Here is a 72,089-nt window from a genome sequence, read left to right on the forward strand (position 1 = left end):
AGCTCAAGAGCATTAGCATGTGACCTATGATACAGGCTCTGCTAAGCTAAATACAATGCTGACTTGGTTCAGTAGTTTACGTATTCACAACTGGAAATTAAAAATCTAGGTTATACTAGGGGATTGCAGGTGTAGCCTGTGGTTTGCAAAGATAAGTGAGATATCATAAACTGAACAAATGTAAATCTTTTGATTTTGCACAGAGTATAGCACAGGTGACAATATTGCTTCTCCAGTTTTAACCGAGCCCTGTTTCCTTTAATTGACTCAGTTACATGATCAATATCACAAACTGCACATGGTATGCAGAAAACGGATTCATTCCCAACAGTAATATTATATAAGATTGGCTGTGGACTTTTAAACAGACAGAATATTTTAAAATGAAAGACAGAAATCCAAAGACAGAAAGATATAAGTAGAAATAATCTAGTCATAAACTTATGAAAATAAACATCCTTCACACATTAAAAAAATAAATTTTAGTATTGATTAATGCAGTGAGAAGTACAATTCCATCCCATTGATACTGTATTGTCACTTCAACCTGAACTTGCAATTTTCACAAGTTTCAGCATTTGTATTTGAAACTGTTACCTGTCATGTTTAATGAAACTGACAACTGTATTTCTTTTAGTACATTAATATAATTAGAGTTTTAAAAACTGGCTTCAGGGTTAAAATAAATCATAAAACTTCATTAATTATCACATGATAAGAAGTCCAGCTTTCTGGCTTTTTTTAGTAAAGTAGTGTAGGTTTGTGCTACTGTTACTTTGTCCCCTTTAATAACTATTGATTAGGATTAAATACTTTACAGCATATCTTTTTCCATTCATGAGTTCTAGGCATCCACCTGCACAAATGAGGATAAATGTATAATCTCATGGTTTTGTGTAGCATATCCTTTATGCATGCACATTGCCAGTGTAGTTAACTATGGGTGTCTAGACAGATACTTACAGAAACTTTACAGGATACGTATGGAAATGTGTTGTGTATTTTCTTCTCTCTGTTTTACCAAATTCCCAAACTGTAAATTTCCCTGCAAACTGTAGAGGAAATTATTGTTGTGGTTTTTGAATTGCTGTATCAATGGGTCAAAAACCTGATTTTTTTTCATAAATATGAGGCCTAAGTCACTCTATTGTTCCCAAGTTCAACCATTTACATCGAGAAAATGACAAGATATCTTCTGCTCTATTTTAAGAAGTTCTCCTGTGTCATGACACCTTGGTACTATTTGTCAGCTCTCATTCAATAAGAAATCTCATACTAGAGTAGAATTTAATATGTGATGAGATGTTAGAAGATTTGAATGCCATAAAAGACAGTTATTTGTAGGTATGAAATGGGGCAAACCTGCATTTTGAGTGTTTCTGGTTACCCTCATGTTTTTTCCAACTACAGTTTTATAACAAGAAAATTGAATTGTTAATAAATTCTCTGATTCTGAAGATTAGCTTCCTTATTTTTCCTATTGTAGCAATTTCTTTTTTAAAAATTCTTAGCATACTTGATCCCATACACTATGGCAGGCAGAAAGAGATACATATTGAATATATGCCCTGAGTGCTCCTTCACATAAACTTCCACGTGAATATTTTGTTTTTATCTTCAAGAAAATAAGACCTTGGTAATATTAGGGCATTTTGAGAGAGCACTTCAATAACCTTTTTCTAAATTTTTTATTATTCTCTTCAGCATTATTCACAAATGGCAGTTTGAAGAAGCAATTTACAATTCTGGTGGGAAATATTTATTGTTTTGGACTGATAGTGTGGGGTGATCATAGGAGGAGCTGCAAGCAACAAACTCATGAGAGAAAATGCCGCTAGTATTTTTGCTACTCACTTGATTTACTCCTTAATTATATTTATGGTGCAAAATAATTAAGAACGTACTTTTTATAATAAAAAACAGGTGTCAAATCTTTTTGAAAATGAGAGTAGAAGTGCTTGAAAGTTTAACTAACCACTGAAGAGGATTGGATCAGGTCAGGATTGATTACCACTGTTACACAATCAAATCTGACTTAAAAAAAAAAAAAAAGTTTTACTGACATAACAAAATTGGGCAAAAAAATTTGGGAAGTGGTCAGAGATCCAGGAACACCAGAGATTTGACAGTAAAAGCACCCATATCACAATTGCTTTAAATTTTCCTTGTCTGCAGTTCATGGTGATCAGGATTTTGTTTTGAATATAATAAATTGTACTAAGTCAAAAATGCAAATAATTTATTGAAAAAATATAAAGATCACTTTGGAAAACTACAGAAAAATATTTCACTTGCCTATGTTGATCACTGCCTATCAAGGTAATTTAGTCTGCTGGCATATATATCATGAAACATTGTCTGAGACAGCAGCTAGTATGTTAGAAGTATAAAACAACTGAGCAATAATAAAAGAAAAAATACCCAGCTCTGACCTCAAAATAACTGATTTTATAAGTTTACAGGAGCCTGTTTATAGATCTTATAAAACAATTGCATTCTGACATTATGACTTATACAGTATTTTCATTAATACTTTAAAATGTTTGAAACAAACCACAGGAAAAGTAAAAGGGAAATAAAGGGATTTTACACTGTAATAGGCTTCTACAGTAAACTAAAATGTAATAACTTCTTTTAAAGGCAAAACACTAAAATTCCAGTGATTTCATGTCCACATACAAACACACATACGTACGTTGTTTCTCTCTCAATGATATGTGGCAGATTTTACACATATTAGTGAACAGTATCATTGTGCCATCATTCACTGGGCAGGACTGCATCTTCTAGATGAGATCCAAAAATACCAGCTGTATGGGAGTCACTTTAAATCTAATTTGTGTTTTCTGATTTTGTTGGTATTTTAGATGAGGTATTAAGATAGTCTTGTGTAAATATTTGTTTCTTGCATGGTAAGTGGTTTAGAATTGCCATTACCTAGCAGAAAATACAACTGAATACTTTTTGGAGTTAATATCTCTGTTGTGATATCAGAATTATAAAGTAACTTTCAGTATTGTTTATTAAAATAATACACCTGAAATTATTCTACAACTAATACTCAGTATGACAGCTATGCAGTCCTTGCAATGATATAGGTAATTTTCTTTTGTGTCTTTCCAGCTATTTCATCAACTCTATTGGATGAGGAAGGAAATTGGGCAAAAGGCAATTGGTCCTCAGATTTTTTTTTCTTCCTGGGGAAAATCCCCATCCTAGCAGCATATTCACAGAATTAGATCAGACCTGGACCTAAGATTTGTAAAACTTTCCTTTTTCTAAGTAAGAAACTGAGGCAGAAGACCATTTTCCTTCATTCCCTGTTTTAGAAAAGTAAAATGGTGTCTTTTTCCATCCTCACTCACATGGGTTGCCAGAATGGCTATCTGTCAATGTAGACGAAAAATAACTTTTTTGATGCAAATGAAGTTTTGTAATTATGTTATTGAGTAATCGTATTTTGCAAATTTCATTCTGCTCAATGTAGAGAATTGCATGTTCCTGGCTGGCAAGGCCCCCCATTATTTTAGGCAAATATACAAATAAAAAAAATAATGATAGTTAAAAATACTAGTGCAACCGACTGAGGTTTATATTTATGCTTGTTTTTCCTATGATCTGCATTTCACATGTACTATCTGAATGAGCACTTGATGCTGAGAGTTTGGTCCAGTCATCTATACAGATACCAAAATGAAAAACCAGGAGCATATATATTCAGGCAATTAAAATAGATATTGATTATGATACAGAGAAAAAACCCTCACAAAATATTTTACTTCAAGAAACCTATAATTCCCAATTGTTGTTGTATAGGCAAATTTTTTTCAGCTGTTAAGACATGGGTGAGAAATAACTGCAAGATAGCACAGCCGTGAGTGAGAAGCATGGGGAAAAAAATTCTGTTTCTATGTATAGCAATGACTTTTTATCAATAATTTGGTATTGCATTCAGTATTATGGACACATAATATGCAAATGCATTTGGCTGTTAATACACATTCACAGCTTACATGTTAGTGATTCCAAAGGAACTGTTACAATATATGCTCTGAATATGTATGAGCAATAATACACAATATGTAAGTATGAGTATTCTATATTATGAAAATATAAAATAGAATGTACAATATTTTTAATATTCATTTGCAGTGCTCTCTCTTGCAACTCAAAAGGAGCATTTGTACTCTGTATTATGGACTCATATTAAAGATGCACAGAATTAACTAAATTTTTATAGATCTCAGGATGTGTTACCATGACCTCACACAGCAATAAAACATATAGTCTTCTGTTTCACTGCATGATTTATTCTATTTATTAAACATATTTGGTTTGGTATTTTCAGATTTAAAATTTTTGGGAACAGATTGATTAGATATTCTTTTCACATGGAAATATTTTTGGTTTTGTAGAATTCTAGATAAGGAATTTTTTAAAACATCATTTGATATTGGCAATTAGTTTGATACTGCTGAGAAAAGGTAATGTAAATTTCATGAATACTCACAATTCTAAGGAATGTGCATGAAATACTAATGCTGAATAATGCCAGATCCAGATACTTGTCAGGGTGCAAAAGCATAAGGAGCCTTGTTAACCTGAAAAGCATCAGAAATATTTAGTTCAAATTTTTTTTGTATGCTATAATGTGGAGACCTTAAAACACAGCATCTAGGATTATTAGGACTAAATGTTGCAGACAAATTCATTAAGTCATTATAAATTCACTAAGTCTCTATACAACTCATATTAAAATATTCTGTGTTAAGCTACCTACACTTTTTAATCAATATCCCCTTAAAATTCGTGCCTGGTTAACTCAAAAGATGCTGATGTCCATCACTTGCCTTTGCTGAGATGTCACTGCAAGTTCCAAATAATCTTCAATGCCTTAAAAATAAGTACAGAGTTTGAAAAATTAATTTTTGCTGAATTTTAAGTTTCTTCTGATGTCTTAAATAAGTTTTTTATTAATGAAGGTGCAATATTAACTGTAAATTAATTAACTGTTGTGATCCAGCACAGCTACACTGAATACTGAACACTTTTTGACTTATTTGTAGGAATGTAATGAATTACTAGTTGACATTTTGTTGTGATGAAACGTCACTGTCCATGCCTCAATATATGGTCTGTTATTTTTCATGAGATCTATTACCTGCTTGAGTGAGCTACTTGCTTGTGCTTGCTAAGGAATAGCTGAAACTACCGTAAGCCAGGCCATGTGATGTGCTTCTCCCTAAGCAGGACAAAGCTTGTTGAGCTGAATTCATTTTCATACAACTCCTTGAACTTCATTAGAGCTACATCAGAAAAAGAATAATCTCAGAGAATATTCTTTGTTTTACTTAATAATGTATCAATTTTAATGAATATTTTACTGCCTGTGTCAGAGAATATTTTGCAGAAAGTATTTCTTATACTACTATATTTCTTATACATAGTCTAAACAGAACAACAAAATGGAGAAAAAACCTTGAGCCAGCAGAAAACATTAAGCCTCATATTCCATTTCTCTCCACTGCAGAGTCCATCCCATGGCAGAAAAACATCAAATCTGGATAAGGATTCTTTATAGTAGAAAACCCTCTTGCTCCAAGGTACATTACTGGAACAAGTTGGTCTTCTAAAAGATAATGCACATCTTTATTTCAGTTCTGGTTACAGAAGGACTTAAATCTACATGTGTCTAGTTCTATTTTAGTCATTCAACTGTTTATTTGTTTCTGTAGTGCTCTTTGGAGGTGGATTTCCTTGGCCTAAAAAAGGTTGGTTGCCCTGTTAGGACCAGCTGGTGTGTAAGGCACCATCAACCCCACAGCACTTTATGCTTTATGAAGTACAAATCCTCATCTACAACACAGCTGCAATCAGCTTTGCCCTGGCACCTGACAATTTACCTGGTTTTTTACAGGATGCTTTGCAGAAGGGTAATACAGAAGCTGGGTCATGAACACCAGGAAACAAAAGTACTCCAAACCAAGCTTAATAGTGATCTTCAAATTCTCTTTTACTGTTCTTTTATGTATATCTTGTGGGTATTTCTGCTTTTAATCTATATTTTAAAATTTATTTTAAAAGAAATTTACAAGCTTCACTTGTAATTATGTTATTTTACTATATAATTTGGTTTTAATTCCAAGTTTTTTATTTAGCCCTTTTAACTTTAACTGTCTTTCCATTTCATCATTGCATTCTATAAAATATTTGGGACAGAGATCCTGCCATGATCCTAATACTAAAAAGACTGGTGAAGTTTAGAATAACACACATACGTTAAAAATTACACATCACAAAGTTGAAAATCATGTTCTCAGGCATAGCAGAACTCACAGGTACTGAGGTACAAGTAATCAATCACAAAAAGATTCAGTAATATTATTGTCCATTATTCAGAACTACTTAAGGGTGTTAAGAGGTAAGTAAAACATCTTTAGGGTTTTTTTGTTCCTCCTGACAGAAGGAAATCAGCATCAGTTAAAGAGTAGCCTTGGGGAAGGAAAGGGTGGTGTTAGGATGTGGGGAAAAATTGAGTACCTAGACTTTCATTGATCCTTAAGTAATAGCTATTGACCACATTTTTTTATTTGAAGAATTATGCACAATTTTCCTACATCATTTCTGAGCTGGGCATCTCTGCTATCCACAACTTCCTTCAACACAAAGTATTGGAAATCCAAAAACCCACAAACACCAAGAGTTTGCCATAGATCAAATTTTTAATAATGCGAGTAAACAACCTCTGAAGTATTAATTTTTGAATGTTGTGGGTTTACTTTATGTAAACAACTTGCATCTTTCTAAAACACTTTCTTTTGTTCAGTGACAAGTCTATTTTGACTGCAGGTCATCTTTTGTATGGTCTGGGTAGGAATCCAGTCTAGGAGATTGTGATAAATAATTTTGTCCTGAAGACATAGGATTATATTCTACATTTTGTGCACTTTTAATATGTGTGTTTTAAAGAATCTTTTTTAATACAGAATCTTACTTTGAGGGTTTTTTCGTGGTGATGGTGGTGTGTGCGGATTTTTAGCTTTTTGTTGTTGTTGTTGTTTTCATTTTTTTTTTTTGTTTCTTTGCTTGTTTGCTTGTTTGGTTTGTTCGTTTTGTTTGTGGATTTTGTTTGTTTGTCTGTTTTTGTTAGTTTGTTTTGGTCAGGGGTTTTTTTTGGGTGTTTTTTTCCTTTCTTGAAATTTTAACTTGCCTACAAAGTGTATTTATTTTCTATTTACAAGGCGCTTGAATTTCTCTTCACATCAATCCCAAGATCTGTCATTATTTGCCTACAAGACCTGAATTTTATGGCTTTAAGCGATGGAAGACTACATTGGAAGATATAGTGCAACAAGCAGTAACTTGGTTGCTACAGTAAGATACAGTATATCTCAACTTTGTAGCCTACTTGAAAGTGTTAGTGTTTGAACTGCCCTCTTCCGGAGAATTGTCAATAATATTTTAGAATTATATGTATTTTACAGGAAAGTCATACCACAATATTTTAGATTTGCTGAGAGTTTGTTAAAAGTATGTTGTACTGTCAGGAAGTGCTTATGCCAATGAGCTTTGCCTATGTGTGGTATCTCATTAACAGGGACCACATCTGGACCCATCTTTTTACAACCACAGCCTTTGGCATGTAATGTGTTGTGTGTCGCACAATATTTCAATGGATATTTCAGTGAATTGTGCTTTTTGTGTATTGCATTCTCTTACCTTTTCTTAATCTGATTTTACTTAGGGCTACCTCCGACTGCATCAGTTGTACTGTCTGCTGAAGATCCTGTAAATTCATTTAGTTGCTTTAAACTCTACAAGTGAACCTTGTCAGGGTGAGCTCATCCCATCATCTTTTTAACGAAGATAAACTGAACGTCATGGGAGTTTGCCATGTGGATTTCATAGATAAGGTTAAAAAAACTCACCAAAATACCAACCCTGGGTGGTATCAGCTCTTCATAGGCATTTATTATCCAATGAAATATTTTGGAAGCAGGGTGTGGTTGGCTAAATTATTGCTCCTCCCACAGCTCTTTGCTGTGTTTCCAGTTTCAGAGGGAAAAACACAAGCTTGTATGTTGAGAGTGAGTCATAACCTTTCTTCTACTACTGACTCACTTGGGAGTTTGAGGTAAGTCATTCTACCTTATGTTTTGATCACTCTGCCCCCAGGACAGCAAGGAGGGGACTGTGGAAAGTTATGCAATGTTTGCACAGATGAAAAGCGTAGATATTGAGACCAATATTATTATTACTCAGTAAAAAAAATAGCTTTATTTGCCCCAAACTGATTTTTTTACACAGCTCTTTTCTTACATAAAGCATCTTCCCCCCTCCCATTTTCCATAAAAATGTTTAAAGAAAGACTATGCTGTACCAAAAAACACCTTAGGTTACCGAAATACTTTAAAATTACAGTATTTTTCAGAGGAAAGCATATGCACCTTTCATCACACTTCTCTTTTGCACCAGCAATGGCAAAAATAAAGCTGTACAATGGTGCAAAATTACTGATGACTTCTGAGATAAGTTAGCTCTAAAGGGTGTGGAGTTCACATAGATTTGCCTCCTAGCCAGGAATTTACACTTTATTCTGGTTGTTTCGCAAGCATGTCAGGGAAAGGCTAAACTTTAAGAAGTTAACTTTTAGTAACTGAGCATATTGCTTAGAATGTATGATATCAAAGTAAGTATCTATCAGGTATAGTCTGTCATGTTAGGATGCTGATAGTCTGTAACTTGTGTATTTTACATTCCTACTTTTGTTTCTCAAAAATATATCTAAATATCTCATTGTAATGAAGCATACCAGTAAAGCTGGCATATTTACTAAGCCATAATAAAAAATCTGCTTGTTTATTTTAGGGAAAATACATTTTATACCTGGACACACTTCAATTGAGAAAAGTGACATACTGAGATCCCATAAGCAAGGCAAAGAATGTATAACATTATGGACGCCAGCACAAGTATGAGCAATAATTGCAGTACCCCATGTTGTGGGCAGGAGCATAAGACTGATGATCACATCAGGCAGTGCCATGGGAAAGAAATGTTATTTCCTATATGGGGAAAGCCCAGACAGCGCTGCTTTGTAGATGGTACAAGAGGAAGTAATTTTCACTTCAGGGTTCTACTTTTGAAAACTGCGTGTTCTTTGAGTAGTTCTGCGTGGCCGCTGTGAAGTCCTTTCAGTGGATGTCTGTGCGTGTTACGCGTGGGGCAGGGGCAGGAAGGTCGGCCGAGGCAGCAGGGCCCGGCGGAGCTGGCACGGTCGGAGGGCAGGGGCCTGGCGCTCCACGTGCGGCTCCGAGGCGCAACTGGTGGCGGGCGCTCCGTACCAGCGCGGCCGGCGCGGGAGCCAGCGGTGCAGCTGCAGCTGCGAACCCTGCCCGGGCTGGACAGCCTCCCTTTCACATTCTCCTGGGTTTATTTTCCCTTCTTGCCTACTTCTGTCTGACGGATTACGGTGTCCCGGGGTTATTTCCATGGCTGGAGGGCCGGCTGGGGGCAGCGCGGCGCCCCGCGGCCGGCCCCGCGCAGCCCAGCCCAGCCCAGCCCTGCGCGGCCCGCGGCTCCGGGCGGCAGCAGCTGCACAACCCCGAGCCGCAGCCCCCCCAGCCGGAGCGGGATGTTTCATTGTCCGGAAATGATGGAGCAGGAGTGACTGCGGCGGCGGTGGGACCGCGGGTGTGAGTGCCGGGCTGTGCGCGCCACGGCCGGGGGAAGGCCCGCGGGCGCGGGGCGGGCGGCGCGGAGGAGGCGGCGGCCGGGACAGGCGGCGGCAGCGGCGCGAGGGCTCCCGCGGCCGGGGCGCGGCGCAGGCCGGGCGGAGCGGGAGGAAATGCCGAGGTAGGCTTGCCGCGCTGCCGGCCGGCCCCGCCGCGGCACACGGCCCCCCCGGACACCCCTCGGCCCCGCTGCGGGCCCTCGGCCGCTCCCGCCCCCGGCCCCGCGGGTGCTCGCTGCAGGGGGCGGGGGGCGCGCCCGCCGCCGCGCCGGAAAGTTGCCGCCGCTTCCCTACTGTCCCTCTTCAGTCCCTCGCTGCGAGCCGTGAGTTTTCTGCACAAAATACATTAAAGAGTCCTTTCATTTGCTTGTTCCTTCAGGGTCGCGTGTTAGTTTGGTTGGAGAGGGGTGCAGGCTCTCTGTTACTCGGCGAGAGAGCTGGCAGATGTCCCAAGTGAGAGAACCTCTTCCTCCGGGGCCTGGAGGGCCAGAGCAAGCTCCGACTGAAAACAGCTCTTTGATCTCTCTCCCTCGAGGTAAGTTGCTTTAAAGTTTCTCTGTAATTGTTGCGCGTTATATTTGAATGATACATTTACTGATTTCACTTGTGAGTTTTAACCCCTCTTTTTTTTTGCCCCTCCCCTCTGTGGTGTATCTCTGTAGCACTTTCACTTCACCACTTTATTGTTTTAACCCAAAATCCTCATAAAAAAATGAACAAAAAAAAAAAAAAAAGGAAAACAATATGCTGCTCTCAGCCCTGATTTTCAGTACTTGAAAAACTGCAGTCATTGAGAGGCAGATGTTGCTCCTTAAAAATCGCTTTTCATTTTTCTCAGCTTTGTGTTTTTGTTTAGAAATTCTTTCCTGTAAAGTGGTCCTTCCAGGTCTTGAAATAAATTACAGAAGGTTGATCCAATAGCAAGAGCATTGTTCAGATTGGAGGTCACTTTGCTGTCTTTTTCTTAGATTACTCTGTGATGCTGCAGCTAAAATCAGTTTCTGAGGCTATAACTTGTTTCATGTCAGCTGTTCAAAAGGTTGATTAAAAGTACAGTCATCCTAAAGATGAATTATTTAAGTTATGTCTTATTTGCTTTTGAACAAAATACACTGATACTCTGATCACCTTCATGCAGGGAAGTTTGACAAAGTATATACCAAGTTATCCTCAAAATTGGGAAGTATGTTTGCCTGTTAAGTTCTGGTCTGTGAAGATGAGACTTTTCTTTGTTTATTCATTTACAGCTATGATTTTCCAGAATTCTGACAGGAGTTAAAAAAGTGTCTGGAAAACAGACAAATAATCTTGTTCAAGAACTGTAACTTTATTCATAACTGGTTAACTGGAGCAGAGCCTGGTAATACAGTTGTGCAACTGTGGATTAAAAATGCAGTCTTGTTTCTGTAACTAGGAAAATCAATAGCTATGTGTAATCAAAGCTGAAGACTTGTTTCAGAAACCAGTAAGTATCTGAAGCTAAGTAAAAAAATGTTTTGGCAAGGAGGCATAGCAAGCTGGCTTATGCTTACCTTATTGTTGGATGGGTTTTTTTGTGGGTTTTTTTTTCTGTGTTTTTTTTCTTTTTTCTAGAGAATGACTCATAGCTTCTAAACAGTAAAAAATAATAATAAAAAAGATTAAATGCAGAAAATCAAGCATGAGGAATAGTGGAACTGAACTGCTAAAACCACATTTTTGCCAGAACTATCAGTACCTGTGTTATGTGTTTATTCTCAGTGTGTTTTTATCTGTCATGTGGTCAACTGGCCACACAGGTTAAATTCTGCATGTAGGTCATACATCAATTACTGAAGGTGTAAGTCAGTGAACTAACTAGCATGAAAAGTGGTCTCATTCTCACAGTACCACTTCAAACTGAGTTTTCACTGTGAAGTGGAAGTCCTATGTATGATTGTATTTTTTTAATGAAATGTAACAAAACAAATACTGATTTTTCCCTGACAAGTAATATGCAGAAAATCCAAAACAAAATTAAACCTCACAGCTTTCTTAGGGATCTGTGAGGTACGAACAAGCATTATGATTATAGTTTGTTCACTTGCCACACCTATCAAGGCACATGCTCAATTTTAAAGTTTGTGTACAATTAACTTAAAGACAAAGCAGAATTCAGCATTCAAATACATAATTTTTATTCTAATGAACTTAGATTTAAGGATAATATGGATTTTTAATGTGGATATTTGTTGCTTTTTTCTAGTCTAAGTTTGTTGGGGAAGTGGGGGTGGAAAGAGGAAAAGGTGAGTTCATAACATTTCCAGTCTATATTCCAGCATTTCTGTTGTCAGCTTTGCAGTGTGTGGTTACAGGGCAAGGTAATTCAGATATTCCAGGGCTGAAAAACTAAGATAGTATGTCTGGGACTTCCAACAGCCCCTATCCTTTTATTCTCCCCCCAGGACATCCAAAATTACACTGACTTCTCTAGAATTTGGTGATAATTTTAAAAGCTTTGATTGAAATTCATGTTGTTGACCTATAAATGACTTCATATATTTACAGTGAGATACTTGAAATCTGGGTTGACCTAGAATTAAAGATTCCTTTATCAGGAAAAGATGGCTTATCTTGTATGTACGTATATTAAAGTATTAAGTGCATTCTAATGAGAAGGAATTTCTCATTTTTAACAGCATACTTTAATGTGCTTTGTATATGTTTAACTGATATAGATACCTTATATCCTTGCTTGCTATAATATACATTCAGATGCTGAAGATTAATTGTATTTTTCCATGAAAGGAAAAGCAACTTCAGTTAAATTTTGAATAAAAAATAGCTATCCCACAACATAATTGAAGATCAGACAAATTTAATAAAGTTTAGGCAGTGTACAGGGATATTCATCAGTTGTGAACATGATGAAAACTGGGTTGAGGCAGAGTTTGGCCTACAGATGTGGTATGATCTGGCTTTCACAATTTAAAAGAATTTTTCTGTATTACTTTAACCAATATGCTCTTTCAACACATCCCCTATCGCTGTTGTTCCTTGTTAGTTCATTTTTGAATAAATGCATAAATACTAGTGAGAATCTGGATGTCACCCATCCACAATTAGTGTGCTGTGAGAGAGAGCAAATGAAGTCATGGCATCTTCTTTTGTGGCAATGTCAAAATTCAGTTTCAGTCTTTAAACCATTATCTGTGTCAGTGTGGTCTGCTGCTCTAAGACACCCACTGCAAGATGGAAGGTTTAATTTAATTTCTGGAAACATGTTAATTTCTGCCACATCCTTCCAAAAGTGTAGCTCTTCTTGTGCACCCTTGTTCAAGATCCTAGTGATGTCTTCTTTCTTTGTAGCTCAAAGACCTTGGAACCAAATTATTATTACATCTACTTGTATGATGTAGTCAGTGGATAATGTCATGTCTCTGCTCAGACCACTTCAATTTGGTTGTGATCAGGTATTTCTCAACTGGTAGGTACTAAAAATAATGTGTCTGAGGTAGGAATTTGGTGATTCATGACCACTGGACTCTCTGCTTTAAGAAAAATATTTCGTATATTAGAGGTTATGGTGTGATCATTACCTGGACTATGGGTAGACTTTTTTTTTAAAAAATTCTCTTCATTTGAATAAACCATCGAATACATGAGAAAAATTCAGTGAACATGGAATTACATTTAGAGAATCAGGCCACATTTTAAAAAATGTAGGACTGTCATCTATAAATTATTTGGAATGCTTTTATCTTTGCTACAGTAACTAACTGTAACCTAGAATAACAAGGAATAGTATTTCACTTTCTCAATTAAGAAAGAAAATAAAAACAACAATTATAATAGTTAACAACTTATTACAAAACTGAGAGTTATAATTTCACTATAATAAATCTTTAGAAGATGGAACTCCACTAGAATTTTTTATTTTAATGGGGTGGAGAGGATGGAGAAATCTAGTAGAAATATCAAGGATCAGATTCTACAAGTGACTGTTTTCTGGTGCAAATCATCTCACTGTTGCTGGATGGAGATGCAGTTCTGATTTGGTGTCTCAAGAAACCATATGCAGCAACTAATACTTCCATTCAGAAAATGTACAAAGTACTCCTCTTCAAGAATGTGATTTTAATCTTCATGTTTTCAGTGCTTAAATATTTTCATGATGAGGAGGACGAAAGGAATCTGATGTCTAGATGAGATTGGGTTACAAAAGACTTAACATAAGGAATGTTTGGATATTCTTGAGGCAACAGTGATTGCTATCACAATAATTATTCCACTTTACCAGCAATGCCTCTGTGTTATGAGTAATATATTTTTATTTTAACGGTTAACTAGTGTACTCAGATTGCTCAAACTTACTAAATATTTCCTCTATAATTTTATTCCCTCTTGCTATCTGACAAGAGATGAGAGAATCTGTATTGATTTGTTTCATTGCTGTGTGCCAGTACTGAGGCATTTATTTAATATTACTGACTAAAATATCTAAAATTTTGGTAAACAGACGTCTGACTCTAGTTTGTCATGGAAATATATGTCTGTTCTGAGTTTCACGTGCATACCATTCCAGTTAAGTGATTCATGCTCACATGGGTGTGATGGACTTGTATTTCATAGAGTTAACTGTAAAGATCTTGTATCAAGTTGGAAATGTTTTTGTTCCATCTTATATCATAGGTTTATTTTATATCACAGTAATTCTTCTTAAATTCAGCTCTGGGCTCTCAGAATTCTGTTAGATTTCTCTTTGCTTTAAGCACATATTTTCTTTCTTTTTTTTCTAGTAAGTGACATTCAGCAATGCGTGTGTTATCCTACTGTTTTTATTTAGATCAGCCATGCAGTTTTGAAGTAAATCTGTTTGCCTCTACTTTGATTTGCATTGTGAAGTGATCCTAGGGAGTGACCTGGATGGGATTCCTTTTGCTCAAAATAATGTGATAGCTGCAGGAATAGCTGCCTAATACACTCTAGCCACTAGTAAGCCTTGAATCTTTAAGATTAAATCTGAGAACTGGTTCAAAGTAGAAAGCCCCTGGAACATGGATAATATGGAATATTCTTAAAGTTAACTCTTTTACTGTGCAGGCCTAGTTTTACTGGCTGTTGCTAATGTAGCCATAGCTGCCAAGTATTTCTTAGCATTTCCATGGAACTGGTTTTGTATACATGTGAAACTTCTTTGGATGAATGACACGCATGCATAACTGACTGTATAAATAATATCATTATTTGTGAAAAGTTTTTACTTATGTATTTGACCTTTTATGCACTTAAAATAATGCAGAATATCTATTTGAACATTGCTGTTAATTTTTAATTTATCATGGCTCAAATTTGTTCAGGGGTGTCAAGCTTTTAATACTTTCAAAGTTATTCCACAACTTGCACTTGCAAAATTCTTTGTAAGAGTTTTCCTAAATATTGCTCATTTAAATTGCCCTAATTTTGAGACACTTATTTTTCTGTGGCACTTCTGAAGCCATTGAAAGTTGCAACAAGACATTTAAGTGAAAACCACTGAAATTAAATGAATGCAAATATTTGGGTTTTTTTTAGTTTTAAAACTATCAAACATCAAATTGGAGGCTTCCAACTGCATAATATGGGGATTATCAGTATTAATTAGATGTCCTTAATGAAAAGTGATTATTTTACATAAATGCTAGAATACGCATTCTGTTACCAAACTGTTGAATTTATTTGTTATATAAAATGCCTAAAAGTTTTAGTCATTTCATGAAGTAGATGGTAAGCATTAATGATTACACAGTGAAATGGGTTTTTATCAGGGTTTCTTTGTGTTATTGTTGTGAGCAGTGGAATTTTCAGTAGGAAGTAGCATCCTTAGTGGTTCCTTGCCAGCAAGGTTATTAATGAACAAAGGAAGTGTTAGAAATGCAGTGTTTGCTACATGCTCTTCAGTCCCTCCCAACAACTGTAGGCTGAGACAGAGAACTGATAGTTAAATTTCCTTTTGGGAACATTCTTTGATTTTTTTATTCCTTATAGATCTACTTATGTGTTTGTGTTTATGTTTTGTGGCAATTGATTTTCTTTTGTAATTTCTTTTTCCTTTGAAGGACAAAATTTCATTTGGGATGATTTGAGCTTTGCACATGTGTTTTCAAATCTACATCTGCTTGTTATAGGGTAAACTAAGGCCTTCTGATGAATCATCCCAATAACTAGGTCAACTTTAGGTACCTAAGTAGCTTTGCCCCATGCTTCCAAATCTTTCCTTCCTCCCTATGTCATAAAACTGTTGGACTGTTTGTGACTGCATTTTAGGTGATTGTTGTGCCAGTCCATTTTGCTTATTTCTCTCTCCTTGATGAAAGGTTTTCAGAAGCTATTCCCACCAGTTATTTTTTTGTTTTTACATGCTGTTTGGAGCAATCCACCACATTGCTGGTGAACAGAAAGTTTCACGATTATAAACCGCACCATTTTGACTAAAATTTTGGTCTGAACCCGAAGTGCGGCTTATAATCAGGTGCGGCTGATATACGGATGAAGAACAAAAAGTTGGTGTTTTAGTTTGGAGGACAGGTGTCTGCTGAGAAAGGCAGGAGCTTCTCTTTGAAATGGAGAATGTAAACCCCCTCCCTCCAAATTATTATAATTTTGAAATCAAGGGGCTTTCAGACAAAAGTATGGGAATTAGGAATAACAGTTCTTTTCTAGAGAAATTAAAATAGAAATACAGTACTACAAAGAAACAAACTCCAAGCCCTGACAGAGTCAGAGTACAACCTGACACCCCGTCAGGCAGGGTATTGGTAGCAGTCCCATTAAATGGTGGTTGCAGTCCCCTTGCAGTGACAGATGTGATTCAGTTGAAGCAGTGGTTCTGTAGAAGGTGCAGTTTCCCTCCAGAGGTCCAGTGGTGATGTGGAGAAATCCGGTTTTTCACTGGAGTCCAGTGGAGAAAGGGGCTCCCTTAGTGTCCCAAAACCTCTGTTTTTATCTTGGTAAGAAATGTTGGGCTCTTCCCCCTGGCTGGAGCAACTTCCAATGGGATGCAGTAATTTTATCAGTCACACAGTGGGACTCAATGGGCCATCAGCAGAAAATGACTCTCTGGAGGAAGGATGGGTTGTGAAAAGATAAAGAACAATGCCCTGGCTGGTTTCAATGGATGGCCCATTAGCAGAATACCTGCCGTTGAGATAAGGATCACTGCCCCCACCCTCAACAGATGGTGATAGAACAGATACCTTTTATCACACTCTGTATTGTAACGTGCGGCTTATAATCAGGTGCGGTTTATGTATGGACAAAGAACAAAAAGTTCCTGGCACCCCGAAGTGCGGCTTATACTCAGTGCAGCTTATAATCGTGAAATTACTGCAAATGTGTCATAGCAGCAAAGCCTTTGGTTGTTGCAGCAGAATTAATTAAATTAATTTTATTTACAAACTCCTAGATTTTATAGACAAGTTCTAAACCAGTTTGTCATTTTCTAGTGATGCACTCTAATGATTCACATTCTTGGAAACGATAGCTGAGTCAGTATATAAGGTTATGTGTCATCTAATGAACAGAAATCAGCTGCCAATCAAACTCTTGAGGATGTGCAATCCACTTAATGTAGGCATTGGTTCCATTTTTGTTTTGTGTATGTTACATACTTCATGATACATGATAGCACATGTACGAGCACACAGAGACCAATTTCTGAGCAAGAAGATGTGGTGGGCCTCTAGGAGCAGCTAGTGTGTGAATTGGAGAAGAAAAGTTGGTTATTTGTCAAAGACTTGAACTCTTTGAGATGTGTCTTGCAAATACACATCCATTACCTATCTTTTTGTATTTTTATCAGTTTTGTGTATTAATTTCATCCCCTCTTAATATCTGGTACATTATAGAGGAAGATACACAAATGTAGCTCTGAAAAGAGAGATTATTCACTGGGATGGTCTAAGAATTTTTCAGGAATTAGTATGACGTATGTTCCAGCCACTTCCCAAAGGCATAGGAGGCAGAATTGGAAGGAATCCAGCGAGATTGCCTTGGATTTGCCTAATATACATAGGTCTTTCTTGGCAACACTATTTGTTGAGTATTCCTTTTGATAGGGATGTTGTAATAGTAGCCTTGTTGCTAATCAAGCCTGCTGACATTATTCAGTTGCAGAATGCATTTGTCATTTTGAAAAGAAGCATGTGTAACTGGAGGCATATTTTCCAAACTACAACAAAAGTTAGCAATCAATATTATAATAGTCTCAAAGGTGAAAACAGATTTCCCTTCTATGGAATATGTGTATTGCTGTGTAATTTAAAAATAAATATAACAAAATTATGGTAAAACGAATGTATGTACTATAAAGATTATTTATATATACTGAAGTGATTCCATAGAGAAAAAGCAGAAATTCACTTTGTTATCTTATTTAATGAAGCAGCAATTTTGACATGTGATTAAAATCTTTTTTTTTTTTTTTTTTTTAGTAAGTGGCATACCAGTTGTCTGTATCATAGATATGGTTTGGCTTTTGGCCGTCTCAATTCTATACTTTGCGAACATGTCATATCTCTTACTATTTAAATCTTAAACTTGCATTAATCTCTGGACAAGCTGAGTTTCTGCCAATGCTTGCCTTCAGGATAAATCACAGGGTGCTCTATGTGGATGTCACTCCCTGGGGCTTTTTGACTAGGAGCTTTTCAGCCCTGGCACTGCTGTTAGTTTAGGGGAAGTACAGAGCCACACAAGTTGCTAGTTTGGGGCTGAACTGTGGTAGGTAAGAAGTCTGTGTTGCTTTCGTGACATGACCTGGAGTAACTTACTGTGGTTTTGAAGAGAGATTGGATTTATACTTTAGCACTGCCAGACTCAGAACATAATGAGTCTTTTCTTTCCATTATTTGAACTCTTAAGAAGAGCATCTCTTTTTTTTCTTGGCTGTCAGTATTGGAGGTTAGCCACATGAGAGTGGAAGGGTGTGCTAAAGGAAGCAGAAGCAAAAATACTAGGGAAGTCTTACAGAAAGAATTCTTAAGGGTAAGCTTGATTGAAATAGAAAATTTACTTGAAGATGCAGTGGAAAAAAGTTAAACTTTTCTATGGCCAGATCCAGTCATTAGTATTTAGTCAGAGTAAGGTTGTGTTGACTCTTCAGAAATTTCTGTTGTGACAATTCTTAGGTACCTAACAGAAAGGTAATGGCATCAACAAAAGACAGGAATGTTCTTGAGGCTGTCTTCATGTATGACTGGTTGCAACTGGTATGATTAAAAAAAAGAAAATATAATCCCATTATCAACTGTTTGTTATAAGGAAATAATCAATAAATTCTTTTGGACAAAAACTGAGAGATGGTACATATTCAAGAAAAAAACAACTGAATCAAGACACCAGCATGTGCCTATTTTCAGTAGTCTGATGCACCAGAAGTTATTTATGAAAAAATACTCAAATAAAGAGTTCATAAGGTCTACTATATCTAAAACCCCATTGAACTAAGTCTGGGTGTGACGGGGTTCATCAACCCCTGTGGTGCTGTGTTTGGATTCAGTGACTCAAGCAAGGTTGTTAGCTCACCAGTGGGTTGGCTATTGCTGAGCAGCACTTGCACAGCGTCAGTCAAGGTTTTCTCTTTTCCCACTTTTCTCTCCGCTGGCTAGACTGTGGGTAGGCATGGGATTGGGAGGCGACACAATCCAGGCAGCTGGCTCAGGTTGACATGAAGGCTATTCCATGCCATGGAATATCATGCTCACCAACAAAAACAGGGTAACCATTGCTTAGAGACCAGCTTGGGCATCAGTGTACTTGTGGGAGATGGTGAGTGATTGCCTTAGCATCTCCTGTTTTACTTTTCCTTCCTCTTTTCTTAACTTATTAAACTGTATTGTGACCCACAAGTTTCTTCCCTTGGGGCTTTCTCTTCTCTCCCCTCATCCTGCTAGGGGCTAGTGAAGGGAGGAGAGGCTGTGTGGTCCTTAGCTGCTGCCCAGGGTGAGCTCACCACACCATGGAGCAGCATCTATCAGGATGAGCTGCTCCAGTGAGCAATTCTGGAGTGCAAAGTGAGATACCAAACACGTTTAATGATGTAGGTTTTTGTTACACACATTTATGTAAGTCTTTGTGTGAATTCAATAGATCAAAGAAGAGATAATTAATTTAATTGTTCTGGACTTCCTATCAAAATTGTTTTGTGTTCAGTTGCAACATTGTTTCTTTTAAACTTTTTAATAGTGCTTCTTTTTTTTTGTTAACTGCTGCTTTTGTTTACATAGTCTTGACTGGCCATTTACCATATCCAGCTAGAATAATGAAAGTGCACATGGAAAATACACATGCAGCCATAGTATGTTGACATAGTGAGAAGAAAAAAAGAGAAAAATATACTGAACTGAAAACAAGCAGAGGGATGAAAAATAGATTCATATGAATAATGATGACATTGGATTCTGCACTCCTTCAGATTTCTTAGATGAAAATGTAATCTAGAGCACTGGGGGCCCCATAATATTAACATTATTGTTTCCTTATAGCTGTTCATTGTTTACTACATGAAATAATAGGGTTCTGCGAAGTCATATCCTATATGAGAGAATTGTATATAGCTACTCTGCAGGTCGGTATTACCACTGCTGGGTACATATTGTAATTTTGGTGTCATTGCTGTAGTAAAGTAATTTAAGAGCAAAATCTCCTAAAATAGTTCATTTAAGCTTAGTGTTTGTGGAAAGCAGAGTGCTTTTACACTAGCCCTTTCAGGACACTACTTATTTTTATTCAGTCTATTCCAGAACACTTTTCAAGCACTTTTGAAACACTTTTGAAACATTTGCACCTAATACTTAACTTTAGCATAGGCTAAATCATCATACTTCAGTACAGTCACTTTGTTTTTGATGGATACCAAGAAGAAATAATTTGTATCTGATGTCTATCAAAGGGGCTGAAAAACTCTGTGTTGCTTTTTTGTTGTTGTTGTTGTTTTTGGTTTTTTGTTGAGGGTTTTGTGGTTTGTTTTTGTTTTTAAAATGTTAATAGGATGAGTATCTAAGTAAGATTAAGTCATCAGGGCGAGGGCCAAAACTCATTAAAGTCAGTATATTCCCATTCATTTCAATAACTGTGCCAGTCCTAATGAAACAGTTCCTCTCAGGATGGGCTTGACAACATACTGAAGAGTTTTTGGTGGGAGGGAGGACTGAGAGCGAAGAACCATGGAGGTAGATAGGTCAGACATTTCAGAGGTGGAAATTGATGGAAGGGGAGCAGCAGTGCTTGAAAGCATATGCTACTATATACACAAGATGGCATATATTTTATTTTGAGTGATGTCCAGTGCCTCAGTTTAATAGGGTGGATAACAAGGGCAGAAAGTTAGGATTTAAAATCAAAGTGCAGGAAGAAACTAACCTTTACTAAGTCACAGTAGCAAAAAGTGATTTTTTCTGTGTCTCAGGACTGAAATAATTGCTTTACTAGAGGATACAGTATATGAAACTGTAATACGGGATTTATAAATGTGTTCTTCTTTGAAATAAATAAATAGATCCAACAGACTTTTCAGCAGTTGCTCATTTAGATTTTTCTGTAAATATGAAATGCTGTAGGTATACTCAAAAAAAATACACGAGACTGAAAATATTTTGTGTTTTACAGATCCCTTAACTAAGTAATATAAACTGATTATCTGCTGCTGTGAATAATGAACAAAGTAAATCCAGATTTGAAAATGTTTCCTTGAATGCCAGTAGGAAAAATCTGTAGCAATCAAGAACAGAAATATTTTTGTGTGTGGATTTGATTATTAAAACATTAATGACAGTGAAGGTGAAAAATGTCACTTACTTTGGTATGAGGAAATTCTAGTCTACTTGTGATAACCGGCAACGTCATCAAAACAACATCTGTTACATTGTGAACTGAGCTGAAGAATCCCTCAAATAAACTTAATATGGAATTTTCCCTGCATCTTATGTATACTTGGAGAGAAAACATACTGTTCATTATTGCCTAAATGTTGACTTTTAATCAGCAGTGGATTTTTAAAACTTTTTTTTTTCCCCAAAAGAATAGGTAATTGTATTATAATAATTTTTCTGAATTTTTGTACTAGTTACATTTGAATTTTCAACTGTATTTGTCTTTGATTATGTGTTTAAATATAAAAAACAGAGAACAAAATTTTGTGAAATTACTATAGCTTCTGTGTGCTAGATCCACATATATGAGTAAAGAATAATTTTTGTGTGACAAAGCTATTCAAATTTTTATATGAAAATTTTGTGGAAGGTGACTAAATAAGAAAACACCTCCCACCCCTCCAATATAATTTGTTACAGAAGCTGCTGAGTATTATTTTGCACAATTGGATACAGTATGAGTAAAAGTCTTTCTTAATGAGAAATTATATTGTTCTAGGCCAGAAAACAAAACAAATGGAAAATCAACTATATTGGAAGCTAATTCTAAGGAAATGAAAGGCCATGCTAAGACAAATTATTTTTTATGCTATCTTACTTTTCATTTTCAAAAAATATTTTTTTCTCATAGAGAGGAAAAACACTGTAGAAACTAATATCTTGAAATTTCTTTTGACTTAGGAAAAACTGACCAAGAGACTCCTGTGGCAGGAGATAAAGACATAAACCAGCCTTCCAGTAATCAAAGCATACAAGCAGAGATACAAGAGCAGTCCATCTGGGGAAATTGCACTGATGATGACCTCATCAGAAGTAAGTATTTCCAGAACAAATTGCTGCCGTTGAGGCTTGCTTTCACAGTGTAAGAGGATACTGCCTGTTGACTCTGTTAAATGTGTGTCAAATGCAATTGTGTTACAACTGTAATGTACGTCTACTGAATTTATTTCCCAGATTGACTCCTGTCAGCATGCATAAGCAACAAGTATAAACAAAGGTGTGATTCTAGTGATGCAGTATGGCATAGACCTCTGTAGCATCTAAGCTTTTAAAGTCTTAGTGTTACATTCTTCTCTTGTCATTAATAGTACAGTAGTTAGTACTGCATGTATACAACTGTGCTAGGTGTCATCTCCCTCAATTTCCCAGGTTACACATATATATAAGTGGCAAAATAAACTATGCTGACAGCAGTTGCTTCCAGGTGTTTTTAAAGAGTTTTTTAACTCTTAAAGTAGTTATTTTCAAAACTAGAAGAAAGCTGTAAGGTAAGGTTTTAGACCTATGCTGTGGAACTGTGGAGTTTTTAAATTAGTTTTTACAGGACCACATTCCTAGTGTATGTCCTGTATGCTTTAAAACATAAAAAGGTATGCAAGATTATTCCTATTTTCCTGTCTTGGACTGAAGATCATGTGCTATCCATTGCACTCTCTTAAGGCAAAAATATTTCTGTCAAATGCCAGAGGTAATACTCTATAATTCTCTAAAATTCTGTGAATGGTTGAATTTTGGTTGCTCAAGGGAGGGGCAGCATGAAGAACTGTTCTCTAATTATTGGGTGTATTCAGAAAGGAAATGGACTAAATGCAGAGTGGTGTTCCAGCTCTCTTGAGGTTGTCTGATCACACATTTCAGCGTTAATCTCTCTTTACAATGCACACTGTACTGTCGACGGTGGGGTAAATTAATATTTCTTAACCTGCTGTTGTCAAAACTGGTGATTTTTTTGCCGCAAAAAAAAATCTTCTTTTCAGGTATTTTTTTCATTTGTTTTGTTATTTTGCTTAGTTGGTTTTTAGTCTTGCCTATACATTCATCTTCTCCAGAACTTTTTATTAGCATTTGAAATTCTTTTCAAATCTTAGTTAATCCTTTTTGTTCTCATAAATAATTAACCCCAGTAAATAATTAGACCTCTAATGCATTGAATACTTACCTAGATCCTTTACAGGAAAATTGAATTTAACATGTCAGATATTTATTGGACGATTTAAAATAATTCTTAAAGGGCTGCAAACAGGGAGAATTGTCCTGCACAGCTTGAGAATTTACTTAGTCCCAAAAGATTAATATTTTAAACCTAACTGTCTCTCGACAAGCCTTCTGCTTATGTTGAGAATACGGAAAGGTGTTATGGCATCTTCTGCTTTTGGAATAGTCTCCTCTTCCCTCTTGCTAGAAGTTTCCTTATTCCCAAACCCACAAGAAAGCAGATTTATTTCATAGCAGTTAGCAGCATGCCTAAACTATGGAAAGGACCAAGCACTGTAGGGTGATTCTGTGCACCCTCTAATCTGTTCACCACCAAGACACACTGCAGTGGTTGCACTGGGGAGTGTGAGGAAATGGTACATTTTTTTCAACATATAGTAGAAATTGCAGCAGATAGTGGAAACTCCTGGCAAAGTGACTTAATGATTATATGTAGTTATATCGCTGTGTTGGAAGGATTAGTTGCTGCTGAATTTAAAAAAAAAAAAAAAAAAAAAAGAGAGAAACAGGGAAAAGGGGAAAGATAAGATAAAATGTAGAGAAATATAGAGTGTGCATGATAGTCCTCATCCTGGAGTCACGAGTGGCTTTACCTCTGACTTTGTGAAAAGGAAGTTTAGGTGAAAGCTGTAAGTTTCTAAAACACTTAATCTTAATGAGTGTGTAGTAGAGGCATTATTATGAGTCATATTTGATTAGACCCTATGATGCAAATCCTTGCTTCACATAACCTTTAGTTTAAAGTCTTCTAGATGGAAGAAAAAAAATTATGAAATCAAAGCTGTCTATTTTGTTTTTTTTTTTTTTTGTGGGGGAGGGTACCTTATGAATAGGGAAGTTTGTTCTCCCTTTAAAAATTGAGGAACAGTGCTTGACTTTTCATGAATGCTCAGTTATACATTTTGTGTTTTGCAGAAGTTTTGCAACTCAATATACCTAGTAGCCAAGACTGAAAACTAAAACAAGTGCAGCAAATATAAGCTTTCTTATCACAAACATTACTTAGGTATTTCATGTGAAAAATAAATATTGTAGCTCAGAATGGTCTTGATTCAACCAGATCTATTACCCCACCAAACTAAAATTCGCAAACTGTTGCATAATGAAAGAAGTTTGAGGTTAGAAATAAACAGTGTTTTGATTATTACAGTATATTTTAAAACTTCCTAAAAGTTGTTTTAGATAGTGCATACTTCACAACTGTTCAGCACTATCCTAATGATTCAGTTTCTTTTTTTCCCATACAGATTGTTTTCCATTCCCACAGCTGATACATACTCCATTTGTCTTAGCATTAGCTTTTACTTTATAAATGTTTCCAGCATTTAATTTCCAAAGTTTTCCTTGTTTGCAGCTGTTTTATCCTGCTGTTATATGGAATTAAATTAATCAGTCAGTTTTACTGGCACACTAACAACGAAGTCCAGTGTTAGAGCCCCTGTAATGACTTCATTATGTATGATTTCTCATTTGCACTTGTGAACTCAGTTTACCAGGCAACATCAATAAACTAAAACACTGCCCCCGTTTTCCACAGTGAGATGTTTTACGTTCACCTTGCTTTGCCCTTTCAGTCCTTTTTTCAACCTCCCTTTTTTAAAACTCTAGAGATTTCCTCCAGATTAGCCTTTTCCCCACCTCCTTTGGAGCATCCCTTCTCCTCATTAATGAAAAGGTTCATAATATCCTGGGCAAATGGTTAATCTTATGGGAAACCTCAACCAAGGAATTTATTGTTTTTGAAGAGATTTTGAGAATCACAAGATTACTGTATACTGACATATAAACAATGAAGGGCTGTACAAACGGGAAGCAGTTGTATTATCTTTCTGTAGTAATTGTTAATACACTTGCATAACTGTTACTGGAAGACTGTTCAGTTGGAGAAGGGTCAGGGGAGAACCACAAATATCTCAGGAATGACTGGAGTAGTTGAAAACATGCCATATTGTGGAAAACCTCCTGGAATTCAATCTGTTTGGTGTTAACAAAGGGAATAAAGAGGGGCTTTGCCTAATCCCTAAGAAGCATGCCACAACAAACAGAAATTTGGCAAGACAGTTCTTCATCTATAGCAAGACAAAGACAACTAAATATAATATCAGGAAGTTCAGTTAGACTATTAATAAGGTGTACATTTTTTTAACAGAGTATTTGAGAACAGGAAAAACTGCCAAATCCTTGGAGGCTTTATGTGTGTTAAATTGGTTTTAGTCATCACAAGGTGGCAACTGCTATCATATCCTTCAATTTTAGAACCTGAGTAAAGGAGAGAACCACTTTCCTTAGTGGTTCCCCCAGTTGGGAAGACATATTTTATTCTTCAAGAAAACGTTGAGACCTGTTCTGTTCACAGAAACATACGTATTTTTTATTATATTTCTCATGGTAGAGGTTCTGCTTTTCAAAAGAACTTTAGAGTAACTCCATCTGCTATCTTTTTTGGCAGTGCATTTTAAATATCTGCAAACACCTTCTGCTTATTTTCATTGTATGGTCTGGTGGCCCATAATGGAGTGGTTCTGCTTCTGTTATCACTCACTGTTGGCAGGTGAGGAGGAGCGCATGTTAAACATGCAGCAGGGTAACCTGTGGCTATAGGAATGAAACCATAGCAGTTTCTGCTCCTCTGTGTTACCACAATGCTCTGCTTTGTTCTCTGGAAGAGGTGTGGGATTTTTTTTCCCTTAGAGAAAAAAAAGGCTATAAAGATGGATTTTAGAATATTTAGGCAGGATTTTTGTAGAGGGCACTAGGTTATCTTCAATATGTGTTGCTATGCAGGGAAGGGAATGTTTAGGAGGGAATAAAATGCCAGTCTTGAACACTATTTGCTTGTGGGGATTTAATCTCTTTTCCAGTTCCCGAGCAGAACCTCAGCTATGTGATATTTAAGAAAACAAAAAACATCTACCATAGATTCAAATTGTCATGAATAATTGATTAATAATAATCCAATTCTGAAGATTAAATACCTAAAATATGCCCATGTTTTACAGATAGAAAGGTCATTGCTATCCATCATTTTCTAGCTTCAATTGTCTCTTTCTCCTCCATGGAACACCCTCCTGATAAGAGAGGTTCTTCAGAGAAAGGGATGCTTCTTTCAGCTCTGTGGGGATGACACAATTTCACATGGTCTTGTGGCCCCTATTTTATTTACTATATTCTTCTGGAATAAAAACCTACATATTTTTTATATATTTTTTTTTTCCTATATTTTATGTTGACATTTTCACTTTACATGATTGTTTATTTAATTTTAAGGTTTGGAGATTCTTTGTCTTGGCTAAGTGAGTGATTTCTGTAGTTTATGTTATGCTGTTTGGGTTTGTTTGTTTTTTGTTGTTTTTTTTTTTCCCAACAAGAAGTAGATAATCTGCTGTTAGGAGTCTTTGTTTTGTTTGATAGTAATCCAGATATCTTTCCTTGGCTATTCTATGATGCACAGTCATCTTACAATTACTGTGATTTCAGATGATCCTGTTTATTCTGTCTATAAAATAGTACAAAGGTACTTGAGTTAAATGGTACTTTTCATAGCTAGAAAGTATGACAAATACAGTCTTCTTGCAGCATAACAGTGTGTGACTGCAGAAATTGTGCAGAATAGATTAATGGAAATTATTCAAAATATATTACTGAGTTTGAAAGGTGTATTCTATTACTTAAAGTAGTGATTTATGTACAGTGTTCCAAATAGACCCAGGTATAAAAATCTGTTAACCTATGCATGAACAAAACTTAATCAGTTCAATATTTATACAGCAGCACAGTGTTTGCTGTTTGGAACCTTCTTTAAAAAAAGATTAATCTTTGACAAATCTGGCTAGTAGTTATAATAGAGGAGTACAGGTCCTCCCTGAGAAATGCTCTCCCAGAAATTTTCTAATCCTCTCCCCAGCAGAGAACTAACCTGTTTCTGTTTCTCCCCTGACCTGGCAGTTCCCTTACTACAGCTGCTCCAAAAGTCTTCGAAAAACCTCTCGGGCCTGTTGAGGGGCCTGGTGAGCTGCACAATCAAAGCCTTTCCCTTTGATTTTCATTTTACCTTCTCCTGGGTAGAGAGGCATTTTCACAGATATCTGTACCATTATAGTTACAGTCTTCAGAGTCTGACTGGGTCTTTGTTGTTAGCCTGGAAAAAAGGAGACTCAGGGGAGAACTTATCATTCACTACAACTGCTGAAAGGAGGCTGTGGCCAGGTGGGGGTTGGTCTCTTCTCCCAGGACAAGAGAACACATTCTCAAGCTGTGCCAGGGGAGGTTTAGGTTGGTCATCAGGAAGAATTTCTTCACAGAAAGGATGATCAGATGTTGGAATGGACCGCCCAGGGAGATAGTGAAGTTAGCATCCCTGGAGATATTTAAGGAAAGACTGGACATGACACTTAGTACCATGATCTAAGTGTCATGGCGGTGTTCTGTCATAAGTTGGACTCAATGATCTCAGAAATCTTTTCCAACCTAATTGATTGTGTGTGATTCTGTGTTTATAGAAGCCACTGTGAAATGACCCGAGTGTTGCTGAAGTTGTAGACCCTTGTAAACCGAGCTGCTGGTGTATGTGTTTTCTGTATATCCTCTTCCCTTCAACTCTAAATTGAATGCTGTAAGGAAATGAAGCTAATGATGGACTGAGATGAGGAATTTGTATACTCTATTGTCACTCCATGTCAAGAAATAAACTTTTTGGTCTTGTCAATACATTTACAGAACAGTAGTCAAACTTCGGTGAAAACTTTAAACTGTTCCAGATGGCCAAAAGATAGATGTATGTATTCTGCATATCACTAATAGTCAGAATTACTTGAAGCCTTTTAGTTCCTGTTTTATTTTACTTCTAACTCTCAAAATGTTATCTGAATTCATGGTCTGAGGCTGAGAAGGTTTGGCAGTAATCATCAACACCAGACAAAGGTGAAATTCAAGTGCACGCTGTGTCTAGGCCTGAAGTAAATTGTTTCTTAATTTCAGAATATTTTCCTGTGTTGTATTGGTACTGTCTCAGAATTAATCATGGTATTATACCTATATGGGAAAGAATAGTTATATTCTTTTTTTGATTAGTTCCTCATATAGGGGAAAAAGTAGAATATGCTTGTAGTAGTTCCCAAAAAAGGAAGAATAATGAAACTCTTGACTGCATTCTATGTGAAATATTATACTACCAAAGCAATGAGTCAGTGTGGTTTTAGTCTTCTGTTTTCAGTACTAACAGTATTTAGTTAGACATATTTAGCAAAGAAAACACTAAATTACTGAGTGTAAGAAAGTGTCATTATCTAAGACATACTTTTAAGAACCTGACTGCTGGCAAAAATGTCATGAACTTAAACCATGGCAAAATATCTTTTTTTCTCATTTTAGATTTAATTTTGTATTTGCTGTCATGGGTGTGAAAAGCATGGAGTAGGTTTATACAAATCAAAGGTAGTACTGTATATTGTGTTTACATCAAAATAATTAAATAAATTCTTCAAAATTTAAGAATCAAAATAGTTTTAAATATTTTTGAATTTTATATGTACTGATTAAAAAAGTGAAAGAGGAGGAGGGACTCATGGTCGCAGGATAAACCTTGACTAAGTAATCAGTTAAGCATTTTTCTTCTTTATATAGCTATATAGAGGAAAGAGAGTTCTGAATACTGGTTACTTCTTATGAATTCAGATAATATGATATCTGTAGTGCAAAAGAACCCACAAGTACCTTTCCCTAAAGGTATTTTTATAAAAGAGGAGGAAAAGCAGAAGCCTATGACCTATTGGTGTCTTGTGGTGTGGTTATCTGTTTTCCCCTTAAAAATTCTTCATAATCCAAGCCTGTAGGAGCCTTTTGAAAACATTAAAATGTCAAACAGCTGTGGTCATTCAGGCTATTTCTAATACCAATATTTACAAATCATTTACTGATGAAGTAGGCCTTCAGATATATTGAGGCTTGACTTAAAAGAATGATTAATTATTTGTTACTTGAGCCTTAACTCTTTTTGAATGAACTGTAGGCTTCTGGTGTGTGAGAAACAGTTTTGTGTGGAAACTGCTCTCGAAGTTTGTAATTATAAAATGCAAAGTCATACATCCTAACACAAGAACTTTTCAATTTCTGACTTTGTCTAGACCCATGAATTTTAGAGGCTTCAATTTTACTTCTAAACTTTCTTCCCTCAAATTCTATGCAGTATCTCAATGATCATGTTTTCTCTTTGAACTATCAATATTATGACACTTGTTTGGAGAATATTTATCAATGCTAATATTAATTACAGCAGAATTTCAGCTAAGAGACTATTTCCTGTTGCAAAAGTTCCTCAAGTTTAAGTGAGTTTTATTGATTTATAACTCAGACTTAAGGTTGTATAATGTTTACATAAAATGTTAAGAAGTTTGCTTTTGAGACAAGTCAAGTAGAGCAGACTGTTAGGCAAACCTATAAAAAAATGGCCTATGAGTCAGATTTGACCTTCAGGGCAAGTTTTTTGCTACTGAGAGACAGCATAAAATTTTTGCCCATTCTTTGGCAGATCAGGGGCAAACCTGTCTTCAGGTACAGCATCTACCTTTCCCAATTTCCTTTCTTCAATAGGGCTGGTGCATATTTTAACTGTATTCCATAAGTTGGAAGCTAAAATAAAATTCACATTTTGACAGAAAAGCAATGAAAGATTGTGATACTGACCAGAATTGGCTATAAGAGCAGTGTCAAACCAGAATGGAACATCTTTTAGGTCTGCATAATTCAGAAATACAGGAGATCAGTGAACAATACTCTTTGCTTAAATTCCAAAATTAAAGAAACTAAGTTTTTATGAGAAGATTTGTGATTAACCTGCCTGAAGAAACTTGTCTCAGTTTTCACAGAGGTGACGCAGAAAAATATTTGGGTGGTGAGGCGGGATACAAAGCTAAGTTTGGATAGTGTACATGTAGTCTTCTTATAGGTGATTTTATCAAATCATACCATCTCATTTAGTATTTTGCAGCTCACTTTGTAACTGTGACTTCGTGAAGTATTTCCCTACCTCGATATATATATTCTTTTTTACTGTGTCATGATGTTTTAGTGGTGAGTCACTATCATATTTATAATGTAAAATCAGTATTGGTAAATATTTTTTATACAGTAGTAGATCATTCAGTGGGACTGTATGGTAATCATGACAGTGTACATTAGGGCAGTTGAAGTAGCTGCAAAAATCCCCTTGCTTTGTAAGAGTCTTCTGTACAGCCCTTTTGTAAGCTGTTCTGTGCTGGATCAAATCCTGGAAACTAGCAACTAGTGTGAGTTTTGTATTTACAACAAATAAGACAGTGTTTAACTTTGGAAACATGGAATGGAAAAAAAGCAACTCAAAACACTTTTTAAAAGAGGAATCCTAGTAAAAGGTATCTGGTTTTTATCCATTCCTCTTCTTGTTCTACTCCTTTGACTGTTACTTGGTATACTTCTCTGTCCAGTTGATTTTCTGATTCCCATTTGTAGCATATTGTTATGCCTGAGGAATGTTTTTCTTACAATTTAGTTGACAGGGTCAATTTTAAGTAAATCACTATTTGGTTTTGACTATTTGTGTTATTACAGAACATCTGCTACTCTAGCATTTTCAGAAGAACAGTGAGATCTCATTTGCTGTGCTGTGCTCCCTCCTTGAACAAGAGAAAATAACCTGGCAAAAGCTTTTGTTCATTATCAAATCAGCATCCACACCAGGGATTCTACTGTGATAGCTGGAATAGGGAAAGAAGTTCAGGTCTCATTATTAATATTTTGTTGAATTTTTTTGAACCAGGTCCTTATGGAAAAGAGAAAAGACTTGTTTGATAGCACAGGGAAGGTTTTGATAGAATAATACACTTTACTTTCAAAACTTAGAGATAGAAGTACATTTCATGATGGCTGTAATGGAATGGCACAACAAATATTGATTTAAAAAACCCAAACTCTTTAGATTTAGGGTAATTTTGGAAGAAAGTAAAGGGTGTGTATCAGTGATGTGGCAGAGTCAAAGTTGGAAGAAACTGAAGGTTTGTTTCCATTTTAAAATAAATTTTTCTGTATCCTCTTTCCCATATATATTCTTTACCTTATAAAGTAAAAAGATAAAGAAAAGACCGACTTGTCCCTGTAATAATTCTGATACCAAGCCATTTTTCTCTTTTCTGTTTGCATAATTTTCTCTAGTGCCCCTTTTTCTTATTTTTCTTGTTTGTCTGTTTGCTTCCCCGCTCCTTTCTCAACTACAATGACAAACCTGGAAGTAATGACAGTAAGGTTGTGCTTAGAAGCTAACTGGAAGTATTTTAAAGTGCTTCAGTGCAAAAGCCTGTTTCAGCATCTATGTGTTAACATCAACATTGAAACTGTTTTTTAAGTAGCAATGAACCTTCTTGTTAGCATGAGTAATCTGACTATTGGAGAACTAACAGTGAATTAAACATTTTATAAAGATACTGTGCAATTCAGGCAAAACCCCCAGCTGTTAAACTTTACAACACACTATGAAGGTCAGCTTCTAGAGCCATGTGATTATGTGAGATTTAAATTTTCATGGAATAAAAAAAAATAAATTAACCTGGTCTTAATTTGTAGCTACTGACAAAAGCAGAAAGTTTAAGACTGAAAATTGGGAAAGCCAATAAAAAGAATGTATTTAAAAATAAAATATTGGTGATTTTTGAGTTGTATGGCTTCTCTGTACTGAATTTTGTGAATTTTTGTGAGAATTTTGGCTAAATTATTGCAATACTAATTAAATAAAAGGTAGTACAGAAATATTCCATTATGAGTTGTTGTTTTAGCAGCCTCAGAAAATGTTATGGCACAGTAAAATGCAACCATTTATACTGAAGGAACATGAAAGAAAAGGGTGCTGGAATTGATACCAAATGACAGATAAAATGGCAGATTGCCAAGGACTCTTTGGATGAGTGGATATGGTGGTATTAAGAAAAAGTGTAGCTCTGTCCCCATAGCAGTTGTTTGAGTGGTTTCCTAAGTGTTTTTGTTTGGGGCCAAGAAATGCCAGAAGTGGAGCTGCGATGTTTGCCAGGCAGGGAATATCTGCACAGTGCAGAGCGATGGAGGCTGCAATTGGCTCCCCCATCACCAGCCTGGTCAGTGCTGCTGTTGCTGATGATGCCCTGAAAGCTTTTGCATGGCTGAAGGCTTGAATGAGTAGCAAGGGAAGGCTGGTTTGTTTGATGTAGTTGCTGTCTATGCTGTGCTGTACGTTGGGTCTTTGTGGGTAAGAGAAGCTTGCTGTCTCAGCTGTAACTTTTTTAAGCACTGTAAAAGGACAAAAAAAGTAACTAAATAATAATACTTTCACTTAAAATGCTATTTCTTTTATTGAAATCCTTCAGATTATTGTAAAAACTTGTAACAAAATGTTTTTAAAATGTATAAATGGATCTATTTCAATATTGTGAATAATACTGGCACAGCACAGATTTCATGGCTATATCTTCACTCCATTAAAAAAAAAAAAAGTAATTGTGATTAGTGTGCAGAAAGATTTTATTTTTCTGTGACTAAAGAGAAGTATGTCTTCTAAAAAAGAAAAAACAAAAGGTTAAAAAAATGTTGCAAGAAGAACTGATTCCAAGCATGGAGCTAATTCAAATTTAAATGCTACTTAAAAATATTTTTAAACAAAAGATGGACCAAATAAACCTCAGTGGGTCAAATCACATAGTTTTGTAAGTTGAAAGAACTATTTTTAATAGAAAATGAAAATAATTCTATAGGTAATATGGAATGCTTTTGAACATACTGGAATGAGAACAATCCTATCTACATGTTAGAGATAAAAACTAGCATTTTACTGTTCATATTGCTTGAGTGTAACAATTTCATTGGGAGTATGTCTTGTTTCATGAACAGAGTGGAGAATCAGAATTTTAGCTCAGTTGTGGAATGAAAGAAGAAGGCTTACCGGTGATTTCATCCCATTGAAACAATTTATCTATTTCTTTAGCTAATCTAATGCTTTCCCATTGAGTTATTTGCGAGTTAAGAATTCCCAAATTCAGTTTCCCACTGAATTTTTGTGCTTGTTGCTGTTGATCGCTGATGTGACACTGTATTTTTCTAACAGGAGAGATTTGTAACTGTGTGGCTCAGATATCAGAGCTTTCTTGTGTATTGTTTGAGCAGCTTACGCTTTGCTTCCTTTCAGGAAACCAAGTGCATCGTTTTTACAGGAAGTTTGGTGCTCACCCACTGTGGTCAACTGTCTGACTTTTGCTCTGCACTGAGGAATGGACCTGTGAGCCACTGGCAAAAACTCATCTAGGTTTTTTTTTTTTTTTATTACTATATTGAATTCCCGAAATCGAAGTCATTATGAAAACTTGGCCAGGATGTGTGGGTTTTTCCAGCCAAGTCAGAAAGAGGTCTTGCTAGATCATTTTGTTAGAATGAGATAAATAAGCAGTTAAGTAAAAAATATTTCCCTTTTTTCTTTAGTATTGGTGACAGTGAGTGCATTCAGTTATGAATTTAACACACAAACCTTAAAATTTGAAACTCAGTTGTAAAAGGTTAATATTCAGAAAGACTCCATTGCCTTTTCCCTTAGCATATAAAACAACCGTTGTTGAGTCAAACTGCTTGTGGGGTTGGGTGGGGAAGGGAAAAAACAGCGAGCTGTGATACAGAGGTTCAGCCTTTTAGTCCATAATTGCTTGTGGCTTTGAATCTAGGGAAGAAAAAAAGAGAATTTAGGTTTTTCAAGGACTCATAAGAGGACTTTTCAAAATATAGTCTCAATAATCTTACTTGTACAGCTTGCACAAAAATATTTTGGGTTAAATGGTGCCTTGTCACTTCAAGGTATGCGAAAGAGTTAGTTCAAAGGTGGGAAAATAGCTCTCATTTCTGGGTCATCCTAATACCAAGCTGGTGCATTAGTGGCATGCAGCAACCCATGAGACAGTACTGGTAGTGGTAGCTCTGCCTGGAATTTCTGTGTGTGTGATTCAAAATTCTTTGGTGACTTGGGGTCCCTGGAGTGCTTTGGGATGGGGAAGCCCCACTCATCCAGCCCATGGGCATAGAAACCAGGGGGATTGGTGAGGGATATCCTGTACCCATCTGCTAGACCCTGCTTGCCATAAGGGAATTCTTGCAACTGAAGAGCATCCATAAATGAGATTAAATCTTTTCAAGGTGTTGTCTGATTTGATAGATGCTGCTTCTCTTTCTCCTCACACTTGACTTTTTTCAGGATCAGGTGGACATTTGCTGCTCTCTCTATCGTGTTTCCACATCTTTTTCCTCCTACTGGCAATTCCTCTCTTAACTATGAAGTCTGCAGTTATGAAAATATGGGCCATGAAGAATTATTGTTGTGGACCTCAAGTTCTCACTCTGCTTTCTGACACAGAATTTCCATTTTCCATTATGCTGCTATTGGTGAATGTGGCTGAATTTTGGCCTAGGCTCCAGGATTCTCTCTGACCTTGAGCACCTGCTCACTGTATAAGTGTGAAGTGTTTATCTTTGTTATATGTCACTTCTTATCAACCAATGATTTATCATTTAATTATTTTCTTGCTTGTCAAATCTACAGCAAATACTTCAGATCTACTGGGATTTTACTTGTGATTTTTTTTATTTCTTCTTCCTTACTCTTTTCTGCCCTCACAGAAGTGAAGTGGCTTAAAGAACAAAAATACATGGTGAGCTGACTCCTTCCCCTCCAGTGCTGTCTTCTGGGTGGTTCCAATCTGCTCTTTTTTCTTTTGATGTTTTTGCCCTGCTATTGTTTTAATAATGTAAAATCCAAAGTTTTGGCCTGTTATTTGTAGTTACAGTAATTTCACAATTATAAGCCACACTGAGTATAAGCCGCACTTCTGGGTGCCAGCAACTTTTCATTCTTTGTCCATACATAAATCGCACCTGATTATAAGCCGCACGTTACAATACAGAGTGTGATAAAAGGTATCTATTCTATCACCATCTGTTGAGGGTGGGGGCAGTGATCCTTATCTCAACGGCAGATATTCTGCTAATGGGTTATCCATTGAAACCAGGCGGGGCATTGTTCTTTATCTTTGCACAACCCATCCTTCCTCCAGAGAGTCATTTTCTGCTAATGGCCCATTGAGTCTCACTGTGTGACTGATAAAATTACTGCATCACATTGGGAGTTGCTCCAGCGAGGGGGAAGAGCCCAACATTTCTTACTAAGATAAAAACAGAGGTTTTGGGACACTAAGGGAGCCCCTTTCTCCACTGGACTCCAGAGGAAAACCGGATTTCTCCACATCACCACTGGACCTCCGGAAGGAAACTGCACCTTCTGCAGGAACACTGCTCCAACTGAATCACATCTGTCACTGCAGGAGGATGCAGCCACCATTTAATGGGACTGCTACCAACACCCAGCCTGACAGGGTGTCAGGTTGTACTCTGACTTTGTCAGGGTTTGGAGTTTGTTTCTTTGTAGTACTGTATTTCTATTTTAATTTCCCTGGAAAAGAACTGTTATTCCTAATTCCCATATTTTTGCCTGAAAGCCCCTTGATTTCAAAATTATAATAATTTGGAGAGAGGGGGTTTGCATTCTCCATTTCAAAGAGAAGCTCCTTCCTTTCTCAGCAGACATCTGTCCTCCAAACTAAAACAGCATCTTTTTGTTCTTTGTCCATATATAAGCCGCACCTGATTATAAGCCGCACTTTGGGTTTGGACCAAAATTTTAGTCAAAATTGTGCGGCTTATAATAGTGAAATTACTGTACTGTCCATTTGCTTCCTGTTACATTTTTATTGCAGCTGCGCTTTTTTCCTTTCTTCCTTTGGTTTTCTGGTACTTCATATCAGCCAATGCCAAACTTAGCTGTAGGTTACAAGAAAGAATCGAAGAAAGAAAATAAGTGCAGCAATGGAATAAAAAACTTGGTTATCAATTTATATATGACTGTATTTGTACTCATGGTCTGTGTTTTCCTGCCACCTTTTAATATAATCCTCCCTTTATTGCTGTTACTATGTTTTCACTCCTATTTTTGATTTCTGCAATTAGTTAGTATTGTTAATAGTAGCATTGTATATTAAAATTATAAATATTACAAAAGATAGTGCACTCAAAGCAGGTGATCACACATGAGGAGTAATACTTTCTAGAATCTTCTGAAATTCTGTCACTTACATGAGTTGAGGACTAGAAATCAAGGGAGCAGTGAACATTAAGGGAATTGCTCATTCCAAGCATTTCCTTTCAAGTTCTTTTTAAAACCAAGTACAACTAGTTTATATGCATATTTTTTGTATCAGTTTAGCTGACCACTGTAATCTTGACATCTGGACACTCAGTATATATGGTCAGTGGAAAATAAATCTGACCTCAGAATATCTTCTCTCTCAGAGGTGAATGCTGAATGGACTTGCCTGAGAAGCTGTTGCCTCACCATCCCACATTCTTTCCTGTGGTGAAACAGAGTCTAGTTTGTCAGTGGTTGCTGGAGTTTTGAGGAAGGGAGCAGGAGGTGCTGGAGGCAAGAGGACCTGTTTGTTCACTTGCTTAGGTTACGGCTGTTAATGACATTGAGGTTATCTCTCCTGTCTGGTGCATCCTGCTGTGCCGCTCATGAGGCAATACCCAGCAAGAGATATCCTGTTGTTTGTAGCTTCTCTTTGATGTTTTTTACTGTATTTGGGAACACGTAACACAGTGGTGAGGGGCGTCAAAACTGTTTTTAATATTTGAGACTTAATGTGTCAAATTCCATGGGATGCCAGTGTGTCTTTGTGCAGTGGCACTACTATATGCTGTAGCAGGTAGGAATAGCATAACTGCTGTAAATATCATGCCCACAGCTTGGATTGCATTCAGTGATTCATAAACTTTCTTTTAAAATTGGAGCTCCAGAAGCAAAGCATTGTGATCCTCAGTGAGATGGATTGTATTGCATTCCTAGTGCCCTTTGTCATTTCAGGGCCTGTCTTTGCATTTAGGAAATTGCTGATTATTTGTGTTGAAGAAATAGATTTCATTACTTTAAGAATTAGCAAAAAGCTAATTCTCTGGTTCTTAATGCATTGGTTGTTCACTTCTCAGATCCAGTGTTTTACAAACCACTGTGCATTATAAAGGAAGATTTAACAACAACCAATCAAACAAAAATAAAACCCAAGTAAAAGAGGATGCCTCTTAATAAATTACCTCTGTAGAAAACACAGGACAAAATAACTAAACATCTCACTTTAAATAAGAAAAAACATCTTAAAAAATCAGCAAACAAACAAAAAACCAGCCCACAAACTAGCAACAGCAACAACCAACCAACCAAACTAGCTACAGTAGTAACTAATGAGTCTATTAAGCTCCATAAATATGCCCTAAGAGTGCTGACCATGAGTAAACCTGCCGTTCCATGTGTCTGTGCAACTGTTACCACTGTAGGTCATAGCTGTAATGCTATGAAACACAAGAGCAAATACAGTACAATTATTTTCCAGTCCTAGCAGAACATGTGAGAAGAAAACTGGATACAGGAAGTATCCATTGAAGTGGAAAGTTTGCAGTAAAATTTCCCACTTTTGAATGGAACATTATGTAGGGATTTATTCCCCAGGTGTATGTTACCTATAATGCCCTGGTTTGTGTTTGGCTCTTGGTATTTTGTGGTGAATTCCTGTTGTTTATTCTCAAGAACTGACAAACTATGCTACCGTAAGAACTGCATTCAACTTTACATAGGTGTAGTTTAGCAATCGCTGTGTTATGTGAATTATCTCTATTTCTAGTTATATTGCAATCTACCAAGAAATCCCAGATCATCTGCAAAGTTTATCATAGATGACAATATTTGCAGTCTCAGAAAAAAACAGGCTAACGACGGCAAGATGGGTGTTTGATAAACAAGAATACATTTCGGATAATCTAATGGTAATTAGAAGTCAAAGGGTATTTTGATTCTGAGATAATTGTTGCAAGATAGGTGACTAAAAATGTTAGGGTAGTCAGTTTACCAAAGATTTACAATTTGCTGTTACAGTCATTAAGGAGAGTCAGTGGGCATTTGTTCATTTTGCAAAATCACATTAGGAAGGATGTAGGATTTGTAAATAGAGAAATTCACTCTATATTTTCAGTTGTAATGCTTATCAACTTTGTAAACTCTGGTTACCAGCCCTTTTCTTGCTTCCCTGTGGTAACTGCATCTCTCTGGGTATGTCAAAGACATCTTTATACAATTCCTGCAACCCTTCAAACAGTGTGTAAAGTCCTGCAGCGCTTCCCAAGGAAGGCACTGCAGGTGTCTGTGCACAGATATAAAAGTACTTTGGGCACTGTCTTGTGCACTTGTGTTGCTTCTCAACCCGTAAACACACATGCGCATGTTTGCTATTCTTTTCCACCCTTCACCAAGTGAAAGCTGACAGGATAAAATGTATTTTTCCTTTGTCCCCTGCCAGCCTTGTTTCTGTTATACCAGGTGTTCCCTGGATGTGTTCTCAGACGTATTCTAACAAAGTGTTCTCAGTGTGGGTCCTGTAAAACCTGTACCAGCAATTTTACTGCAGTATTTTCATTACAAAGGACATCTTGTTTTATAATAATATATTGTATTCATTTTGAAGATGTCCTCATGTCTTACAAGAAAGAATTCTAAAAAGTGGTTGATGCTGTTAGTTGATACTTTGTTTTCTTTGTAAAGTCAGCATGGTATAAAAAATTCAGTGTAAAAAAATGATTTTAAAAGCTAGATGGTGCCTTGATGGTACCTTGTTATTTAGTTAATGTATGCTTTCTGTGATATGGTAGCTGCAGTATATGCTATTTATGTCCCAGAAAATATTCAAAAATAATTGCTGACAAAAGCCACTTCACAGGTTGACTCAGAGGTACATCTTGTAATCTGAATGCTAATATTCTGGATAGCTAGACAGAGAAAACTATTGATGTAGTTTGAAGATCATATTAGAGACTAGTCAGGATTTAGTTAGAAAGTGGGGAGGGAGAAGGATTGAGATACTTGAGTTCTCCAAGTTTCACTGAAATGTTATGCCTATTGAGTGTATAACACATATAATATATAATATTTTTGAAAAGTTAAGATTTTTTGCTAGTCAATGGGAAATATTGCCTTTTATGTGTAAATAATTTATGTTTTCTCCAGAAATAATTTAAAATCACCTTAATTTTGCTGGAATTCAGGCAGCCCCTGGTTTTACTGTGCAGATCTTGTCTGTCATCTGCTTTTTCTGCCCTTGAGCTTAAATCAGTGTTACAAAGAAGAACTGATAAAAATTAGAGGCCTAATTCTTACCTCCCTTACATATGGTCTGTTCCATGTGATCCATGCAGAGGGAGTAGGAACAGTGTCCACTGAGATCAAACAGTTATTCCATCTCTAATTTTCATGTTGGTCTTGACTTTCAGTGTTATTGGACCCAAACAGGACCTCTGTATTTCCAAAAAAATTCATCTTGTTGTAGTTGCAAGTGTTTTGGGAATAGAGGAGTTTTAAGAATAGTGTCAAGTGAAACAATATGTTGTATTTTCTCAATATTTGAAAATACCATTACAGTTTTTATGATCAGGAGTTGTGCATTTTATTCTTCCCACATCCACCTGCAGAAATACTGTTATTGTGGCGTGATTTTTCATTATAAACTACTGTGTCATACATAAAGAGAAGACTTGTTCTTACCTCTCTGGATATGTAGTCTTATAACTCAGGCTGTAAACTGGAAAGTATTTTTCCATCACTTTCATTGGCCAGACTAGCAAACTCCATGGGTGTCAGTATCAGCTGCCTTGGAATTGCTTTTGATGTGATTAAGCTACTAATTAACTGTCTCAATTCTTCTTCCCTCCTGATATTTTCTTTTATTCACTTTGACTCAGAGGAGTCTGCATTTGGTGTTTGTTTGTTTTAGTGTTTTGTCTAAAATCCCTAATGATAGCTTAGACTGTCCTCTTTTGGTTGAGAGTTTCCCTCTGTTGACAAAATATTTTTTGTTAAGTGCATGCATCAGAATTTTTCTTTTTAGAACAGCTGGGACTTTGCAAGGTGTAAAAACAGTGTGCGGTCAGGGTGCATATATATATTTGTGTGTGCATATTCGTTTAAAGTGTGTTTTTACAGTCTGAAAGCAAATATGCATAGTTACTTCAAAACCATCAAAACCATAAAATATGTTTCCTGTTTTAATTCATCAGATAGTAACATTACAATTAAATTATTGTGTAAAGTCAGTTAAATAACAGCAGAAGTTAGTGTATTAAGGCCCACTTTGCAAGGAAATCAACGACAAGGAAGTGTGAAACACTAATAGATTATATGCTATAGCAATATATTGCCTTTTTATTGCTTTTCCACAGGCAGCAGATTCATGTGCAGTTATTACTACCTATATTATCTGCTAGTTTTCTATCAAAAAAGATTCAGTCTATTGAATCATTAATCTAATATTTATCATTCTTATTGAAAATCCACTAGTGTTAGCACTGTATAAAATATTGACTTAAATCTACTGGTTTTGCTAAAGATTAAAAACATATTAACCTGAAAAGCATGGTATTTCTTAGGACATTTTCAAACTACTTATTGTAGATGTTTGAAATGACAATTTTTCTATGTTGTCTGAGGAATGATTTTTTTCTTAAATCTCTGACATATAGTAAGTGACCAGTACCATGCTGATTTGGCAATGCTGAATGTTCATCCAACACACATTTGAAATTTTGATGTGTATTGCATTAGTTAGTGAATATCAAGAATAACATTTTTGCTCATACATAGAGTGTAAAATGGGATCTTTTGTAGCAGCACACGGCCTGTTTAGAATGATATAACAGGCGCTGAATGTTCACATATCAAACAAAATGCCATCTTTCTGTAGAAAAGAGGTGTCAAAAAGTTTCTTTGTACCTTTAACGCATGTGATTATGTAGTACAAAATGCAGAGTTTGTAAAATTTCTTGAATATACAGGCAAAAAATGAATAATTCAAAACAACTCATAAGTTCTACATTCTATTGTATCTTTTATAACGCAGGCAGAAGATAGCATTGTGTTCCCAGTAGAGCTGAATTTGCACAAGTTACACCTCGGAAAATGCCAGATGGTCTATGGTCTACTTTTGAGAGCTGTCACATATGTAAAGATTTGAAAAAAGAAAGACAGCTGAATGAGAGCAGTGGATCATTAAAGAGAGAGTGAGAGTCCCTGGGTATCACTGTGTTTTAAGAAGCATTGTGTCGTTCTCCATATTACACCTTTTTTTTTCCTTTTTTTTTTCCTTTTTTTTTTAAGATACACACAACCTTTAAAAAATAAGGTAAAAACATTTCTGTTCTAAACTGAGTGGTTGTGGTTTAATCTCGGAACTGTCAATTGCTTTTGTTCTTTATGCTAGAATGCGGTCATATGGTTCCTAATTGGTTTCAAGTGTGTTTTAACCATAAGATTCAAGTCTCCCTAGTGCAAAATTATCAATAAAGTTAAAGTAAATTTAAATTGAGATAACTAATCCATTTGGGGTTTTATTCCATTTTGATTTGACCTGCGTATCACACGTGAATACTGTAAAGCCAGTCAGCTAAAAAGTTCTGTGTTAATGTTAAAAGACTCAAGTAAGAGTACTTTGGGAACAGGATTACTTAATAAAAATTAAAATTTAAAAACCCATAGAAAAGTCCCTAAACCCTTAGTAAAAATAATAATAAAAGCAGAAACCTATAACTAGATTTCCAAGACTTTCAATTTCCTACAGTTTGACAGAAACACACCTAATTTTGAAGATTGAATTTTGGATATTTGTCAAGTTACTGTATTATTACAAAGCCACAAAAATATACAAACAATTTAAATTGCCACCACCAATTTAACTGGCTTAGAAAAGGTCATAGATGTCAGTTTTATAAACTAACATCCAGACTTAGAGAATTTTTAGAAAAGTCTATTGCTAGTGTTTATTGAGGAAGGTTAACTGTCCCCAGCAATTCTGGTTCATTGGTACAACTGCACTACTCCACAGCAAGGAATCGTAGGCAATAACGGGTGAGGAAACATTACATGAAACATGAAAAATACTGCTCCTTAATAACAAAATTTGCATATAAGTTGGATAATGAAGATAAAACTATGGGCTGCTGTGCACATAAACACTGAATTTTAGAGAGTAAATTTTAATTTCTGGTATTGGCAAAGAGTTTTTGACTGTGATTAGGTCTACATTGACTATTTTTAAAATTGAAGGAATAATATATGATTTTTAACAAAATTAATTTTGCACATACATGGAAAGAGAATCTACATGAAGGGTGGGTTTGTGGTAGTATACTTTTAATAATTCTTATTGAAACAGGAGAAAATTCCCTAAAAATTTGTTTTGGGACCTTGATGAGAACTTGGATATGTTTGCCAAATATACAGTGATGCCTTAAGTTTCAGCTTTCATATTTTCCAGATTCTGTACTGCGAAGTGTATAACTCTGAACTTCATATAAAGTGTCAACAAGTTCTCCTCACAGTTTAGCTAGACAAAACAATCCTTTTCCAGCCCTAGAATCAAGGACACCATTGCAGCTTCAGGCCCAAAAAGTGTAAACAGCAGTGAATTGAGGAAAGCAATCTGGGAGGATGGGAATTCATAACCTGAAGCTGTAATTGGACAATTAACCCAAATTTTTAAATGGACCAAAAACTTATAAAAGTGTGAAAACTCATGGTTCAGCATCATCTTGGGTCCATTTTGCATCCATCTTGGATGTAGCCATGACTAGGCTCTTATACTGCCCAAGGTGTACCTTTTGAAGGCCTTTTAATAAATACCTACTTTATTCCTTTTACACCGTCTAGCCTCTGTTATAGGCAGCCTCTCAAGGCATCAATAGCACAAATTGAATTCCAAAGTGAAGAAAGTGCCTTGTTTATGCTTCTGTTCATATATTTTACAAACACTTATGCAAAATTGAAGGAGAAACAGTTTCAACATTGTCAATAAAAAAGCCTTTGGGCAGAAGTTAGTTCTTCAGGTCTCAGATAGTGTGCTCCTGTTTTATTGGCTTGGAGGTTTCTGAGCAGTTACTAGTGGTAATGGGAGAGAATGATCTTTGATCTTTGTATTCCCTGTAACATCTCTGGGGAGTCCAAAACATGAATGTTTCTCCCAGCCCTCCCTTTCTTTCCTACAACAGAAAATTATCACTTTGGTCAAGTGGGTTTAGGCAGGGTTACTCTGACCTAGATAAATGTGGTCAGTCAAGGCTATCTTCTGAAAATGTTAGTGGCAGTGACTAAAATATCAAGTGGCAAGAAAAGCGTGAACCAGTTCATATTTAAACTGTTACGAAAAAGAATCCTTTGTTGCCTGTGAACATGACCAGAACATAAAGTTTAAGATTTGTGTGAAGTTTAATCTGGAAAAGTTTATGATAGTGGACAAAGCAATTTGAGAATGGTGTTAGTGTACTGGATAAAAGGAAAGCATTGAGGGTTTGTTAGGCAAATTTAGAGCTGAGTCCTTTTAGAGACCATGTTGATCTCTTTGTCCTAGTAGTATTTGTTGGAAAATTTATTAACTTGTACCTGAAGTGGTCAGTGGAGTTGTTTCTTTTAGAACAAACTCCTATAAGTGTCTATATGTATTTTTTACCTTCATATTGTCAGAAAATGGATATGAACCATCTGAAAAGAGAATGAACTGCAGCACCATTTTTCCTTACTGCTGGCACAAATTACTCGTCCATTGGATATCTAATGGAATCTAGAATTTTTCTTTGACAGAGGATTTTTAAATAGGTGGAAAATTGGACTGTCTGTAAACCTCTTTATGTCCAAGCATGATGCAGTAGTGTTTTGATTGGGAGAGTTGATTGGGCTGATGCTTTTTGATTGTGAAATCTTGTTGTGTTACTGTGTTTAGTTTAATTAGTTTTCCCCCACAAAATCTGCATTTTTTTTTCTAAATAATGATTGTTAAATTGAAACAATTTTTAAATTACAAAGCCTTATATTAAAACACCATGCATATTTTATTTAGTTACAAATCAAATAATACAAAGGAAATCCATTTTCCATGTTGCTACAAATATGCTGCTTTATGATATGATAGCTCAACACCGAATGGCCAAGTTTCATGCTTATTCATTAGAATGAATTTATTATATGTGCTCTCAGAGACTTAACCAGGTCACTGCCAATTCTTGCCTTGACCAGGGTTGGTTTTTTCTCTTTGACCATTTTAGTGTTTCCATTAAATCCCTAAGTGGGCCATTACAGTCATTTCTAAAATTGTGATTCTGAGTTGAAGAATATGGAGATGGGGACTCTGGCTTGCCACAGCTCTGTGGTGCAAGTACCTTCTGGTTACCTCTTCCACAAAACTGGATTTTGGTTGGTTTTTTACTGCTCAGTTATCCGCGATCTTTATGAATTTAAGCTCAAAGTTGTTAGTTACCTGGATATTTGTGTTCTGTAATATACTGGTCTGTGATGACTGAGTGTCAGGGGACCCCTACCACATCACCATATCAGGTTATTTTCTGAAGACTGGCAGCTTGTCCAGCCTGCATCTTAGCCCATCACTGTGGTCTGTATGTTTACTCCTACTTTTTTTCTCATTTGGATGTATTTCACACATTTTTCATTTGTTTCTTTCAATACAAGTTTATCTCAGTTTTGCAACATTTGTTCCCAGTCATGACTTTTTCCCTTTCTTCAAATTGATTGCATTATTCTCTCTGTGTACAGTAATTTCACAATTATAAGCCGCACCATTTTGACTAAAATTTTGGTCCAAATCCGAAGTGCGACTTATAATCAGGTGCGGCTTATATATGGACAAAGAACAAAAAGTTGCTGTTTTAGTTTGGAGGACAGGTGTCTACTGAGAAAGGCAGGAACTTCTCTTTGAAATGGAGAATGTAAACCCCCTCCCTCCAAATTATTATAATTTTGAAATCAAGGGGCTTTCAGACAAAAATATGGGAATTAGGAATAACAGTTCTTTTCTAGGGAAATTAAAATAGAAATACAGTACTACAAAGAAACAAACTCCAAGCCCCGACAAAGTCGGAGTACAACCTGACACCCTGTCAGGCAGGGTGTTGGTAGCAGTCCCATTAAATGGTGGCTGCATCCTCCTGCAGGGACAGATGTGATTCAGTTGAAGCAGTGCTCCTGCAGAAGGTGCAGTTTCCCTCCAGAGGTCCAGTGGTGATGTGGAGAAATTCGGTTTTCCTCTGGAGTCCAGTGGAGAAAGGGGCTCCCTTAGTGTCCCAAAACCTCTGTTTTTATCTTGGTAAAAATTGTTGGGCTCTTTCCCCTGACTGGAGCAACTTCCAATGGGATGCAGTAATTTTATCAGTCCCACAGTGGGACTCAATGGGCCATTAGCAGAAAATGACTCTATGGAGGAAGGATGGGTTGTGCAAAGATAAAGAACAACGCCCTACCTGGTTTCAATGGATAGCCCATTAGCAGAATATCTGCTGTGGAGATCAGGATCACTGCCCCCACCCTCAACAAATGATGATAGAATAGATACCTTTTATCACACTCTGTATTGTAACGTGGGGTTTATAATCAGGTGTGGCTTATATATGGACAAAGAACAAAAAGTTGCTGGCACCTGGAAGTGCAGCTAATACTCAGTGTGGCTTATAATCGTGAAATTACTGTAGTTCACAGAGCCTTGCAAGCCTTTCCTTGCATTACCAAATGGGGAATCTAGGCCTCATTCAGACATGAGGTGCTTTTTGAATACTTAATAATTATTTTCAATCTAGAGATACTTTTTGCTTTATTGTCTTGATGGGGGAATGTTAACTTATAAGACTGCTTTTAGAGTAATAAGAGCAAGGAAAGTTGCATTCCCAACCTACCCTAAAGTGTTCAGATATCAATCTACAATATAAATTAACCCTTTATTTCTTTCTTGTACTTTAAGCACAACCCCAACGTTTACCTCAACCAAATACTTCAGCACTGGAAAGGAGTGAGGAAGAAAGTGGCAAAATCCAAAATGGCCATGTGGCTCTGAGTAATGGAAGTGGAATTCACAGTGGGGTCAAGCATATGCCTGCAGACAACAGAAACCTTTCGTCTCCTGTTTCAGAGAAAATGCACAGAAAAATTCAGTCCACCTTGTCTGTCAACAGCAACAGCAGCAAGAAGAGTAAAATAAGCTCTGTGTTTTCTCAAAAGCCAGGTACTTCACCAGAAGGTAAGCTGATATTCTTTTTTAAAAAATCAAACTGAATAAAGACAAACCAAACCTCAGTAAAAATTATACAATCAACTGAAAATAATTGAAGAATGTGACTCATACTCCAGAAGCAAATAGAAGTTATTAAGATAAAAGACAAGCTTCTTTCCCAAAGGAAAATATTAAGTATTTGAAGGAGAGGGAAGGAATGGAAGAGTTCTTGCTTTCAAATGTTTGGTCAACATGATCTGATAATGTTTTAGTCTCTGTACTTAGTATCCTGAGCTGAGAGAAACTCCTGTCAACATTGTCACACATGCACCAGAAAAAAAAAACATTAAAGTACTACTAGTTCAAAGCACAGTAAATATTTAAATCCAGTAATGGCAGGCTCTGTGAGGGTAGACTTTGCTTTTGAAATGTTCTGTTAGCCAATATTCTGACTAGCTGTGAGGTCTCAACACTAGATGATAAAACAATGACCTGTGCTTCAGTGTTCAGTGTGCCTTATGCTATGTTTGGGATGTAGATAATGTGCACAAAAAAGCTTCATACTCCTGCATAGCTTAAATAAGCAAAAAGAAATAATTTCTCTTATGTTTTTAGCCATCTCTCTGAGCTCTCACTGCTGGCATTTACACTCATGGTTCCAGAGTTCCTGAACTTCTCAAGCCACTGCCTTCCCATTAGCACTAATGTGGACTTTGCTACTGCCCTTAACAAGAAGAGTGCAGAGATACTAGAAATTTTATTGGTTTGAGGCAGGCACAGATGTGACTGGTTAAAAAACATCTCAAGAGTTAGGGGACAGGCACACATTCAGAGAAATGGGAGACAGTAGCATTCAGTGAAATGGGGAGGATTCTCAGCCTTGATAAAAGGATGAGGGATGAGAAGAACCGCATGTAGCAGCCTGAATGAAGCCTGCTGATGGCAGGGGAATGACCCCTTTTGGCTTCAACTACTTTAGTCAAATTTACTCAGTAAGTTTGTGCAGTAACATCAAGAACAGCTTCAGTCAGACTTTTCCATGGGCTGGTCCCCCTTGCTATTGTTTATTTCCCGGTTTATCTTCAAGAATCTACTGTTACTTTTCTGTTTCACTTTTAGTCCGCTAACATTTCTTTCCAAAATCACAATTTCATTCTTCCTGTATTCCCTTTTCTGTTACATGAAATCTTATATGGTTCTCCTTAATGCACTTTGAAAAGACTGTATCTTAAGAACCCTAGGTCTGTTCATGTGACTGAAACAAAGTGCAAACCTGTGAATTTTAAGAAGTTCAACCTCTGAAAAAAAACCAAGCTGTGATTTCAGAGGCAGTACCTGCTCTGTTCATTCCCCTATACAATTAATTATGGAAAACATTTCCCTTTTTCTTCTAAAATTATCCTGTAATAGAACCAGTTGTTGAGGGTCGGTTTTTTTCTGTTTAATAGCTGAATATAATTATGTCAAATTACTAAGTGTTTGAGGAGAAAATTAATGATATTTTCAGATTTAGCTTTGAATTCTAATGTCTGATTTTAATATCTAACACAGTTGTGCTAGTTGCCTAAAACTGCCATAATGCAGTAATTTTATATACAGAAGAAATATCATTATCCTTAAAGGCATGTCTGATTAGAATATAGATAATTAAACAGTGTTATCACATTGTATATTTTGCATTCTTTCAAAACACAGAAATTCAGGATAGTTGCATTGTCACACACAATTTCACAAGTCACCAAATAGCTAAAGCTAAATACAGTCAACGCTGTACATCTGGCATTGTAGTGTTCTCCTTTTGAAAGTGGGAACTTGGATATATGCTCTGAGTAGCTTCTCCCATTCTGCAAATGTCTGCAGCTCTAAGTTTCCTGTTACTCATTCCAAGTTAAGCACAAGTTTTATCATACAATGATTAAAGTATGTCTGGTGTATTGGAATATGCCCATAAGGGAATATTTGTTTTTGAAAGTGATATTCTGGTTTTGAAATTTATTTTGCTTTGCAATTCTCTGACAGACATGTTTTATATTTATGTAAACACATCTGCCTGCACACATGTACAAGCCTTCTGACAGCTTCTTCAGCTTTTCAGTAAGGTATTCTATGGGGCTACATGACAGAACTATAAACTATAAATAGTATTCTTATCAAGTGGTTGCCTTTCAGGAAGTATCAATATATGCTTTATTTGTTCTACCATCCCAATTTTTCAGAAGATGCACCATCAGAAAGTCTGGCAGCAGTAACTTGAAATATCTAAATTAAAACAAAGAAGAGCTCACTATTTAAGGGAAAAATTACTTATTGATAGCTAAAAATAATTTTGTTGTTACTACAAGTCATGTTAACCCCTTATGACTACTTCTGGAAGGCCACATTACAAAAACCTGATATAATTAGCCCAGTTACTTTTTTAAAGGACTTATAATTGCATTTAAATCAGGAATATATGTACATATATGCATATATATGCTTGATAAATGCATCTAATTATACTAAGCCAGAAGACTATTCAGTGACTGATAATGGAATAGACATTCTTTCAATACTGTATACACAGTTTGATTTGAACGTAACTTCTGCAGCTATTCTTCTTTGTATAATGAACATTTTTGCGCAAAGAGGTGTTTTTATGAGCAGTTGCTTCTTCTGATTCAATGACATTTCTGTGGAGGTTATTGACACAGCTTACAGGAAGATGGAGAAGATACAAAGCTATTGAAAATTATTTGTGACATTGCTTAACTACTTGGCTTTGCTTTAACTTGTACCATGTTAACCTCATAAGCCAGTGGTTACTGCTGAAGAGTTACTGGGTTTGAATTTACTTGAAGATGTGTATTTGTATTCAGGCACATATATATATAGTGTAATAATATAGCTTCTATATTTTAAATAGAAGTTTTTTAAATGGTTTTATGCGGAAAGAGACAAACTATTTATTTTGTTCTGTGAGTAATAAATCACCTGAATTAACTCACCTGCTTAGTTTATAGCATCCAGAAAGTTTTAGTAGAAAGAAATAAGGTAAACTTTTACACTTTCAGATCTTTCAATTCACTTTAATTTTACTATTCCTCGTTTTTTAAAATTTCCTCCCAAAAGCCACATTCTTCTTGATTCTTCTTAAAAGAAAAGATATGAATATTTCTGGAGCACTACACTTGGTTATAATGCAAAGTTTGTCCAGGTCTGGTACTTTGCTCTAGAATATTGTGTCTGTTGACAGAACAGAATGCCTGGAAGGCTTGAAGCAAGATAGAATCAAGACACATGATGGGCTTGCCTCCCCTCCTGCACAAGAACACATTTGGGCTCATGCTTATTTGAAATGTAGCATGCTGCTTCATATACTGCAGATTTCACTGTATATACTAGAAAACGAAATTAAGTTCAGTATTACTTCACTGTGGGTAGCACATCTTCCTGTGAAAATTGGCACAGCTCCTGTTGGTCTCCAAAGTACTAGGCAGTCCTAACACAAGCTATGAAACCTCCCAGTCTGCCACCCCTCAAAAATTCACCCACCACAATTAAGAAGTCCTTTATTAATTCTTCTTGCTGGAAACTCCACTTGTATTGTGGGTCACATCTTGTGAGCTTTTGGAACTGAATTTGTATGCGAAATGCTTCAAAATATAACAGACATTTTGGTAACAGTAGTATAAAAGCGTTAAAGACTCCTTTTTAAAATGAGTCTGTAGTATATGTGGTCATGTCAGCATTCCAGAATATGCTGGTTAGAAACAATTTCACATCCAGTGAGACTTAGAAGGGCGTGAGTGCACTCACCAGTTCTGCTTTTCCTCCACATCTATTATTAATCCATATTGTCCCTGAAGAAATCTTACTCAGCTCCATAACTTACACTACAAAAAAACCAAAGGAATTATGAAATAGTTGGAGTGTCACTCCTGAAAAGTAGTTTTTAAACACTGTTCAGTTCTAAAGATTTTTCAAAGGGACTGGATAGGTTTCAGTGAATGTTTGGAATAAAAAAAAATTAACTCAAAGGAATGTTAATAATATTTTGAATTATTGATGCCAGAGGTGTCACAGTACTTCCAAAATTCTGGTTGGTAAGCCACTAGCAAAGAGAATTGTTACTAGCTTTCACCTGTTTGTTATGAACAATGGAGAAAAACACCTTGGAAACATGAAATAGCAATTGTAAATGAGTAAAAAGGAAGGCAGTCTAGCTGCTGTGTTCAGATGCAGAGCATCCAGAACTCTGATGCAGATCCAGATGCAGACCTATCCAGAGAAACTTGGAGAGGTCTAAAAGAGACAGCAATGAGGCAGCAGAACAGTAGATTGAGATGTCAGGGAATGAAGACAGATGAGCAATTGGATACATGAATATGTGTGTCAAGAGTGGTGGAAGGTAAGTAATAATGGCATGCAGAGTTGGAGGAGAAAAGGAAAGAAGTTGGGTGGGGGAAAGATGGAAGAGGAATTTAACTAAGGGAGTGAGGGTCTAAAGTAGGTGCTTATTATTTTCTAGAAACTGAGTTTTCCTACCGAATCCTTATGAAGCTATACATTTTTTTAAATCAAAGCAATAGTTTATGAAATGTTAAGGATGGAGAGAGGGAATACAGGTTTTAATTAATTCTTGACATGAAGCTCTTACTTCTGGTCAAGTTGTGATGTCAGAAGTTAGTGTGTTTGGCAGGGAAGTTCCCACAACTCTAGTGACTCGATAATTTGAATTTAATGTGGTACTTCACTCAAAAGCTTTGAGCATACACAATTGCTGTATTCATTTGGAAACAACAGATTGTTAAACTATGCTGAACAGATCATGAGCCTGCCTCCTGTATGGAGAGTGAGATCTACTTATTCCTTCCTTCCCAGGCACTCTAAATCAGAAAGGCACTAAAAGGCATCTTCTTTGCAATCAGTTTCTTTCAGGAGAGGTCTTTAGGAAGTGTAATAAGGCTAGATGCAGCAGTGAGCTAGATAAGGAAAGCCTGCAGCATGGGGTGGGACTCTAGGGAAGGACAACCAGTGCAGACTTGCCACCACATTCAAGTTATCATTCAGTCTTTCCCAGAAGCAAAGCCTGAACCTTCCTCAGCTTTCTAGACTGTGCTTCTTGTAGTGCTGAGCTTAGAGATTCAATGAACGTTTCATCCAAAGAGTGGGTGTTTTTTTTTAAATCCAGTGTTTAAAATTCAATATTTCAGGGTGCATTTGAATAAGACATCCCTTTCCCCTTCCCCTTCTTTTTAGTATAATGCAACTTCATCTGTTCTAGATTTTGAATCAAAGCATGGTGGACACCATTTAACTCATGCTGCTGACTACATTAATTTATTAGAATATCCGAAGTGATACTGATGGCTTAACTGAAGGCAAAGCAAGTTCAACAAATAGGCTTTGTGTTAAGCCAGGGTCTTAAGAGCCACTAGGTGCATGTACATGGAAAGTAATGAGTAGTTGTCTTAGCATGCTAGCAGACTTCTATTTGAAGTAGGAGTGTTTTACTTTGGTTTATATAACTTTATATAGGAAAAATGGTTTCCAGGAAACTTTACTTTAGTGTGAATGATTTGCAATAGGATTCTGTTGGGGTTTTTTCCTCTTGAGGGACACCAGAGCAGCAGTAAGTTTTCTTTTATATACTGTTCAGTCATGTGATTGCTGTTATTTACCGAAATTCAGTAAGTGTGCATCAGTAGACTAACATTACAGAAATGTCTGTTGGCCATCTCTCAACCTGGCTTTTTTTTTTGAACATACATACACTTCTGAAATCCATCCCGTAGCATTAAGTATTATTTAGGCAACTACTTGTTAGTATCCTGCAATCTCTCTATTGTAGCCGAAATTTTATTTGGTATGTTTTGGAAATTGGTCGAAAGTGGACTTGTGTCAGAGCATGAAGTGATAAACAGATGTTTTTGTTAGACAAGTTGTATCAGAACACAGTTGTCAATCAGGCAGTGGGCAAATAACATCGTATGGTCAAATGTGTATTTTTCAAGAATGCATTCTGAAGAGTGAGGTGTTTTCAGTCAGTATGGTTTACTGTTTTTTAGTTGTTTTTCTGCACAGAAGACTTGAATGATAATTTACATGTTTATTGACAAGACTGAGTGGAAAACAGAGCCTGTACAGAAAAGGAATCTTCCAACAGCATCTCTTTTATAAGGACATAGTCCACCTAGCACCTAACTTGTCTCAGTATTTGCAATGGTGGGCAGTGGCAATGAAGGCTTCATATTCTAAGGGAGTCTTAGGTATTGGAAATTAGCAGATTTCTTAGTATGTCCGTATGTTTGAAATGGATCATTTTACTCCTCAGGTTATGTATCTATTGAGAGCTCAGGATATAAGCTTTGATTAAAGTTTCCATGTGTTCAATGTGATTTGCCTGTTCAGGCGACATTTTAATTTTCTTATTCAATAGAGATAATAGTTTTTTACTTTAAATGGTGAAATATCACATGTACTAGGCTTTGTAACTGTGTTTTCCCCTGTCAAAATAAATGTCACTTTTATCTAGAAAAAGCCATACTCCACACAACAGGTCAGTTCAATCTTTCTGCCTTTTCTTATTTTCCTGTGAGCATTTTCCTGGGTGCAGTGATTTTTCTCGAAGAAAAGCAGTGGGTTGCAGAGGCTGCCCGTGAGCCCTGTTGCAGTAGAGGTGGGAGGTGTGATGGTGTGTGTGCCGCTGCTCAGGAATTTTGCTCCTCGCCTGTGCAGCCCTTTAGGAGTCTTGTGCTGGGGTGGTTTGTGGCTGGTGCTGTGCTGCTCTGGCTGGGGGCTCTCAGTTCATCCCAGCCGCTGCCAGCCTGCGCTGCCGGACTGCGGGACGCCTGTAGCACCTGCTGGGGCTTCTGTTCAGGGCTCTGCGGGGGCCCGCAGTAAACCCCTGCTGAAGACCTCAGCTGTCACTTTGATTGTGGGTTTGCCCTTTTTGATTCTCTCCATGAGACAGCAGAGCGCCTGGAGATTTGTTTTGAGTTGTCTGAACTTGGTGAATATAGTTAGTAAGAAGCTTACCAAGGTCACCATCCTGTAAGTGAGCTTATTTACCACTGTAGACATGAAACACTTTTATCATATGTGACCTGCCTGCTTGGTATGAAAGCTTTTTGAGTCACTTTGTGACAGGTTAGTGTCAAACATTACAAAAGCAGCATATAGCAGCCTGCACATGCATTTCTCTGTGCATTTTTAGTTCACCTTTTGCGTTTCCTACAGGTTTGATGGTTGATAGTTCTCTTAAAAATCTTTTTTTTAAGTAGAGCTGCATCTTTTCATAAAAATGAAGAGGAGATGATGCAAGGGAAATTGAAATAAAATGAATGTATATTTCAGTATTTGAAAGAAATTGGGTACCATGGTAATATCTGTTTGCAGAAGTTTTAGAAGTAAAAAGTGGTGGGCACCTGCAAATGTTTAAAGACATGGACAAACATTAAAATAGTTTTATTGTTGATATTGTTTCTTTTCCTTAAATCAGTGTCACTGTTTTAACTGGGGTGAGTAAGAATTGTAGCCTTCTGGGCTTTTATAACAGTATGCAAAGACTTTGAAGAGATCTTAGGCCCATTTCTTGTCTGGATATTGTCTCTGGTACCATTTAAAGTCCAGTTAAAGTAGGTGTTACATGTACTGTATCCACTCTGGTAAAATCAGCACATGGTTGGGTGTGTGTCTATGATATAAAGCAGCAAAAACTTGAACATGTTGGTGGGGTTCTATTTGCTTTGGCATGCTTTTACAGTTTTGATGAAGTTCCCTAACAAATCTGTGCCCTTTGGGGATGTGCCAAGGGATTAAGGAAATACCTTCGCTTATATTGGTTTAAAAAGATTTCAGATGGGCTGAACCTTTTAACTTCAGGTCTAACTTTCATTCCAGGCAAAATGAAATAATAATTGAAGGTAAACTTGATTATCTGAAAACTCACCATTTCCCCCCAAACACAAGTTGGTCTAATACAATGTACTAACACTGCCTACAGATCAAGCCTGTTGTAATTTATGCCATTTAGCATAGTTTATGAGAGTTTGGATCTAGGCAACAAATGTGATACAGTGTTTTGATTAAATCAGAAGCATTTGGTGAAAGAACTAAGGTAGATGTACTGGTTTGGATTTTTATATTTTTAAGCATGCCTCTAGACAGTGCTCACTTTTCTATAGTGACAGTCATTTCTCAGTTAAAGGAAAGTGTCCTATAAAAATTGAACAACAGTGGAAATTTAAGACTGGTGTAGGGGAGTGTAGATTTCCTAAGAAAAAGTTTATCTTTGTTAATGATTTGCCTGGTTTGTGATGAAACCTAAATACTTCCACAGAGAGGGAAATTGGTTTAAGGAAAGCTTAAACCTCAAGAAACTTCAGAGTTAACTTACTATCAACAGCAGTGCATCATGAATGTCAAAGGCCACGAGTTCTGTCCACAATAAAGATGTGCCCCTAATTCTCAATTGTATTGCTATATCTAATGGGAGAAGAAGAATGAGACCCTCTAATTCTCAAACAAAAAAGAGCTTAAAGAAATAGATAATTTTAAGCTGGCACCAGTGTCCTAACTGGCGTTACTATATAATTTCCTTATTAAAGACTAGAAAATAATTAAAGTTTCCAGAAAACACATTGTCAGACATTAAAATCACCAAGTTTACAAATACATAATATATGTTTAGTTCTAGTTGGATTAAAGTGTTCCACTCCTCAATCACGTGGAAAAAAAATCTGATTTTGATGGGGTAAGGTTAAAGAGTGGAAGTTAAATATAGTCTTTATTCTTAATGTACTAAAAAGTTTTGGAACTTAGAATAATATGTAACTTAAAATAGTCTCTGCGGTCTTAAAGCAAGAAAAAAATACTGGAGTGCCTTGTGCAAGCAATTAAATATATTGTAGTGGTCTCCAACATGGTAATGAAAAACCTGTGATCATCTCTTTTGAAGCAAGCTTTGTATAGCGCCTTCATGGCTGCATTCCACTGATCATTGTGGCAGTCAGTTTTAGCTGTATAATGTTTTCTGTACAACTGATAGGTTGCTGTAGGAATGTAGATACTAGAGAAGGATAAGTTTTGTGTGGCATGTAGGTTTGTTATTACGACAAAAATACAGTGTAACCGTATCTTTTCCTATAACTGCATCTGTAGATAAGAAGCCAAGAAATAGGGGTCACACATGCAAGAATTTATTCTTCCACCCATTTTATCCAACTATATTACAGCCCTTTAGAGTCATGATTCTGAATTCAGCAAGTTAGATAGGACTAGGTAACAGCATGCTTTGTCATGTGTTAAATAATTGCTACCTGGATAGCTATTAAAAGTCAATAACATGAAGAACATAAAAACATGATTATTTCAGGTTTGTCCTTGAAATGCGGATCGAAGTTTATGTTCATTGTACAAATGAGTCATTGCAAGAATGAAGAGAGCACTAAAGGGTATCTTTACTTTCTATTAATTGTTTGTGGAGGTTAAGTAAAATTGCTATATAAAGATTTTTTGAATCGAATATTAAGATTGCCAGCTGGGGAGCAGAAAATAAAAATAAAGAGTAGGTAAATAAATCCTTTTAGTGTTTCAGTCGGTGAAAAAGAGATGGAAAAAAAGACCCTCTACAGAATTTCTGCAATAATACTAATGGCCAAAATTTCTTACTGTGTCTTGGACCATTTTTCATAATTTTACCTTTGAAATACCTTTATTCAAATCAACACGGCCTCTTCTTGTAAGACTTTATTTGGTGAGTTTTTTAGATTAGGAGGGAAAAGTTCTTTTGTGGTTCCAGAAAATGCTTTCTGAGTACAGTTGCTGTTTTTTAACCTATGAACTCTGTTCCTTGCCCATCGATAGAAATGTATTATAGTGTCTGTGAATGTGTATTTATCTCCCTGCAATTTTGCATATCCCTGCATGAAGCAGGCAAGATATTTTGATAATCTTATTTACAATATATATACACACACAGTTTCATTATGGTGTACTAAAAAAAATAAAAATTGCAGAACAACATTTGTTGTTGTATTAACTTCTTCAAGCTGTCTTTTAAAGATGCGATATGCTGAAACTTTAGTTCTTCAAATATGAAGGTTTCTTAAATAGGCCTCTTGGCTTCTTTATCTTTTTCCTTCATATTAAAAGAAAATCTGAAAGGAGATTTTACCTGAGCATATTTAACACCATCTCCATGGCAACCAGCTAATTAATTGCTATCAGTCTGGCTTTGGTCCTCTTCAGTGAACTGATACTCTCCAGCTTTTTTTCTCCTATCTTATATGTTTTCTATGAAGGTCATTTATTTAGCAACATTATGTCTTAGGGAATAGAAGCCTTTTACTACAAGAAACAATTTTCTTTAAAGCACATTAAATGTACCTGTGGTTTCCTCTGTTTTTCTTCCTGCAGAGTAGTAGAAAGATTTTAAGGTTAGAGTTTTGGGGTTTTTTTCCCTCTTCTTGCTTTCTCTGAAATTTCCATTTTTTCCTTTTGGGCATAAAGGTTTAATAGTACATTATGACTGTAGCCACATTTCAGTACAGAGATGCCCAAGCTAAGTTTGCATCTAATTAGTGTAGTAGGTAGGAGTGGGCTAAGAGTTCAAGTATTTCCTTTGCTTCTTGGGACAGATTTGGCTGGTCTGAGTCTCTGTTGCTGCATTGCTGTAAGTATTCATGCTTGCTTGTGTAAGTTATTGCTGCACTATCATCCAGTCACAGTTTCGGCAATGTTAGAGGTATTTGGAATCTATCAACATACTTGTTATGGCTACTGCACAATTTTTTGCATTAATAAATTTGGTTAGAAGGCCTGATAATAGTATTACTGTTGCAAGTAATTGCACATTTTCCCCTATGACAGCAATCTTCAGCCTGTGAACTGTAAGAATATAATGTCTGTAGAACATAATGTCTGTAGGTGCTCAGACCAGTCATCCATATAGCTCAATGTCCTGTTGTTCCCAACAGACTCTCGTGGAGCATATATTTGTGATAGACTCTAGCAGCAAGAGGTAGGGTGAGGTTGTGAAGGATGTTTTCCCCAGAACATTTTCCCAATCTTTACCTGTCTGTGGCTAAAGAGTTCAAAGTTTTCAGTCAGTAAAAAGAACAAAATCTGAACACATCTTGTACTTTTAAGTTTTTGTTTTGTTTCTGAGTGACTATTCACTGTCTCTTATAAATTAAGTATGTTTATACAAATTAATATGTATGAATTTATACATATTATGTAAAATTGAGTATATTCCTCATTCCTGCAGTCTCCTTTTCACTGGCACATGTTTAGTTCCCATCCTTGTTTTCCTGTCATGTCTCATGGATGTATTATTGTTTGAAGTTATTCCATATATTTACTTTTCAGGTGCCATAATTTTGCAGGCAGTTTGTGAGACACCTGAATTATCTATATAATTTAGTAGTACTTCTAAAAGCTGGGTCTTTTTGTTCAGGTGTAGTTAAGAACTCTTGAAGATTAAAGCAGTACATTAAATGAGTTGCCAGTTAATTTGTGTTGAAAAGCAATAGAAAAATCTGTTATTTTGACTGAATATTTTACATATTGTTAAAAGTAAGAAATGTGTATAACATACTGTTAAGGTGGTTTTGACGTGTGCAAAAAACAATAAAGAAAGCAACAATATTCAGGCAACTGCTTTATTTTTCTTCATATGTATCAAGCAAACTAAACAGTTTCCGAAGGGCAAGATGAACTGGGAAGGGCTGGAAATAATTTTAGGTAGTTTCCCTCATTAGTAGTTTTTTTTATTTTTTTTAATCCGTTTGTGTAAGAATGTATGACTGAAGATAATAGATATGGATATTTTACATAATAAATTACTAAGGAGATTGATCTAAACACCTCTGAGCAGTTTAGTACTTGGGATTTGTATGAAGTGAAGTGGTGACAGGAAACCTGCATGGAGTTGGAAATGAGTTGAACTGCAGAAGTGACCATGAAGATGGGAAGCACTTTTTTTGTGATAGATTATGTTTACTTTGAACCATTTTCATTCAGCTACTTATTTGACATTGTGATGTATCTGGATTTAGAATGACATATTAATGATTTACTCTTTTCTTCTTTGCTTTTTTTTTTTTACTGTTTTGTTTGTTTTGTTTGTTTTGTTTGTTCCTGACATGCTCCTGAACTATTACATATGAAGATTGCTGTGTTCACTGTATCCTAGCTTGCTTGTTCTGTGAGTTTCTCACCCTCTGTAACATTGTCCTGGGACAAGCATCGTGTGGCATCTGCACGTCAGAAGCCTGCTGCTGCTGCTGCGGGGACGAGATGGGGGATGACTGTAACTGCCCTTGTGATATGGACTGTGGCATAATGGACGCCTGTTGTGAATCTGCAGATTGCTTGGAGATCTGCATGGAATGCTGTGGGATCTGCTTCCCATCATGAAATATATAACCCTTTCTATTTTATTCTCTATAAAACTGGAGAGCTTTTCTTTAAATACATTTGAAGAAAGACAAGGTAAGATTTTCACACTTGCACTGTTAATTCCCTTTATATAAATCTTTTTTTAAATAGCAATCCTCAAATCTGTATTCTAACACAAATTGTATAGTTTTGTATGTGAAACTAAAGCTACATTCCAGCTTCCTTTTGGCTTTGCAAATGGAAGAGTTAATTGAAAGTGAATTATAGGCCTGATACTGCAGGCCATATGAAGGCAAAATTGCCATTTGGATTGACTGATAGGTTTTGGTCAGAGAACAAACTGCAAGACAAAGCCTTAAGTATTTGCCGTTACCTACTTTAATGTTTAAACACTCAAATGTCTCCATGCATAACATGTCTTTACAGGCATTCTGAAAATCAGAATGTCTCTATTTCTCTCTCTTTGGGTTGAAAGCAACTTTGCTATATTGTTTTAAACTTAATTCAAAAGCCAGCATCAGAAATCTACCGTTGGTTTTGCTACAGTGGTCATGTTGGCAATATGTCTTTTGTTTTGAATATCTCATTGATTAGAGAGCAATTCCTGGTGCTTTCCATTGCTGAGCTTATCTGACAATCTAAAATCAAATATAAATTTTGCCCTGGACTAGAAGAGTACAGGATTTCTTTGTCATCAATCATGACAGAATAGAGACCTTATCATTTTAGTTCAGTACTATTATTACTTGAAATGCTTCATCTTAGAAAGAGACTTTGGAAATCTGTGTAGACATTAAATATATCCTTGAGTAACAAACTAACAATACTTTAAAAATTGGCTATAAGAGGAAAATTATTAGAAGTTAACTCAATAATCTAAACCAGTGCATTAAGTGGCCTGGTCAGTGTTTGTGGCCTTGGAGCCAGGGCCACATAACTTACTATTTATTTTTTACAGTGTAAGAAAGATCTACAGAGGGTAGCAGAATTTAAACAGGGTGTAAAGATAAATTAAAACTGACTTGATCAAGGAATTTTTTCATTAAATGCAAAAAGCAAGTGAAAAAATGTTTATTCTCTGATACATTTAAAATGTTATTTTTAAATAATTGTGTAAAAAAAAAGGTAATTTTAAAAATATATTATATGCTTTAAAAATAAAATGATTGGGATTTAAAATGTTTGAAAAATACAGTTAGGAACTGTTAGACCTAACTGAATATTTTGTATTACGCCATTAGGCTTTCCAAGAAATATCTCTTATTTGTAATTATAATTGTGGAACACATAACGAGGTTTATGGCATTCCCAGATATAGGGAATCAAAGTACCCGTTTTCTTTACCTTCTGGTAATTTCTCCCCTCCATGTCTGTAGCTCATGAACTTTCCTGTGTAAGCCACCTACACATCTTGACCTCACATACTTAAACTTTCCTGTTTACACTCCAGATATTCCATTTGTAGAGTGTAGATTTATAGTTTTCCTAAATTAAGTCCTTGTTACAAGAATCATCAATAGCCAATAGCATGTGTGTTGAGTGAATTTACCATAAATGTCTATTTCTACCATAGTGAATTCAGCTTATACAAATGTGACAAGCTAAAGATCACAGGAGTGTGAAGCTAAGTCGACAAATGGTCTGATATTAACCAAAGCTTCTTCTTGTGAACACTGACTAGTAGTGCCTACTACTGCAAGTTATCACTGAAGCCGAATCCTTAACTATACTAGGGAGCTGGGAAGTGTTACGTTTTGCCTTAGTGTATGCAATACTGTGGTGTATTCTGATGTAATGCAGATTCACCCTCAGAGGGTTTCCTCATCTCTTTTTGATAGTGCTACAAGTATTATTCTTATTTTGTTTTTTTTTTTCCCCCAAATATTGGGCCAGATTCTGATCTTTATTGAGTAAACTAAGTGCATTTCCATTCATGTCAGAATTTTCTATTGGTTAAATCCCAGTTAGAGAGCACAAAAATATTATGGTAATAGGCAGGCTAATAAGGAATAATATAGTTAAACTGATAAATTCCCAGTGCTCAGAATCAGGCTCATGGGGCTCAATTATGACTCCTAAAAGGCTGAACCACATTGGGAAGGGGGAAGAGGTGCCTTGGTTGAGTGGCATTGCCTGGAGGCATTTTGTCTTTGTAAGGCATTATGCCTCTGGGGAAATTGGGGGCATCACAGTGAGCATTGGGACTCAATGCACCTTGGAAAAAGTCTAGACTGTACTTTGTCCATTGTAGGTCTGTGGTTGACACCGTGGTTGTGGGAACATGTTCTCTGGGGCTAGACAGCTCCATGAACTGTCTTTCCTCATGTCCTTCTGGTCACAGAGAGGTGAATTATGGCTGTTTCTTGTCTGATTGTGCTTTAGGGACAGGGAAGGGGACTTCCCGTCTCTTGTGCTGCCCCAATATCCATGCCCTGCTGGAGCAGTTCCAGTTCTGTGCTTGGAAAATGCACATTTGTGTATCATGCTTTTAGTGAATACTAGATCTTACTAAAAATTACTTTTACTACGGGTTGATGTGGTTTAAAAAAAAAAAAAAATTAAAATAACCAATTTAGGAAGCTCTTTTCTGTGAAAGTTACCTATAGATTTGCCCTGCACAAGCCCTTGTTTCTATTTACTGGAACTTAGTGGGTTTTTGATTTATTGAAATTATGAAAACAATAATTATGAGAATTTTGTTCATGCATATGTGTACATACTTTTTCTCACACACATGGACATACACACACAGATGTTTTTTCCCACTTTATTTGTGAGATACTAGGAAGTGAAAATAGTGTTATTAACCTCATAATGATTAGAAGTATCAAAGTATTACAGACAATTGAAAAAATAAAAAATTGTGTACTTTGTTTGACATTTAAATGTAATCTGCTACTGTTTTTCATAAAGATATTAGCACTTTTGAAAAATGTATCTTTGTAGCAGAGAATATTAGCATGTAGTTTAAGGAATTCCTTTCTATATTTATATCCTTAAATTCTGTTTTGTAATTTTTACTCTAATCTCATAAGCACCTTGTATAATAAAAAAAAAAGCAAAATTAGAAGTTGAATGTGAAAACAGAATTTAAATAAAGTTAAAACCTTAGAATTTGTCTATTTTATAATAGTTCTTGTGAACTTGTACAGTGTTTCAGTTTATAGTTCTGGAAACTGACCCATTTGAAAGACATGTTTGTATTTTATATCAATTGGATATACTACTTGCAAACACTATTTTGAAATAAAGATCTTTATTTTGAAACTTTTGGATATCACTGTCTTCTAGTCTTGCCTTGTTACTCCTCTGAAGAATGATTTCATCTCCTTTTGTGTTTTTTCTTCTGCTTTAACCCTTCCTAAAGGTGTTAGCCTTTGGGTGACTTCCACAGAGGATGAAGTCTTACAGGTGGAGCTCAGCCAACTCAGGCACTAGAAGCTGTGCTAGCATGAATCTCCAGCAGTAAAAAGTTTGTCATTAAGAGGGTAAATTCATTCCTTGACGAAATTGAAATAATTAGATGAAATTCCAGCAATGATTAAATTTTATCAAAAATGAAAGTTATTTTAATACATCCACAGCAAGTCTTCAGTTTACTAAAAACAAGCCAAACCAAGAGGGTAATTGACTCTTAGTATTCATATGTTTTTTTTTTCATGTTGGCTTAAGGTAGGTGTGAACATCCTTAGACTACTTTGAAACTGCAGAAACTGCATGGCTGCAGTCTTTAGCACTAATTTTTCTACATCTATGTCCCTATAGAGGGTAAAAAATAAATACTTCTCTGGGCACTACAGAGGAAAGATGATAAAACTGGCAGAAATTGTGTTTCCGTGTCATGAAACCTTGCATTGAGACTGTGCACCAAAATAATTGTTCTAGTAAAAGAACTGCTAAACACATGGATAAATAGCATCATTTGACACCTATTTTAGGTTGTTTAGCCAGTATCCATAATACATAAGATTTCTAGAAAAAAATGGCTCCTGTGAAGAAGAATCAAGAACATTCAGGAGCGTTTGTATTGAATCATAGCTTTATTTCAGTTGTAGTTCTCATGTTAAGAACTGTGTGTTGACTTAGGTGAATCACTGATTTTATAATATTCTAAATGAGAAACTTTTTGGATCTCATCACATGCTTAGGCTTTTTTTTTTCACATTATCCTAATGGCTGCAATATTTGATATATGTTCTTGGAGAGCAGTGCCAATTGTATTGATGTATCTTCATGGTAATGCTTTTATTGTCTCCAGTCTTGTAACTTTCTGAAAGGTAACAGATCATAGAATGAATGATGTATCTGAAATCTTACTCTTGGCCCCTCTTAAATTAAGTTAAACATTAGTGAAATATCTCCCTAGTGTCTTGTCTTAGTCTGTGAGTGCATAAACCATGTACTGGAAAACTCCACATTGTGTTGATGGTGACAGAAGTAGCTCTAGAATCCTATAGACATTAACCTTATTTTTTCCCTTACCTTCCAAACCTTTTGCCAGTTCTTAGCACTTCCAAAGAGAGCAGGGAGACCTTAACTCAATTTTAACCTTGAAAGGAGTTCAGTAAAAATAATGCACTGCACTCACTTCCAAGATGCACTTGTTGAGTGTGCTCAGTGCTCTAGAATGTGAAATTGATTGCTTGTACAAAGTTTAGCCTACCCTTAAATACTTACTTATGCTATTTAACAGTGATTTGGTGTTAGTGTCACAAAAGGATGGGTTTTCTCTCCTTTAGTAACCTTTAATATGTTGGGCTATTTCTACTATAGCTGGAAAGAGAACGTTTTCTAAATTATCATTCTGCAAAACAGGCAGATGTTTAATTAGATTAGATGTTCCTAATGTCTTTATGGTTTTTAATTATATGTTTGTAGAATGGCTTGGGTTGGGAGGCACTTTAAGCATCATATGATTCCAACCCACTTGCCACGGGCAGGGGCAACTTCAACTAGATCAGGTTGCTCAGAGCCCCATCTGATGCCTTGGGTTTTAGCTTTATAATTTTCAGATTCTCTGCTGCTTAATGTGTAACTCTAAATCTTCACATTAGATATTAAGTTCTGTTTGCTAGGTAGTTAGACAAAACAATCCCCTCTTAGCTAGAGAATCAAGGACATCCAGTACCTGAAAAGCACTGACAACAGCAAAGGGAATGGGGCAAGCCAGGGGACTGTGACTTCATAGCCTGGGGCTGTGGTTGGACAATTGATCCCAATATGTAGATGAACCAAAACTTAAAGAAGTGTAAAATCTTGTGACTTGGATTTGAATTGTGTGTAATGTTCCAGGGCCTTCCACTGTCCAAAGTGTATCCTTTTGATAAATATCTGTTTTATTCCTTTTGCTCTGTCTAGTCTCTGTTCCAGGTCAGCCTTTCCAGGCACCACATCCAGCCTGGCTTTCAACACTTCTAGGGGTGGGACATCCACAGCTTCTCTGAACAACTTGTTCTAGTCACCATCACATTGGGAATTGCTTCCCAATATCTAATCTGAACCTCCCCCTTTCAGCTTAAAGCCCGTTATTCCTTGTCCTATCATTGACGTGACCTTGTAAATTGTCTCTCTCCATTTTCCTTTTAGGCTCCCTTCAGGTAACTGGAAGGTTGCAGTTAGACCACCCAAAAGCTCTTTTTTCTGGGCTGTACAATTTCAATTCTCCTATCAGTTCAGCACACTTAATAAAACACTGCGTACATTCTTGTTTTCTTATTTTATGTACACATATTATAGCAACTGTTAGTACATTACGATTCAGTACTCATAAAAATGTAAGATGAAAGACTGTATAATACCTTCAATACATTTAATAGAGCCTTACTGATTTTTATTCTGGTATGCATATGCTATTTTAAACTGACAAAATACTCCACTCTAATTGGGGCTCGTTATATCAGCTCAGTAGGGTATGTAATTGGTGCCCAAGCACTACACAATTCCTCTTTCAATCAGTGATGTAGGATTCAGAAATTTCTCTCATCTCCAAGTTGCACAAGTGACCACGCTGTGAGTATACTGTACTCCAATATGTTTCATGTTACAATCCTACTTTTTTAGGCACCAGATTCACAGTGCCTGCCTTGTTCCTTAGGTTTTTTTTGCAAGGTAGTATGTTTGTTTTTGTTTTGCTTTTAAATTTTGGTTCAAAGCTAATCGAAAGGGCCTTCATAATGGAAGTCCAGGACAATACCAAGATACATGTTGCATTGTAAGTTGTTTCTTCATCTTTTCTATGTTCTCTGCTATATGCAACTTCTAGTCAAAGAGACTTGTAAAAGTGATGTCTTTGGAACTTTGGACTTAGCATCTAAATAATTGAAGCTCAATAGTGTTGAAATATTTGAAAATGAAAATATACTGATTAAGTCTTTCTTGTTCAAATAAAGCGTCAGAAGTTCTATCAAGATGGATTCTGCAGAATTTTGCAAACTGACAACCTTGAAAATAGTTCTGCTTACAAGAATAAACTAGCATGCAAATTTCAAATTAGCACATTTTAGAGCAGCATGTATATATATATACATACATATATGCTAGTTTTTTGATGCTGAGCTACCTTCAGTTATTGAGGACTAATTAAAAACAAGCTGGGAGGAATAAATATAACATATTAAACAATACGGTATTTCTTTCCTCCTAGGAAATGCAACTGCATTTGTCTGTTTCTTCATGTGAGGAGGAGACACCTTGATTACATATTTAACGTAGACTAACAGCAGTGGTTTAGAATCCACAATAACTTCAAGGTCATTAGAAGTAGCATGTGAAGGATAAAGGGAAATGTGTTACAAGGATCCCACTACCCTTGACAACTGCTGTCTCTGCCTCAGTAATCTGTTTTGCAGATACCAAGGTTTCATGGGGTTAAGTTTAAGAAAATTGAAGTATCCATGACTGAAATTTTATATTCAGTCTTGTTTCTTCAGAAAGAGTAATTAGTCGTATTTACACAATTACATTTTAGTAAACTATTATGTCAGCTTAACTGTAACACATATTCTGGCTAAAGTACATTAAACAGCAATTCAGATGTAATTTAGCTGCAGAAGGCATTATTTTCTATCTAATTATTTGCCAATTAATGACTAAAATTAAATTCCAATCACTGAAAAAATGAAGCAATGGTGAGAATCAGAACTATGTATTAGTTAAAGCGATGCAATGCATAACAGAATTAAAGCCACCTTTTATTCAAATTCAATGCTTAAAAAAGAACAAATCCATCATCTTGAAATTTGACTTGTAGCTTGACATTAAAAATAATATGAGTAGAATTTTCAGTGGGGTAAGCACAAAACTAGTTCAAGTAGTGTCACTCTCAATTAATGTACTCAGGTGCTGTGCCCATTAAAATTCCACTTGTGGGGTTCAGCTCTCTATGCAAATGGGTCATTACCTGGAGAATTTAATTGGGGTATGACACTGGGAGTAGGAATTTTCCTTTCAAAATAAACCTTCTTGCACACATTTTCACTAGAAATTTGATTGTTACATATACTTCATATTGTTTGGCTCTATAAATATTTACCGAAATTGAGAATGTCCTCACTTACTTATTCTTTTACAGGTGATTCATAATGCATCAAAATGATTTTTAAATTGTTCTATGTATTGCATATGCAAGTCTTGTTACAAAATCTGTGGTGAAAATATTTTTTGGTGTTAAAATGGTATTTTTACATGTATACATGTTTTTAAAGCTGCTATTAATTTCTGTAATGTCTGGAAAGCAGAACCATAATATTTTTTGTAGTACATGTACATGTAAGTGAAAAAAGGTTTTTCATACTGAACTCCTGCCTTACATATTGTTTGGACAGGACAAAAAATTTAGTGTGTTGCTAAATAATATTGACTTCCAACTTTTCTGGACATTACTTTGCATAATCACTTGTATAATAAGGCTAATATTGAAAGATATTAATCCCAAAAAGTAATACAAGTCTGGTGGAAACACAGAACTACGTGATTGGTTAAAACTTCTAGAGAACTTCCAGTTCAACAGTCTAAGCTGTAACAGTGTTTGAAACCATGTTCTTGGAAGCCTCTGATGAGGGGAGTTTGGACATTAGAGATAGTTCTCACTTGTGCTACAGTAGAGTCTTAACAGATAGAAAGCTTTTTTCCTTGCATCCCATTTAATCTTATTTTCATTTCTGCAAATAAAACTGATGTTCTATTCCCAGTGGATGTGTAGAACAATCACCATTCTCAACATAACATTTCATATATCAACCTTTCATATAGTTTGTGTACTCCTTCCTAGTTTGTCTTGCTTAATCTAAAGAAATCTAGTCCCAACCTGTTCTTTTCAGTGCAACATTCATTTCAGGTGCTATAAACTCTATAAACTGTACTTCTCATTTCAAACTAAGATAAGACTGCAGAAACAACTCATGAAGGATTTTTTTTTTCTGCTAATAAGAAACACACATGTTGGATAGTTGTATTGAGGTAGAGATATCATTCATGTCTATAATGTACATGGATTTCTGTGGCATGAAAATTGACTGTATTTCACTTGCACTTTAATTCTGTAAAAGAAACAATCCAAAGAATCAGCATTATCATCATCTACATAATCCCTTGAAACAATTTCATGGGATTTGTAGAACACTTTTTAAAATTTCTAGGATGGAGACCTGCAAGTGTTGTATTAGCAAAAGAAACTGAGAAACTGAGGAAATGAATCGACCATATCATTAAAGTTTATCTACATTTGTTACTTCTGTATTTTCACTCCATCTCAGCTTTCAACTTCTTGCCATTCTTTTGGGCACTTGATTTACTAATCCAGCATCCTCTGTTGTTTTCACTGGAACTTCCTGTCCGGTTCTGTTGGGTTTCATTGCTTCTTTGATGCTTAATACATATTTATGAAGGAAAAAAAAAAGCTACTGAAGAGTGATGTTTTTTCGTTTTGAACTTACCTGTAACTTTGTAATAGCCTTGCAATATAATTTTAAGATGGTACGTGAGAGTGAATTTAAACATAGACTGTGTTTCGAAAGCTTTATGCTTCCTTACTACTCTTCATTTTCAAAAATGGTAGTTAGAATAATTTTATTCACAGAGAAAATCTAATGTATGTCAGTATACTTTTATTGAAAATATTTCTCAATTATTATTCACTAATGACAATAAAAATTTTATAAAAATAATTTTATAGTCATAATATTCCTGAGTTCTCAACACTTTTGATTTAGGACTTATATGATATAATATTTGCAATATTATTCTTTAATATGTACAGGTGGCTTAGACTGAAACCAAGGAAGTGATAGGTCTCAAAACCATAGTTGTCAAATGAAAACATGTTAAAAGAGTGATATTAGAGAGGTTCTGAGAAAATTGGTACTGTGCCTGCTACTCTTCAACATTTTAATCAACAATCTGGAAATATTTCTAGCAGAATTTGTAGATGAATCAATAGTTGATGGAACAGTAAATTAAATACAGATCATTACAAGGTGGTTATTTAGAGCAATTTGAATGTGGTAGGATGGATCTCTTCTCAGAAAATGTTTTTCCATGCTACAAAAGGGAAAGAAAATTTTCAGAATTTACTTCACATAAAAAAGAATAATTTCAAACACTTTGAAAGTACTTGAGGGTCATGATGAAGAAGGTACTGAACTATGAGTTTCTGCTGAAATCCTGCAGCCTTTCACGGTGACCTTTCAACATTTCAATGGATAGTGCAGTGAGTGGAAGCAAGGAAGAGTGAGTTTGCTAAGGAAATCAGTTTCAGAACATGCTTTCAGTCCTTCATATTTTGCAAAACAGGTCAAAACAGAACATCAGAAATTACTGAGAGATAGAAAATCACTTTTAAAAGAGAGAATTTCAGGGTTTATTCTACTCAAGTTTATCCAGCAGAAGACTGAGGAGCTGTGACTTCATCACACTGTACTGGTGTCTTCACAGGTACGAATTACAGTGCTTTGAAGCTTTTCCCATTCTGTCAGACAGATACATAAAGAATTAAGTCTAAAGCCAAACAAAAATGGGTGTCCGATTTCTTACCCAGATGAGTTGAACAAACCAGCAAACCCAGCATTTGATTAGTTACCTCCTGGTAGTCTTGGTCCTCAACTAATGCTTTTCTCATCATCTCATAAGTGTAGGAGTTACACTTACCATTAAAAGGCTGTGTGTGTATATGAATACATATGTATATACAGCATATACAGAGAAAAAAATGTAGTCAAGAGATGCTGAACTGGACAGAATTTAATTTCCTTTCATCTTAGAGAAGTCAGATGAAATGGCACAGTACTACCTCATGGACTCGTCTAGTGGCAGGAATAGATTACCCTGTGTGAATGGGGTTTGTAGAATTCTTGCTTTTGTCAAACATTAAAATAAAAGAATACTTTATTTTACCACCACATGATCTCCACAACACAAATATGTATATCCTCTATCACAGTAGCTGTCCAGGATAATATGTGGCCACAGATGATTCCCATACCAACATTCAAATATGGTGAATATAGGTTATAGTTCTGGACTAATAATTCAAATAAAGATTAATTTCTATTTTAAAAATGTAAAACACATTAGATGTTAATTTCAAGGACAAAATGAAATTGAAGTCCCTAAGAAAATACCTTAAATTGGATGAATTACCTGTAAAACAAACATCATAGATAAAAAGTGAATTTGCTTAATATAAAAAGAGTTAATAAAATGGGCTGTGAAAGGAAGATAAGCAGGAGTGTTAAGATGAATAGTTCACTCATAGTGAAATAAAGCGTGAAAGTTCATATAAGATATAGAAGTTTACGGAAAATTCACAGGACAAAATGAATTCCAGTGTATTAAACAAGGGACCAATGGGATTTGTGTGTTGTGAGGTGCCAGAAGACTCATCATAACAATTACAAATCTATTCTGAAATGTTAAAAAAGCAAAAATATAGAGCTAGAAGGTCCTATTCCTCTGGGCTGAGAAAAGGAAGTGGATACTGACTGTTCTTTGTACACTATCCTTCCACACCTTGCAATGCAGGAAATTATAAGAGCAGGTGGAGAGGTCAGATGTGTGTGGAGACTTTACTGCATATTTCACTTCCCTGCTCCTTAGCTAGAGGTTAATAAAATGCTGTGTTACATTGATTCATCTATAATTTTGCATTCCCCTACTCCAGGAGAAATTTAGCTTGCAAACTCTACCATTAGGTTTATTTATTTATTTATTTCCCTTAGGCTTCTTTGGTCCTGTGTTATTCTTAAGGGAGTCAAATGATAAAATGAAAATTGACCCCTATGGAAATCATTAGGAGTTTGTAATACTGTACTATGTGACATGGGGATTTCTCCAACGACCAAATGAATTTTCCCCTTTTCTTTTCCTGTTTTCCAGAGAGAAAAGAGTTTAATAATCCACTGTGATGTATATACTTGCATGCGTGTTTATCCATTTTCTTACTCCCTACTAAGGATTTTTAAGCCATTTAAATGAAATGAAAAACAAGAGCAATTTAATAAAAACAAGGAAAATCAAAGGAGACTGATCTTATTCTTACCCCAGCGAGAGGACACTGGCAGAATTTGGTTAGCTCTTGTAAGCTGTCAGAGAATCCATGGAAGGCAGACTTACTAAAAATGTTTAATAGTGGAAAAAACTGCAGTAGAAGTTCATATTTTTATTAAATGCATGGAAATCAAGCTGAGCAACTGAAGTCACACAAATGAAAATTAGTTCATCTAGTCATGGAACTAGCTCTTCTGCATGGTTTAAGCTTGACTCACATACATATGAATAGTTGAAACTACTTTCAAAATACATCCTTCCTCTTTGTCTCCTGTTTTGTAGTTTTTACTTTTGGAAAAGTTAGGGTATTCCCCTTTAATGATTCATGGTTTCCTCCTCTCCCCACCTAAACAGCTTTCTAAATCCATTGTTCCGAGGAAGTCTTGAGGAAGAAAACTAGAAATTACCGAAAAAATAATTTGCTAGTAGTCAAGAAAGAAAAGACTGAAGTATTGAAAAAGAAACTCTGTCGTTATCAACATATTTTCTTGTTTATTTCCTTTTGACCAATAATACTTTTTGACTCAAGACTAAATTAAAATTTATCCATATAACAAGCTATGTCATATGCAAAGCAAATGTTTTAAAATAAATATTTCCTAATTAAAATGATAACTAATATACAGTATAATTATGCTCCAAGTTAGCATTAATAAAGTATTATATGTATAATTTTTACAACTAGAAGTATTTCTGTGGTTGTCATATTTTACTGTACACATAGTTTGATTGTTGCAGAGCAGACATCTGCCAGAAACATTTCAGTTTAGCATGATGAATTTACTGTAACCCTGTCAAAAATTACATAGCAATGCCAAAGTATCGCTTTGAATATAGGTTGAAAAACAGAAATAAGTGTGTTGAGGAAGGTTTTCAAATTCTCTCAGAATCCAGTCATTACTGCTGTTACAGCCGGGCACAGAGGAATGCTGCTGCTCCATGGGGGATTCCTGGGAAGTGAACATTACTTACTTAATCAGGGTAGGGAAAGGCAAAGTTGTGTTGACTGTAGGTGCCCTGTGCAGGTTATCAGCATCCCAGCGAGGACACTGCTGCAAAAAGGGCAGGCAATTTGCACAAAAGTGTAAAGGCTTTTTGAGGCCTTTTGTTAAAATTAAAATGGGAAGGGCACACTTGTTTGTGGTATCCTCTGTGGTGATTGCATTTCATATGCTTTATTTTTTACTAGTTATGTATGAAACGCTCTACCCAGCCCTGCTTGGCTTAATATGCTTGTTGAAATCTTGTGTCTGAATGATTTGGGCCAAATTTGAGCTCAGATAAACAACAGAAGAGGCAATAAGGAAAAGTACATGCTCTCTGGAGGCTTAATGATAATTCTCTAGGCTCCAGACATTTAAGGAAATAGTCCGTTAGGAAACATAAGTACTTCTTCATCTTTGA

General features: G+C 36.0%; 1 protein-coding gene across 3 annotated transcripts; it reads left to right on the forward strand.

Annotated features, from left to right (window-relative positions):
- Positions 1–8,048: 8,048 nt before the first annotated feature.
- MDFIC (MyoD family inhibitor domain containing) lies at positions 8,049–60,252 on the forward strand. 3 transcript variants are annotated; one of them, XM_033058532.1, is made up of 5 exons: positions 8,049–8,134; positions 10,113–10,268; positions 22,282–22,413; positions 46,512–46,787; positions 58,915–60,252. In XM_033058532.1, the coding sequence occupies exons 2-5, from the start codon at positions 10,178–10,180 to the stop codon at positions 59,160–59,162; spliced, it is 747 nt and encodes a 248-aa protein (XP_032914423.1). In that variant the 5' UTR covers positions 8,049–8,134; positions 10,113–10,177; the 3' UTR covers positions 59,163–60,252. The 3 variants fall into 3 exon arrangements, with proteins under 3 accessions (XP_032914423.1, XP_032914422.1, XP_032914424.1); XM_033058531.1 differs by lacking the exon at positions 8,049–8,134 and adding an exon at positions 9,560–9,695; XM_033058533.1 differs by lacking the exon at positions 8,049–8,134 and adding an exon at positions 9,801–9,855.
- Positions 60,253–72,089: the final 11,837 nt, after the last annotated feature.

This window comes from Catharus ustulatus, chromosome 4, assembly GCF_009819885.2.
Source record: "Catharus ustulatus isolate bCatUst1 chromosome 4, bCatUst1.pri.v2, whole genome shotgun sequence".
In the NCBI taxonomy this organism is placed as follows: domain Eukaryota; kingdom Metazoa; phylum Chordata; class Aves; order Passeriformes; family Turdidae; genus Catharus; species Catharus ustulatus.

Coding starts and splice junctions, on each gene's coding strand:
- MDFIC (XM_033058532.1), top strand. CDS start 10,178: ATGTCCCAAGTGAGAGAACCTCTTCCTCCGGGGCCTGGAGGGCCAGAG. Junction 10,269..22,281: donor TTTGATCTCTCTCCCTCGAG/GTAAGTTGCTTT, acceptor CTTTTGACTTAG/GAAAAACTGACCAAGAGACT. Junction 22,414..46,511: donor TGATGATGACCTCATCAGAA/GTAAGTATTTCC, acceptor TTGTACTTTAAG/CACAACCCCAACGTTTACCT.